The sequence below is a fragment of the Lissotriton vulgaris genome, chromosome 5 (assembly GCF_964263255.1).
Source record: "Lissotriton vulgaris chromosome 5, aLisVul1.2, whole genome shotgun sequence".
In the NCBI taxonomy this organism is placed as follows: Eukaryota; Metazoa; Chordata; class Amphibia; order Caudata; family Salamandridae; genus Lissotriton; species Lissotriton vulgaris.
In genome coordinates, this window is record NC_141693.1 from 495,115,471 (window position 1) to 495,187,559 (window position 72,089).

Here is a 72,089-nt window from a genome sequence, read left to right on the forward strand (position 1 = left end):
TATAGTTTTATAATACATAGTTCCTATATAGGGAGGATGTTTAAACTAGGCGCTTTTATCTCCTGTTTGCACTATCATTGTCATATGATTCATCCTTTTGAATTTTATGGAGTTGTAACCATGCTGACCATATTATTCTTAATCATATGTCTGCTTATGTTGGCTAAGATACTGCACATGAGATCACGATGTCTCTTATTTACTCCTGTTGTGGACAGGTATGAGAGTATAACAAAAGAGTGTTCTCACTTCCCACCATTCCTGAGATGGTCCTAAGTCACATGTTCTACGTTGTCTAATCATTGGTTAGTTTGCTATAGTACAAAGAGCTAATGAGACACTGATTGCTAGCTGGTTTGGGTTTCTAGGTACTGAGGTGAGTTTCTGGTACACCACAATTCACTAATGTCCTAGGTCTCTGTGCACAGTTCTGTGTATGAGCAGAAATCCTTGCAACATGGTGCTACCAACGAGTGATGTCTTATTGTGAGATACTTGAGTAGTGCTTATATCAGTCTACGACCCCTCACTATTGTTTCCGGTTGACGGTAGTGACGGATAAAACCTACCTATAGTTACATAGCTTTTTTCAAGCTTGATCATTTTAAGCGGTTTTCTGTTTGAATTACTGCCCAGTTGTGCCTTTTAGTATAGCATTGTACTTCTCTATTACTGTTTCGATATGGCTGCGGTTGATATCCCAGCACACAGTTGCGTGGCTGTACGGAATAACTTGTAGGAATACCTTGTTTCTTTAGAGGGACAGGCAGTAGTTTTTGTTGTCTCAGCTGAATTGTATTACTCATGCGTTTGAATTGTATTACTCATGCGTTTCGTTCCCCCAATAGAGGCTGGTACCAGTGTTTTTCACACTTACACCCCTGCTGATGCTCCTGCTGCGTACGCTCCATATCGGACAGTGAAAATTCCAATTTCAGCTTTGCAGCATATCTTTGGTTTAATGGCACCCTCCCACACGTTGTAACAGCGGTCAGACAAGGGCTATTGTCAATTCCAGGTGCTACTTGGCCTGTTTTAGCTGCTTACACCCTACATCCTCAGGCGGGTACGTTAACAGCTCAGCAACTGAGACCCCTGTATGCCTCTGCAGTAGCAGTTATTAGGGTTCTGGTTCATTACATTACCCGCAACCTCCTGGGTGGGGCCCTGGGTGGTACGGCGCATCCAGTTGGTGGTGGCGGACTGAAACTTAGTCCCGTCATAGTTAATGCGGTGTTGGGCAAGCTTCCCCAGGATAAGGAAGAGATGCCTTTTTGGCCTGCCGAGAAATTCGACCAACAGGAAGAAGTATTCCTGAATACAAGTCCTGTCGAGAAACACAGGATCCTCACAGTTAGTTTGCAGAAAGACTTAGTGCCTGACGAAAATGAATGTACAACTGGGGGGGGGGGTGATTTTTGTGGCAGTCTATACTAGGTGCTTTTTCACCCCGTAAATGACTGTTCTGCCCTCTGTGATCAAGCGTGTTCAGGATGAACACGGACCAGAGGTGGCTGTGGAGTTGGGAATGCGACTCGTGGGAGCGTTTGACCTGGTAACTGATCTCGTACTTGCTAATGTCAAGGGGGATGCAGTAAATTTCCAGGTCTCTAATACTCTGCGCGAAGTCCCCAAGGCCGACAAACCCCGTCAGTTGCCGAAACTTATTACGGAGGCTTATAAGACCGTTGGCCGTAATAGTTTGGGTGTTAAGCCTTTCGCTAAGAAAGAAAAACAGCAGCTGACTCAACAAGCGTCATCTGATAAAGATGACTGCCCGAAAGTTCAGAAAGAAATTGGAGTAAGAACAAAAAGCAGGGGAAATAGCAACAGAAACAGGGGTCCCGTCCATCTTCATCTACACCTGCCTCTGTTGAGCGTACATATGATTTGCGCGACCGCAGTACTATTAAGTCGCCTGATAGGTTTCAGGTTCCTGAACAACGTTCTCCTCGCTCTTTGCAGGAAACATTGGTAACAGCCAGCGGCGGAGGAGGTGGCGGCAGAGGTCGAGGTGCCCAACAGAGCCATGAGCAGCCTTGTAAGGTTGACGGAAAAGGCAAGCAGGACGTCACTCCGTCGAGGCCCCAGTTTCAGAAGAAGAAAGATGCTGCGGCAACAGCGACATATGCCTCAGATGGTGAGAACGCAGCTTCGCAATATGACATGGGCGCTGACGCTGCTGGACAGCGTGGCGGAGATTACCATTGTTCGAGAGGCGCTGGGTCCACTACTGAGGGTGACAGCGACTGACACCTTTGTTGTAGTGGAAACAGCTGACACTAGAGTGGCTCCCCCTGAAAGACTTTATGAAATTGTCCTTGTAATTGAAGTGGACATAGAACGTACCATAAAAGGTTTTTTGGGAGAAAATCTCACAACAACTTATGATATTTTCTTGGCGGAGGTCGATTGGCCCCCAACTTTTGTCTTAGCTGCTCTGCAAGGGGATGAGGTGAGCCTCCCTGCTTTTAGCACACACACTGCCGAAGGAGCAGACTCTGCAGTTTGCAGAAGATTGGGCTAAGGCGCTTGCGCCGGCGTTATACCGTACTCATTGTGGATGGACACATTATCCCCTCAACATGAAATTCCATTGCGGTCGATGCCCCAGCCTCAACCCCAACACCCCAAACGACGAGAAGCGAAAGCCTCAGTTGCAGAAATCCTTGAACAATTGGAATATCAAGGTGTGATTGAAACGTCATGATTGATACTCGCCACATGTTGCGAAGTGCATAGCCACCTTTTTAAAAACTAGTATTAAAATACGTCAAACTTATAACTGATATGAAACTTCCACTTTAATTTCGATGTACTTGTATTTTACAATTACTATATGTATGTTTATTGTTTTTAATGTGTACTTGTTATGATTACAAACAGTGGTAATCGAATAAAAGTTTATGAAATGAAATGAAATGATTGAAACGTCTGTGTCTCCAATGAATAAACCACTTTATACTGTGACCAAGCCGGATGGCTCATACCATTTGGTATTGGATTACCACCACTTAAACTTAAATTGTCGTACATGCGCGGTGGTAAAGGTAATGGGGTCCCCCAAAGCAAGATCAAGAGACCTTCTATAGTTTTATATTACATAGTTCCTATATAGGGAGGGTGTTTAAACTAGGCACTTGTATCAACTGTTTGCACTATCATTGTAATATGATTCCTCCTTTTGTATTGTATTGAGTTGTAACCATGCTGACCATATTATTTCTAATCATATGTCGGCTTATGTTGGCTAGGATACTGCGCATGAGATCACGTCATTAAAATAAATATTTCAACCTTACCGTGTCTCTTATTTACTCCTGTTTCGGACTGATATGAGAGTATAACAATAGAGTGTTCTCACTTCCCACCATTCCTGAGATGGTCCTAAGTCACATGTTCTAGGTTGTCTAATCATTGGTTCGTTTACTATGGGACGAAGAGCTAATGAGACTCTGATTGCTAGCTGGTTGGGGTTTCTAGGTACTGAGGTGAGTTTCTGGTACACCACAATTCACTAATGTCCTAGGTCTCTGTGCACAGTTCTGTGTATGAGCAGAAATCCTTGCAACAGTTGGCTTTTTGAGTATCCGTATGAGTGTCTGAGTGTCTGTGTTGTTTGTTGGGGGTATTTCTTTGTGCATAGATGCATGAGTGAGTGAGTCACTGTTTGTATGTGTTGAATACAGCATGTGTGCAGGACTGTATGGGTGGATGACTGTGTGTATGGGTGTGTTGGTGAGTGAATGACTGTCTCAGTAGTGTCTTTATGAGTAACTACATATGTTTTAAGCTACTATATGTGAGTATTGGTGTATGTAAGTGAGTGTATGTGAGAGTAAGAGATTGGAAGAGTACCTGTATAAATAAGTATGTGTTTCTATTTCTGATTGTTTAAGAGAGTAAGTATGTGTTAGTTTCTGTAGAAGTAAGTGCGGTGGTGTGTGGATAACTGTATACGAAAGTAAATGGATGTTTGATACTTTCTTTGCATGTGTGACTATGTGTATGAGTAACTCTATGGATGAATGGCGGTGTGTAAGTGTATGTATAGGTATATGAGTACATATGATGAGTGAGTGCATGTATAAGTGACTGTATATAACTTTTGGTAAATGAGTGGATGTCTGTGTAGATCTTGGAATTAGTGGATGGGTATTTGTGTGTTCATTGTTTTGAAAATGGTAGTTTGTATTTTAGAGTGTGTGTATCAAAGGTTATATTAGGGTGAGAGGAGGTCTGCCACTATATCACAAGGATGATGTCGTCAGTGATGTCATTTGTTTCATGAGTGATGTCATTGACCATGTCATGAGTGATGTAATATGTGACATCATCAGCTGTGCATTGTGGGGGCACGGATTATAGTTAGCTGAACTAACTATAATGGGGGAATTTCTATGGTTTTGTATAAGTGAAATGTCCAACTAACTATAATGTCCCTGAAACCTATGTTTTTTTCAATGAATTTTTAAGGTTTTTTTCAATGCTAATTTCTAACTATAACGTGCCTGAAACCTATATTTTTTCTGTGAATTTCAAAGGTTTTTTAAACGCTAGTGTCTAACTATGCCTACAGAGGTCCACATAGATGAAGAAAAGTGCAGGAAGAAGCAACAGAGGAACAGAAAGAGTTCTTGTTGCAAATCATCGTGTGCCCACAACTTTTTCTCACGGGTACTGGTGGGAACTGACTCTGACTAACCAGGCCTAGAGCCAGTGTTATGCTAAAAGACACTTAGAATACAGTGAAAACACCTACACTAGGGAACACTATGCATTGGGGTACCCTGTGATTAGCACAACCTCCTCTGTAAGCCCGTAATTCATAATAGGGCCAGGAGATTTAAATTACCCCTAAGTCAGAGGAGCAGAAGTATGCTAGTTTAACTAGTAGTCTTGTTTGCAGAGTGGTCGAGAAATGGTGGTGGGCATCCAACCAACGCTAAAAAATTCAGCTGCGTAGGACTTACAGGAGGTTCCAGGAGGTATTCTTGGTCCCCAAACTCCCTCAGGACTAAATTAGACTTCATCTCCCATCCTGTAGTCTGCCACAAGGCATGTTTGCAGAGTGGTAGAGAAAGGGGTCCATGGCCTCTGTAGACGTCTTAGCAAACCCACTGTGTGGGACTTACTGTAGATGACAATAGGGGTAGTTGGCCCCCAAGGACATCCTTTGGGGCCAACTTCCCAAACTATTACCTCCAGTAAGGCCCACACAGCAGTATTGGTAAGTACCCGTACCAGGCCATGCCCACTTTTCCCACCACTCTACAAACGCACTCCCTGGCACGCTCTTGGATGGGGATTGACAGCCCCTTTCCTGCTGGGGGTCCTTTAGGAGCCAACTAGCCTACCTTTTACCTCCAGCAAGCCCTACGCAGTGGGATTTGTGAGAGGTAGACAAAGGCCATGCCCCCTTTCTCCACCACTCTGCAAACACGCCCCCTGTTGCATTGTAAGTTGGGGGATTAAGTCCTGGTGAATCCTGATTGTCCCTGGAGTCCAACTAGCCCTCTGGGTACCTCCAGTAAGTGCCAAAGAGCTGTATTGAAGAGAGGTGTAAAAAGGGGCATGGCCTGGTCCACCTCTCTGCAACACAGCCCTGTGGCGCTTACTGGAGGTACTTGGTGGGCTGGTTGGCCCCCAGGGCCCCCAGGTTTGAATGGTAATTAATTCCCAAATTAAAACGCCCCACAGGGCGTGTTGGCACACATGTCATCTCAGGTCCCAACCCCTTCATTTACCATTGTGCAAAAGCACCCTGTGGCACGTTTCAAGTTGGGGGATTAAGTCCCCTTGAATCTTGAGGGTCCCTGGGGTCCAACTAGCCCACCAGGTACCTCCAGTAAGCGCCAAAGAGCTGCATTGCAGAGAGGTCTAAAAAGGGGCGTGGCTTCGGTCACCTCTCTGCAACACAGTGCAGTGGCTCTTACTGGAGGCACCTGGTGGGCTAGTTGGCACCCAGGGACCCTCAGGATAGGAGAAGAATTAATTCCCCAACTTAAAACGCGCCACAGGGTGTGTTTGCACACGTCAGCTCAGGCCCCACCTCCTACCTTTACCACTATGCAAACGCACCCTGTGGTGCGTTTTAAGTTGGGGGATTAAGTCCCCTTGAATCCTGAGGGTCCCTGGGGTCCAACCTGCCCACAAGGTACCTGGCACTTACAGGAGGTACCTGGTGGGCTTGTTGGACCCCAGGGACCCTCAGGATTCAAGGGGACTTAATCCTGCAACTTAAAACGCGCCACAGGGTGTGTTTGCAACCGTCACCTCAGGCCCGCCCCCTCCCTTCACCACTGTGCAAACGAGCCTGAGGCGCGTTTGCCTGATGCATTGTCAGGGCACCTTCAGCTAAACTTCACCAGGTCAAACCTGCCAAAATTGAACAGGGAAAAACCATACAGTATTTACTGTATCATGCGGATTTTCACCCTATAAACACCAACATCTGCATGTTACTGCCCAGAAACTTGTAATAGATGCTATTTATTGCATCCATTAAATAACGAACCCTGTGGAATCATTATTTACGAGTACTTATACTTGTAATCAGACCCTCAGAAAGGAAACTATATCAGAATAATGCTTGCCAAACATGGTGACGTGTTCAGGGTATTATGTTAGAGCCCTACTGTTGCACACTTCAGGTGATTTTTTTTTTTTTTTTAGAGAAATGCTGACACAGTGAGTTTAGGCAATGTAAATATAATCGTTCAGGTCTATTATATTCCTATAACAGCTCAAAAAGCAACACTTCTCCTGCTCTTACTTGCGATGACAACTAGTGCATAGGAGATGATAAATGCACATAAGCACTGAGCAGTACAGGGTAGTAAAACATTATATGCTTGTTCAGTCAGTAAAACCACTCTAGTGTTTCAAGCACTAAGCGCATAATAAAAATGTCAAATTATTATAGCTCGCATATTGCTGATAGATGGTAGAATTTTTAAAGATGTCAGCTTGGGAAGAAATGTATTATAGCCATCTCAGAGATTTGCTTAGTAAGAATTGTGGTTAAGTCTGATTTCGACTTCTGGGAAAAGATTAACAACTATGATTTCATTATCAGATAGTGCACATTTCACCACGATAGCCTGCTTATTTCACAGTGTTTTGCTTCATTCAGATGATTAATGACTTAACCGAAAATAAAATAAAACCAAGCTCACCCATGGCCAAACTCGTGTCTATTTGAAATATCCCCCTATTTTGCTTTCTTTTACCATACCAATAAATGATCCAAATCCCTCCTTATTTACCTGTAAGGCATGTGATTAAAGTATCAAAATCCATTCAATAGTTTGTTACAGCTTGATCCACGTCCCCACACTTTGTTTTTCTATTACAGAATTTCAACAAAACTAGGAAGTAAAATGTAAATTATTTGAGAAGATATCACCAACTCTGATCCCCCTAGAAAGCATATACATGGGAGTCGCACGTTCATTGCAATTCTCATGTAAAATGTATCAAAGACAAACTTCCACGTGTTTCAATGTAAATGCGAAATAAGGGCCACATTAACGAGTTTAGTGGTGCAGAGCAGCGCAGCAAGTCACTTTCCTGCACTGCCCTGCATCACAGGGAAAGGGCAGGAATGCACCATTGTTATCCAATATGGCGCATTCCTGCTCTTTCCCTTTGTGCTAGCACAGTTTTGGCATCCTAGCGCAAACGAAGGCACCGCTGTGTTGTAGGCTGGATTGAAACAATCCTGAGGGGCTTTTTCCTCTTTCCATGTGAGCTGCAGCAGCACACATAGAGGAAAAAACGAGTTTAAGTACACATGTTTCTCCTCAGCATGCTTCCACAAGGGAGGATTATTTTTTAAGTGCATTCCCAAGTGTACAAGGTCTTGTAAATCTGATAATGTGGCAAAAAAACAAGCTGCATCCCTTCGTGCACTTTGGAAATAAGGGGCTTTATTTATGAGGCCAAGCGTCACTTTAATGCCGTTGGTACGTCACTTTTTGTGACGCACCAGCAATATAAAAAATGTGCCTTGTTGCACCATATTTACAAAGTGATGCATCTAGGTAGATGCGTCACTCTGTAAAGCTAAAGCTGCACTTGACAAATTAGAACGGACAATACTTGACTTCCAAACCATTGAACTTCATAAAAAATCAACCAAAGTAACTAAAGACATTAAGAACTATATAGAACTATAACTATATCCATACCTCCAGGAAGGCTTCTTTAGTGTAGGTCCCCAAGAACAACAGAGATTTCCGCCAGGCACTTGGGGCCGCTTCAGGAACAGAGTACCTGTCACATTCTCTGACTCCTCAGTAGAGTCCGACAGTTCGGACACAGCGGAAGGCCTTAGTACCTCCTCCCACGCCAACCCCCATTTTTTAGACAGAGGCCAACCTAGAAACACAAAACCACCGAGAGGGAGGGGAAGGGGGAGAGGGAGATCCAGACCCAGGTACAACTTCCCGCCTGGAGAGCGCCAAACCAGGAACAGGTACTGCCAATGGGGCTATCAGTACAAGACACCGATACACAACCACATAGGGAGATTCAGAACCAGATTCAACCTTCCGCTAGGTTAATATGGAATCAGGAACAACCAGCACCCATGGGGCTCCAGATACCTGCTATTAACATACCACCAGAGAACAACACTGAGTCCATACCCATATTTAACCTTTCCCACCATCAACTGAACTCCAAAGATATTGCCCTACTGAGTAGAGGCCTTTCTTTTGTTATCTCTGAGAAACCCAATTAGTTCAACATACAGATAGAGACCCTTAACTTCTTTAGAAAAGTTAGACTAAAAGCTTTTTTTAAAGATCGTAAAACCCCCCAAAAGTGTGATACAACGGGGCTTTGCCCGGTGTCCACTTTTAAACCATCGGGTGGTACTATGCCCCCTGAGGTTATAACCTTCGAACACTTGCTCCTGCGAGACTTGGATAAGCTAAAAGAAAGTTACAGGTTCACCCCCTACAATATTAGCCTAGATGAAAAAAAGAGCCTGGCTAGGCTTAAGCAAAATGATAACATCGTGATAAAGCCTTGTGACAAAGGTGGGGGTATTGCCATTCAAGACCGCTCCGCCCACAAGGCTGAAATTATGCACCAAGTGAATAATACGGTGCATTATGAGAAATTGATCATTATCCCTGTAAAGAACATCAGTGAAACTATTCTCCGAATTACCCAAGAAGCTCTAGAGAGTGGTTTCATTAGTAAAAAATAATTCTTATTTCTTAATTATAAGGAACCACACACCCCGGTTCTATACACACTCCCTAAAGTGCATACAAATTCAGAGGAGCCACCAGGTAGACCCATCCTTTCTGGATGTAGGTCTATCGTAAAACCCTTAGGCAAATACATTGACTTTTTTATAAAATACCTAGTCAAAGACACCACGACTTACATAAAGGACATGACACATCTCATCAACCTCACTAAATGACATCCTTACGATCCCAATAGTGAGCTCCTTGTCACCCTTGACATAGAAACACTATATACGGACATTCCGCAACAAAAGGGGATGGATGTGATCAAGAAGCACCTAAATAATCTACCAGCTCCACACCAAGTCCCGACTGATTTTATAATCAGTCTACTGGAAATTGCCCTCACTAAAAATTACTTCCAATTCAAAGACACATAATAAAGGCAGTGCAAAGGTACATCCATGGGGGCAATTTTTGCTCCCAACTTTGCTATTCTGTTGGTGGATGAATTAGAATCCAATATCATTCTTAACAACACAAATCCTTTCCGTGGCAACATCGGCCTATGGCTCAGGTACATCGATGATGTCCTACTAATTTGGAGTGGCAATGAGAACACACTAAAAGAATTTTGTGAATGGCTTGACACCAGCCAATCTAATCTTAAATTCACCTTCAATTATGACAAACACCAAATAGACTACCTAGATGTCACAATCAAATGTAGGGACAATCAACTGCACACCACTCTCTTCAGAAAACCAACCGAGCGGAACACCTTGCTTGAATATCACAGCGCTCACCCCAGGGCACTCAGGGACGGGCTCTCCTTTGGCTAATTCCTTAGAATCAGGCGCAACTGTAAATTCAAGGAAGATTTTTTTCTAGAAGCTGAGGTGTTGTGTAAAAAACTGACAAGGAGAGGCTATCCCAGAAAACTAGTGAGAAGGGCTATGAAAAGAGCCTGGTACGCCCATTGTGAACACCTACTCCAACCCCAACCATAAAAGACTTTATCTAGAATCACGTGTGACCACATTTAGCACAGTTAGCAATAAACTATCAAAAATGATTAAGAAACACTGGTCAGTTTTAGACCCATTGGAACTTAACATAGGTACCCCTTTGTTTTCCTTCAAAAGAGGTCGTAACCTTAAGGCCCATCTAGTAAGGGCCAGCACTGTGACTAGCAAGAACAACACGATTGATACATGTTTTAATTTACCACCCATCGTAGGACATTACAAATGTAATCACTGCATGGCATTCAAATTCACTACCAACACAAAAGTATTTGAATATGAGAATTATAAACATCTGTTAAACTCATTTACGAATTGCAATTCAAAAAACGTAATCTACTGCATTGAATGCCCTTGTAAATTACTCTACATCGGCCAGACGACACAGAAGCTAAAGTCCCGGATCTCCCAACATAGAAGTAGAATCCGATGTAAGGCTGTCACAGCCCCACTTATGGAACACTATCTCTTGCAAGGACACTCAGTAAATGACATAAAGTGGCAGGTGATAGACAAGCTGTTGCCCAATTCCAAGGGTGGCAACCAACAGAACATTTTGGATTGCCTGGAGTGCAAATGAATATATAATTGCAAAACCATTGAGAAGGGACTCAATCGATGAATGGAATACATGCACCTAAATCTAACAAATGTGGCGTTACCTTGGACACTAATGTATGATCTGTGCACGAATATTGTTACTTTATCATCAATGTCACAAGTAATGTAACATGTGATAATATTTGTATCCCCCTGTAGCCAACTGTATCCAGTAATTTTTGCTCCTTCAAGTATGTAACCATTTACGTTTGCATGCTCAGAATCTGGCACTAAATACATATTTCACTCCCTGTATGGGAGAAATCGTTTTCGCTTATGGATTCGTTTGAACACATCCACTCTGACATGTCACCCTCCTTTCCATGATTGAACCACCCTAAAGTACACTTCCCAGCCCAACAAACGAAATAATTAGCGCCCGATCTTCACGCATGCCCAGTTTCACTCCTTGTCCCATGCGCAAGCGCGATTCCCCACGCATGCGCGTTGAAACACCCGGAACAAATATGTACTGCCTTGAACCGCTTTTCGCGTGTCAGACGCGAACACACCGGTGACTCAAGCAGCCCTGTAAAAAACTGCAGAGATTAAGTAAGTTATAGTCCGCTCCCCGAAAAATATAAAAAGGAATAAGAAAAGGTTTAATCTCCCCTTTTCTAATTAAGCTTCTCCATTCCTCCATAGCTCCCGTTCGGGACCGTCAGCACCTTAGTAACTATTGTGTGCCCCCTTACTTGAGTGCCAGTGATAAATTGATATCTACATACGCACTTTCACTCTAATATTTTCATTCACCGGTTGTGTCGCCAATTTATTCTTACATTGAATGCTCATTGTGATTCAGCGGCACTAAATTAATTAACAAGTAAGCAACAGCCCTGGTCAAAGTCACGCTTCATTGTAAATAGACTAACTATGCCATCTTTTACCTCGTTTGATATGACTCTCTTGGCTCCATTTTACACCAAAACACGCTGACTTGCCATTGCACGTAAGGAAGCCTTTTGTATTTACTACACCCCGCCCCATGTACCCAGATAGTCCATTAACTACTAATCTCTTTCAATAGAGATGCAGCCGCTGACTATCTCAATCAGAGAATTGTTTTCTCCACGACGCCATTTTCCATTACGTTAATCTACGCCTGCCGGCATACTCATGCAAGCCTACGCTTCATGCCTTAACCATAGCCCACTCGTGAATGAAGGACTTTACTAAAAATTCCTCTCCCACAATATAGATCGATTCGTCAAACAGCTAAAAAGGTTTCCCCAACGCCAGCATCACACTCTTTCATTAACAGGGTCTTACAGAAGCATAGTAAGTTCTCCGTTACCATTCACCGCGATCCCCATAGTGTTTAAAGTAAGCACTTTTGCGCGCTACACACGATTTTATATTGACTCTACCATTAGTGCTTCATCAAAAACTGCATTCATACTACTGTATATCATGCCACTGGGAGCACAAACCACTAATGTGAAAAATGCATTATGTAGGGCAGAGTTCTAATTTGACTTACCTTCCTTAGTTTCAGGAAGCTCATTCCAGTCCTGATGATGATCTTAAATAAATAAAGATCGAAACATCGTCGACCCTCTCAAGGAAAATCCCCCTCCTCACTGTATATATTTTTGTGAATAACTCCTTGTTTTAATGTGACTGTTTACCGTATTCACTCATGTCACTATATGCACCTTTGTCACTCATATGAGCACCTGGAAAGCATCTTTACATGTTGGAAATATAGAATAAATATTTTTCCACATGTTACCCTACATATTTTGCTCCTACAATTCATTTGTTACCAATTTATTGTTTGCTAATCTTTTGGACCTCTTTAGGCCACATTTAAACCTCTGTTCTCTTTAACATACTCTGTAAACATTACGGTATAATGTATGCAGGGGGGGCGTTCTGACGGAAGAAATGGTCATAGAAGTGACGCAGTGAAATCTATAAGATTTTCACTGTGCCACTTCTAGGACGCAAATGCGTCAATATCTTACGCCTGCCTCACAGCAGGCGTAAGACTGACGCAGGCCCTTTCACCTGGGGCTTGCCCCAGGTGAAAGGACACATTGCTGGAGTTGCGTCACTTTTGTTACACACTCCAGCATTGCGTCACTTTTGCGCCATACTGATACGTCAGAAATACCGACATATCTGTAACTCCTTGCAACAGGATGCGTCATACAGTAAATATGACGCATCAATCGTGTCGCAGGAGGGCGCACTGAGAAGTGATGCATCGCTGATTTCACGTAGCTATGCGTCACTTCTCATAAATGAAGCCCATTGGGTTTAGTGTTATACCCCTGACTGTGAATGTGCTATATGGAGCATCTGCATGTCTGCCTCTTTAAGGTAGAGATTACATCTTTTATATAATTAGCCTATTTAATTTGGAATGTACACTGCCCTGTTAACCTCATACCATTTGATTCATTATTTTAAAGCTGTATATGAAGAATGGGGTTAAAGGGGCAACTAAGGTCTGAGAGGCCACCACAAAAAAGTCATCTTAATTGAAAACAACATGTTCGCTTCTCTCTTTCAAACCCACAAGGTCTTTCTGGACAGCTGAGTCAACTTGAACGTGCTTGAAATCATGCAGTGAATATCACTTCCAAGCCTTGTGTCGTGTTTTACACTCATTCGTAGACATCTGAGCACTTACTGCAAACCACAAGATAATGTAATATGAAGAGATGGAGTTTCAGCGTTTATGTGATATGCAGTGGATTACACCGTGCTCTCAACTCACAAGACCGATCATGAAAAGCCCTGGCTGCGTAGGATGGAAATTGTGTGCCACTTGTTCTAGCACTTTTAAATTTGAACATAGCATAGTAAAGGCTACTGCTAGAATGGAAAGCCCATGATTTATGATAATAAATTAGGTCAGATTTCAAATATTTTATTGTAAAGGGACTTGTTGGTCATAGCTGATTGTGTAACTATGTGTGTACTAAGACATTGTAAACGTGTAAGCACTGATTGTATTTCCTATGTTTATTTTGTTTGAGATTTTTGCGTTTAAATATTGAATTAACCTGAAGGTAGAAGGACCAGACAATCCATCAGCAAACGAGTTATCTTGAGAATAATTAAAGATCTGCAAACATGTTGGAGTCTTATGCCATTTGCTGTGGCTGGCAACATTTTACACTTCGAAATTTAAAACGAATATCCTTATGAAGAGACAGCATCTCTACTATGAAATGCATAGATATTTGACTTGATTAAATTGATGGAATACGTCCAGATTTTTTTTAAATTAGATTTAATTGAACTATACAATGAAAATGATTTATGGATGTTGACGATAAAGAAATTCATTGTATTAATGGTATCTGTAAGGGAGAGAATGCGTAACATTTCCCAGTTGTAATTTTCCATTACTATGTGTGTGATGTGTCTCACACTAAAGGAGAACATTTTGTTGTCCAATGTGGTGCAACACTGTCTTACATTAATCAATCAACGGGTGAAGTGCTGGTCACCAAATTGAATATTACCAGATTTATGTACAATAAAAGAATTGAAATAATTGCTCCATGTACATTCCATAGCTAGCCTCCATAGCATTGGTCTGTTTGCCATCAAACCTTTAATGTGTGTGGGTTGTATTTTTGTGATATCCTTTATAAAGTCTACACATCATCAGCAAAACTTGGGAGTCAAACATGTTAGATTAAATTTTCTATCTTGTTATTTGCAGAAAGGATTTAGCTCCCAAATTAAACGCCACCTGAAAGGAGATATTAAGAGGAGAAATGTTTTAATTTCTTCTTTCTTTTCCTACTTTGCATGTGTGCGGTACTGTTAAGCACACATACAAAGTGGGAAAAGTGTTTGAACTAGTCTAGGCATAGTATTTTGTACAGGAAGGATAACCTTTCTGTACACAACCTATGCTAGACTCAGGCACATACCTTAGCGGTATGGCACTAAGGTGTGTACCTGGTGCACGAATGCTGAAATCATATCTCTGTAGATATGGTGCTCTCCTACTCCCTCCATGTCATGCAATACAGTGCAGCATTTTTGGCTGCTGCGCTGAGTTGGGTGACTTCCTTGAAAATCTGCCCCTATGGCTCCTCCAAGAGAATATTTGGGTGAACACGATTTTTTGAAAAAATATGAGTTTTTTCATCAATGTCAAGGCTGTCCCTTTTCTAATCAACAGTTGTCAACAATGTGTGGGGCATATTCTCAAGGAGCTATCGCAGAGTTAACTGCACTTTACCGCAGCCAAAGTGGCGATACATTTATTGCCCCAGTCACAAGCTGGTGTTAACAGCCCATATAACCAGTTTACCCACGACAGCAGCCGCCAAAAACATTGCCAAAGATGACCCCCGCAACTATCGCTAATGAGATGCAGAGTAGCCGTTCCCGTGCAAAAAGCAGCAACAACACCACTCAACAACATTCTTAATGACCGGCCAGAATGGCAAAAGACCACGAAACATGCGATAAGGCGCGTTAGCAGCAGAAAACTAACACCTGCTCTGACATGGTGCAAAATCAGACGACAGCCTGCACCACAAAAGGTAGCCCAGCCCAGACCCACACCTGAAGAACAAAAACTATGCCATGGAGCCACTGAACATGCGGGCTGGACACCCAAGAGGGCCACAACACCCACCACCACTACCCCCAGGACCGCTCCAAACCTCTGGATGCTCACCACCCCCCCCGGACCAACACTGAGGCAGCGCAGACAAAGATAGTGACCCTCAGAAAATGCACCAACCTGTGGTAAATTTTAATTACCTATACGGAATTTATGCGGTAAAGTTCAATAAGAATAACTCAGTCAAAATAAGAAGGTAGAATCCGTGGTATCTGAGGTTTAAAAGGGGTTTTATTCCTTAAAAAGGAATTGGTTCGAACCAGGTAGCATGACCCGTCGCCACGAGGGTTCAGGGTGGGAATTGCAACGGACATGTACAATGATTTATTAACAGGAAATCATATATATAGTCATTTCATACAGTAATATTGAATGCAGAAGGCGTAACAGCTGAGAGAAACGAGATAAGAACAGAAATACGTAACAGAAGGCGTGCACTAGGGCGTACACGGAGGTGTGTGCTAGAAACGTCACATAAAGATGTCATAAGTGGGTGGATCCCTAAGAGGGTCCTGCAGAGTCAGCAAAAACATGTGGCAGAGATGCGCGCGCAGCAGCATGACGTATGATTGACGTGCAATTGGAGGGTGAAGGGGACTTGACATTTAGCCGTACATGTGGAGACAGAAGTCTGGAGTGTCAGAACAACCTAATCCCAAATCATATCTAATATCTTGTGTTTGAGGAACTGTATTATCTAGAAGGAAAGGTCTCTCGGGCAGAGGCTATTCTATACTGACTGCTAATGCGTGCATATGCGACTGCGTGTCTACGTGTAAAGCAAGGGGGCCATGGGCCTACCATGGTAACGGAGGCTATGAATTACTGGCATGGAGACAGAAAGGCCGGGCCCTTTGCTCTGCAGCTGGGAAGGATGTTTACCTAAACTACTAGACAGGAATGTATTTTTCGAGGAGCGGAGCAGATAACTTGAAGGCTGAATACAGTCTTGGCAGGCTGAGCCAGGCACCGCTAGCCGCGCAGGAAGTGAGTGAAGTGAGTGAAAGGTCATGGATACAGATGCAGGTTCAGGCTGCAGCTTCCAGAGGCAGAAGGCAGGAGAAAGCTTGAATGGCAGAAAACAAGGCCCAACTCGCCAGGGCTAGGAAAACATGAAAGTGCACCATGTAAAGACGTTGGCAAGGCACACTTAGGAACTGAATATCGGACCCATTCATGGTGGATCTGAAAGAGGACATGTTAACGTTGGACGCAAATGTATTTGCGTCTTCATAGCTGGTTGTGGAGGGAACTTACATGTACTAGAAACACGTACATGGAGCCGTTGGGGTTTACGATAGGGGACACAATTGACCATAAAAATTCATATTACCTCATTCCCTCCTTGTCCCCTACGGACCCTTCATGATATATCAATCCTCATTAATCTATCAATCTGTTCATGTAACATCATTTGCTCTTCTTTCTTTTTACGACGTTTTGAAGGTGTACTTGAATGAGGGATACATGATGTGGCACACAAGCCGCAAATCGCTGGCCCACATTGCAGACATAGGCAACAACTGAATACTATGACAAGGGCTATTCCAAGGAAGGATAGGATTTTCCATCCCCAGGCTGACAACGTGGTCCAGAACCAACCGGACCAAGTCCAGGTGCCTGGATTCTGGTGTATCAGTTTTGCAATCTTATGAAGACGGGTAATGGCTTTATATACTGATGGCGCGTTTTCTGGAATGAAAACACAGCAGCTCGATCCGATGACTCTACAGGCTCTGCCCCTATCGGCCAGGATGACGTCAAGGACGAGACGATTTTGAAGAACAACAATCCGCATAGCAGACTGCTCCTCTGTTAAGTTGCCCAGGGCGGAAGTAGTTTCATTCACTACAGCTTCAAGGGTTCTAGTTAATTTTCGTATCAGTTTACTATTAAAGACAGCACCTAAGTAGGGAAAGAAACCTTTATTGAAATCTGTGTATTGCTCCCATGCCGTTTCAGTATAGTCGACAATCGGGAGATCTCTCTGTGGCCTATTGTGTACTAGATGAGTGTCTCTATGATAGTCAGGAGGGGCTAGAAAAACAGGTGGCAGAAGGAATGCAATGTAACAGGTGCCATCCCAGTCTAAAGGTAAGCGTATATATGCAGTATGACCACAAATGAAGTAGGAATGACGTGAAGCTTTGAAGGTAGACTTTCCCTTATCACTGAATTCGATCACAGTAGTACATCTACTATGACCCAGGTGTACTGAACCATTCTTTCTGACACATAATTCACCTTTAACTGGAAGTACGGACATGGCGGGCAAGACTGGTTCTGTTTCGGATTCAACACTGAGAATCATGAGGTTAAGTGTAAAGTTACCTAATCCATATACTTCATTTTCTAGATCAGTTCCTGTCCTTTTGGGGAGACCCTCCTTGTCAGGGAAACATACTTTATGTAACACAGTGTTCAGGTTTCCCCATACCCAGTTACCCTGGTAAACTACGGAATCTGAATTCAAGGAATTAATCAAACTAAACCATGCACCACAGGACCCATTATGTGTGAACGGGTACGGAAAAAGAGGCAGAACTCCTTTGTATTTCTAATAGGGAGGGAGTCGGCCACATATCCAACAATTAGTAGCATTGCTGGTCTGATGGGAATGATGTAACATACTAATGAATGTATTGTTGCGCAGCGCAAGTCTGTAAGATAGTTCATGCGGGGGCAGTTCACTAAAAGAATGCTCGGCAGTAACATTGAAGGAAGAATTTGCACGTTTGAATATAGGATAGTATATGTGTAGAAGCACACTTGCAGCAATAATCATAAGGCTCAGAAAAAACATAATCAATAAAGTCACAATGCAGTGGCTGGGAAGAGATTTGCAATATTCACGTTTCTTGAGCTGTTTCTGTCTATCTCTCTCTCTATTGGGGTCTAGGGGATACATGTCAGAAAACACGTCTAACCGATTCACCTAGGGGAGGACTTAAACAATTAAACTGTCTGACTTGCTAGACCTCAGTTTTTCTTTATACTCCTGCTGTGGAGTTTTCTCTATCAGGGGAAGTTTAGAGTCACTAGAATCTGGACAGTCCTTAGAGGGGGAGGGTGAGTCAGTCTCTGGCAGCGATGCATTAAATTTCCTCACATGACTCGAGTGGAGCCACCCTTTGCGGCCCTCGATCTTGATTGCAGTCCTCGTTGTAAGAAGTACCAACTTCGGCGCTTGCCAGCGGGGCTCCAGCGGACTTTTTCTGTCGAAATTTCTCACAAGAACGATGTCTCCTGGAACAACGTCATGCGGTTTCACCTCGGTGTTGTCGGGAAAGGCTGCAGCTACCTGTGAACGACATGATTGTAGTGCAGACATCAAGGAAGCAAGGTAATCTGTCAACATATTACAATCGACATCAGTAATTTTTCTAGGCAAAGGCGTCCCCCACATATTCGCTGGCCTACCGAAGACCACCTCGTACGGGGATAGCCCTGTTCTGGAGTGGGCGACCATTCTCATGTAAAAAAGGGCGACCAGCAAAGCTACGATCCAGTCGACACCCTTCTCCCTACAGATTTTAGCAAGACGAATTTTCAGGGTCTGATTGTGTCTCTCTACGAGACCTGCTGCTTCAGGATGTCGGACACAGTGGAACTTCCATTGGTAGCCTAGCAGGAGTGATACCTGCTTCATAAGCTCGGACGAGAATGGCTGACCGTTGTCTGAGTATACGATACGGGGCAAACCATATCGGGGGAAGAATTCACGAACCAGCTGCTTGGCAGTGGTCGGAGCAGTGTAATCTGGGACTGGATATGCTTCTGTCCAACGGGATAGTGCACATACAACTACGAGGACATATTTGAAACCTCGACAACGTTCCATCTGAATATAATCCATCTGGAGGACGTCAAAAGGGTGATCGGGAGGATGAAAACCACCTTGCTCTACGGGAACGCCTTTACCTGGGTTGAACTGACAACAAATCATACAAGTACGCACTTTCTGTTTGGCTGCTGCTCGTAAGTGTTTATTGAACCAGAGGTGTTGAATACTGTCTAACATGGCTTTTTCTCCTAAATGTGCTGGACTGTGTACGGTGTTAATGATAACTTGAACCATAGAGTCGGGGAGAAACCATGTGGATTTTCCCTTCGTCATCCATCCCTGCTCTGTCTGGATCCCTCCTAGTTTAGTCCATTTCTTGATCTCGTCTGGTGTAGCATGTGTCTGTATGTCAATTACATCTAGGGCGGGATCCTTAACTGTCATGCAATGTGTCGGTGTCGCGACTATTGTCTTTGTCAGGTCAGTGTTGCGAATCTGATTCTGAGCTGTATGTTTTGCGGTTCGGTCTGCCAGGTCATTACCCTGGGAAATAGTATCTGTAACTTTTGTATGTGCCTTGCACTTCATGATGGATATTGCTGTAGGCAGATGTATTGCATCTAACAGAGTTTGAATGAGGGGACCGTGTTGAATTTTGGCACTGTGAGAAGTCAAAAAACCTCTCTCTCGCCAGAGGACGCCGAAGTCGTGGACCACTCCGAATGCATAACGGGAATCTGTGTATATGTTAACTCTCTTGTTCTTGGCTTGAATACAGGCTTGTGTCAGAGCGATGAGCTCTGCTGCTTGTGCTGACAGGATATCAATGCAATTTGTTTCTACGACTTCAGTTTCTGTTGTGACTGCGTAGGCGGCCACTAATTCTCCTGTACTTGTTCTCATGCATGAACCATCCACATAAAGTGTCAGGTCTGGATCTGGTAATGAAGTGTCTGTCAAGTCTTGTCTGGGTTTCGTCGTGATGGTAATAACTTCAATGCAATCATGTGCCAATGGGTCCGTTTCAGTTAATGGCAAAAGTGTAGCAGGATTCAATGTATTACAACGTCTAATTTCTATGTGTGGCTGAAATAATGTCAATTCATAACCTGTCAATCTTGCTATAGTCAAGTGTTGAGTCTGTGTTCGATTTAAAAGAACTTCCACAGAGTGTGGAACTTGTACTGTCAATGGATGTCCTAACACTATTGAATCACTTTGTCTGATTGCTAGAGCTGTTGCTGCAACTGATTTCAAGCACGCAGGCAGAGCCTGGGCTACTGGATCCAATGTACTAGAAAAGTAAGCACACGGTTTGTGTGAACCTGCTTGATCCTGCGTGAGTACCGACAATGCAGTACCTTCACGTTCCGTGACAAAAAGTGTAAAAGGCTTACTGTAGCATGGTGTCGCTAAAACTGGTGCTTGACATAAGGCTTTCTTTAAGTCATCAAAAGCTTGTGTATGTTCCTGAGTCCAAGGGAGGACAGTCGAAGACGCTGCCTCCTGAGTTGTTAACTGAATGAGTGGCTTTGCTAGAAATGCATACTGAGGGATCCATTGTCTGCAGTAAGAAGTGAGGCCTATAAAAGCCCGCACCTCCTTTTGTGTCCTGGGTGGTAACATGCCTGTAATTAACTGGATGCGATCAGGCGTTAGCTGTCTCCCCCATTTGGACAGCAAGTGCTCAAGGTACACCACTTGCTGAACACAGAATTGCAGCTTCGAAGGGGACACCTTGTGCCCCTTGTCAGCCAGGAAATGTAAAACCGTCAGTGAAGCCAGTTCACATTCAGGTTCACTTCGGGCGGTGATCAGTAGATCATCGACATACTGGAGTAGGGCAGTGTTTTCAGGCATGTGAATACTGTCGAGTTGTCTTTTCAATGCTTGGCTATAGATGCTGGGGTTTTCTGTGAATCCTTGAGGTGCGCGTGCAAATTTGAAGCTTCGTCCATTTAAACAGAATCCGAAAAGGTATTGGCTTTCCGGATCAATAGGGACACTAAAGAAGGCGTTCTTCAGATCAATAACAGTAAAGAACGTTGCCTCAGAATCAATAGCTGTCAATAGAGATGAGATATCTGGGACCACAGGGTACTGCGGTACAATGCATTTATTCAATTCGCGCAGATCAATAACTAATCGATAAACTGGTGGTGCATTGGGATCTGTACGTTTAAGAATTGGAATGATAGGGGAATTACATACATTCGAGTTGGTTTCTACAACCACTCCTTGTGCAATGAGCTCTTCAATGATTTTCAGTAAAGCCACTACATCATCTGGGGGTAACTTGTATTGTCGAAATCGTGGTAATACAACACCTGGCTTGAGTGTGACTCGATACGGTGTAATGTGCATACAACCTACATCAGTGGTGCCTTGCGCCCATAAATGTGCAGGTACATTCTGTAATCGGGGGTCAATATCTCTCAACACATAGTGACCTTTAAAGTCACGTAGAAACAACCGTACTCCTTCCGGAGAACAGCAAATAACAGCTCCTAGAGCTTTCAGAGTCTTGATACCTAACAAGTTTTCTGGACATGACTTTGTGAGCAATAAATCTGTAGTACGTGTTAATGGACCAACTGCAATGGGAAGTGGTTGCGATACTTCATTAATAATAGGCTTGCCTGAAAAACCAAGGGAAACATTCTGTGAGCCTGAGAGGGGTGCCCCTGGGACCTCGTCATGACTTATTGTTGTTCGGCTTGCCCCTGTATCAATTAAAAAGTTTCTGTCTTTCCCTAATACTTGACTGTGTACATAAGGACCCTCTTGATCTACAGGAACCTCAATAAGAGGCAAGCCAACTTCCCTCTCTAGGCTGTTTCATGTGTATCGCTGATAATCGGGATAATCAGTCTGGGCATACTGGTACATCTGCTGTGATGCGTGTTGAGTTGCAGCAATCGGTTGGGGTTGTGGCACCGCTACTGTCTGTACTGTCTGTTGTGAGGCTTGCATAGGCTGGGTATTCTGTGGTACTTGTTGTTGGACCTGGTCCTGTCTAGGAGGACGCGGTCTCTCTTTAGTTTTTCCAGTAAGTATATTATGTTTCAAAACTGCACAATCGTTTATATAGTGACCTGGCTGTTTACAATAGTTGCATGTCCCTTTAACAGGGGCTGCTGAATTATTAGACTGTGTCGTGCCCTTTTTCTGACCGTCAGCTGGAACTGACTGAGCAACTAACATTTTCATTTTCGTGTCTTTCATGCGTCTCTGTTCGTGTTCATGTTCCTCTCTAATTCTATTCTGGTGGTACTGTAACATTTGTAACATTTGTGAAGGCGTATTTGCTTGCCATGTGCTCTCGACTTTCTGTACACGATTCTTGACTTGGGGCAGGGAATTCTCGACTAGCTTTGTTACGAAAAGATGTGGATATGACTCGCTACTTGCTTTCAGGCCACTATTAATGCCAAAACATTTCTCAAATCGGGAATAAAAATCGCTAGTGTCTTCATCGGGTTTCTGTTTACAGGCTGAGATTGCATCCCAGTCCTCCTTTTTAGTTGCTAATAAACGTGGCAATACTTGCACTAACAATCCTGGTAATGCTTTAGATTTGTCCCCAAGCCCTGTTCCTGGGGTACGAGTCTTTTCTTCGTCTTCTAATGCAGCCCAATCTATCTTGTGTTCTCCCACCTCCCAATCTTTTTCTTTGAGTTTCTCGTAAATACCGGCAGGCATTAACATTTTTAATATTTTCATAATGTCGGGATAGGTATAATCCCCCATGAGTAACATGTCTTTGATTTCGCGGTGTAAACCTGCTGGGTCTTTATCGTGACTGGGCACTAATTTCTTCATTTCTAACAGTTCCATTTTTGTGATGGGCGTGTACACAAACACGCGTCTAAAGGAATTATCAGCGTTCTGGACTGGATGCACTTCTCGCAAGGGGTTCTGTCTGTCTATGTAATACATTTTTCTTTCTACGGGTGGAGCTGGAACAAACCGTGTATTCAGAAAAGTATTATACCTGTGTCGATGTTCTAGAATTACTTTAATCAAGTCGGTACCTAGACCTCTCCATTGTGGCGAGAGTAGTTCTATTAAAATATCCGGTAAGGAACCTGGATCAGAATGTTGGCCTTTGAATAATGTAATGAGATGCTGAACCATATATATACCAGCTAATTTCTGTTCGTCAGGGGAAAGGTTTAAAAAGGTCTGCGCTAAACCATCATCACTATATTTATCAGGATCGTCAGTCCATTGTACGGCTGACCTGGCCAATTCTTGTTCATCCATGGAATTGAGTACATGGTACCCCATGCGTTCTTGAAGTATCCTATCAGCAGCCTGGAATAGATGTTCGGGGGTCCTTGGATTTGACATGGCAGCTTGAAAAATTCTTTTACTTTCCGGACGTACCGGACGCATTGAATTATTATAGGGTCTTCCCTTACCTACATATGCTATCATTTCTCTAGCTGGTAATTGTAATTGTCCTGTTGCCGTTTCTGGCTGTTCCTCCTCCACCGAAAATTCATTCTTATCTGAATCTATTTCTGGTGCAGGCTGTCTTCTTTTGTGTATCTGTTCTACTACCTTCCGGATCCTTCGATACATATTTTCTATGCAATTCTGTTTATCATGTTTTCCATCGGCTATATTCTGACCCCATCTATTAAGTGCTTTCATTTCTTCCTGGTCTACACCAGGCCTATCTTGTTCTCTTATTAGGCAGTTTATGAAAAACCGTAATATCTTGCCTTGAGTGTCAACTTTCTGGTAAGCCATGGCCTCGCCAATACTTTCAGGGCCTTCCCCCGTTTGAACAAAATGATATATTCTGTCTAGATGATCAACCATTCCTGGTAGTAACAATAAAAAGTTTGTAACTCGTCGTAATCGTACTGATGCGAGCATCATTCTGTCGTCTTTACCGGGTACTGGATCATATCTACAGTCTGTGAGACGTTCTTTAAGTATGTCATAATAGGCTGATTGAGGTGTACATTGTTGCGCTAAATCCCTATAAGTCAGTCTATGTGTTTGTGGTGGTGTTTGAAAACCTCCTGTCGCACCTCCCGAGGTGCCAGGACCAAAAGGATTTAATGGGTGAATGATTGGAAGAAGAGGTGCAGGAAGGGTTGGGGGAACAGGTGCAGGATGTGGAACGGGAGAAGGAGTTCGTTGCGGAGGTGGGAGTAGATTATTTCGGGGTGGAGTACCATCAGCGGGTGGTGCTTGAACATGTCTATTTACATATGTGGGAGCTACGTCGTCTAGATAGGAAGAAAGGAATATGTCCTTTGTGGTCTTGTGATGTACTTTAGTCGGGAGCAGTTGAGGGGGCAGATCCTTCGGCATTTCTGGAGTGGCCTTAGGTAAACCCTCGGTCAGTAGAGGATACATACCATTCATTAGAGTGTTTCGTTGTCGGTCTACTTGTTCTGTTTTTACTCGTATCCCCTCCTCAACTAATACATTTTCTTGGGCTTTGTCTGAATCCTCTTTATGTTTTTCTGCTTTTCTGAGTGCTTTCTCTGTGCGTCTGTGCGATTCTTTACGCCATAGTTCAATGGCGTCTTTCTGTGACTGTCTGGCTTTCTTTTTCCATAATGCTTCTTCTACTCTCATGATGCACTCGGCATCCCATGTCCCTGTAGCGGGCCATCTTTGATTCTCTGCTAAATCTTTAGTATAGTCAACCCACAAATCGAGATATAATACGGCATCTAGGCCGTGCTTGTGGTACATAAAGTGCCCTGGAGTGTCCCTAGGTGGAACAGGCACTTCTTCTTCTAGAATCCCTTTTCTAGTTCCTATCTGTCTTAGTTTGGAAAACAGCGGCATGTTTCAGCCGTGCTACTCTGGACTTGATACTTACTCTAACTTGGACACAACTAATACAGTAAACACAATAATGTAGATCGAACAATCACTCTTACCACGACATTAAAACATACTAAAACATTTCAGAACGAACAATAATGATTAGAATAATACTTAGCTAATTTCATACTGGATATACTGCTAAACAGTACAGATACACCGCTAAACAGTGCAGACCGGGTCTGCGTACCCAAACCCGTCTTGACCGGCACAAATTAATGCGCTCGTCTAGATGCGTCCCCAGCAACGGTACTCACCGGGAAGCACGGAACAGAAGGCCTCGGAAACTCGACACTGGACTGGACTGGACTGGACTCGTGACGTAAGCGCTTCGGAACTTCGGAATTGGTGGGCCTCCGGATACCTCGGACTTTGCTCTCTCAGCTAGGCTCTGGTCGGGATCCTCCGCACTCCTCACCGCCTCGTCTGGGTGTCGATCGCAGCCTCAGTCACCTCCGTTGGCCTGAGGGAGATACAGGAAATCCTGCGGGTACGCGTAGTTGTCCGTCAGCGCTGTGGCAGGGGACCGGGCCTGCAACGCACCGCCGGCGCGTGGGGTGGGGGAGGGGTCCCTGTTCGGGCGCCAATTTTGTGGTAAATTTTAATTACCTATACGGAATTTATGCGGTAAAGTTCAATAAGAATAACTCAGTCAAAATAAGAAGGCAGAATCCGTGGTATCTGAGGTTTAAAAGGGGTTTTATTCCTTAAAAAGGAATTGGTTCGAACCAGGTAGCATGACCCGTCGCCACGAGGGTTCAGGGTGGGAATTGCAACGGACATGTACAATGATTTATTAACAGGAAATCATATATATAGTCATTTCATAGTGTAATATTGAATGCAGAAGGCCTAACAGCTGAGAGAAACGAGATAAGAACAGAAATACGTAACAGAAGGCGTGCACTAGGGCGTACACGGAGGTGTGTGCTAGAAACGTCACATAAAGGTGTCATAAGTGGGTGGATCCCTAGAAGGATCCTGCAGAGTCAGCAAAAACATGTGGCAGAGATGCGCGCGCAGCAGCATGACGTATGATTGACGTGCAATTGGAGGGTGAAGGGGACTTGACATTTAGCCGTACATGTGGAGACAGAAGTCTGGAGTGTCAGAACAACCTAATCCCAAATCATATCTAATATCTTGTGTTTGAGGAACTGTATTATCTAGAAGGAAAGGTCTCTCGGGCAGAGGCTATTCTATACTGACTGCTAATGCGTGCATATGCGACTGCGTGTCTACGTGTAAAGCAAGGGGGCCATGGGCCTACCATGGTAACGGAGGCTATGAATTACTGGCATGGAGACAGAAAGGCCGGGCCCTTTGCTCTGCAGCTGGGAAGGATGTTTACCTAAACTACTAGACAGGAATGTATTTTTCGAGGAGTGGAGCAGATAACTTGAAGGCTGAATACAGTCTTGGCAGGCCGGCAGGCTGAGCCAGGCACCGCTAGCCGCGCAGGAAGTGAGTGAAGTGAGTGAAAGGTCATGGATACAGATGCAGGTTCAGGCTGCAGCTTCCAGAGGCAGAAGGCAGGAGAAAGCTTGAATGGCAGAAAACAAGGCCCAACTCGCCAGGGCCAGGAAAACATGAAAGTGCACCATGTAAAGACGTTGGCAAGGCACACTTAGGAACTGAATATCGGACCCATTCATGGTGGATCTGAAAGAGGACATGTTAACGTTGGACGCAAATGTATTTGCGTCTTCATAGCTGGTTGTGGAGGGAACTTGCATGTACTAGAAACACGTACATGGAGCCGTTGGGGTTTACGATAGGGGACACAATTGACCATAAAAATTCATATTACCTCAAACCTCACAGACCCAACACCAGAGAATGTCATTGCCCACTACATGCTCAAAGGGACAACCATCCTCAGCATCATGACCACCATTGTCCACAGGCTGACAGTACCAACACAGCGGACAACCAACATCCCACCTCAGACAAAGCTACTGGCCGTACTGAATGTATCGGCCTCTGGTACTCTCCAACCAACAACCGCCTGAGATGGAGGAGTCACACAGCCAGGACAATCCAAGTCCCTCACAACGGTCATGGATGACACCATCAGTTTGGTACCACACTATCTATACTTCCCACACACTGCGCCGCAACATCTGGAGACCAAGCAAGGCATCTATGCCACAGCTGGCTTCCCGCATGTGTCAGGGGGTAATTGACTGCACACATGTCCTACTTGTGCACCCTGGCAACACTGCACACAATAACGGGCAACAGAAAGTGCACATATCCCAGCAATGTCCAGGCAATGTTGCACCACAGGGGAATCTCCACCAATGTCTTCCCCAACCACCCAGGCGGTGTGCATGATTCCTACATCTACCAACAGCCATCATCAACCTGCGCTACCAGGATGGAACCCACGGAAATGCACTGCTCATTGGCAAATTCCAAATGACCATACCAAACACCTCAACTCCACAATAATGCAACTCACAACACTGGAGATGCACACATCACAAGCTCACATACAACATGTCGAACAACATGCATACCCACCAGACACAACAGCACATCTCACAGTGGGAACCTGGGACAGCCACGTACATTAGCCATCAACAGCATGGAACCTCAGCCACACAATAGCAGGATGTGGAAAGAGGTGGGGACCAGGCATGTGCGAAGGAGGCAAGTGACCGATGAATAAGAATGTACACAACACTAAGTGTGGCATGGATGTGCTGGCCAGACTGCAGTATGCAGACCACACACATATCCATGTCGACATACCCCGCTGTTGTATGGAGTGTAGTGGACAGTGGACTCAACCATGTCACCCCAGCCAGTGGGGAGGATCGCGGAAATGTGGCTTGTTATGTCCCCCCCAGAAGTGTGAGCGGAGTGGGCTGGCCCGGCGTACACCAGGCCAGCGTAGGGGTGTGAATAAAAGGCAGTTAACTCTGGGTGTAGTCCACTTCCGGAATGCCCAACGTCTCTGCTAGGGTAGCTCCTCTCACCCCGCCACGAGGCCGACGCCGTTGCCGTGTGCGGAGTTGCCTGTGATCCTTTGCGCCTGCTGCCACCCGGGACACTGGTCCCCAAACCAGTACTGTCCGCCCCTGTGCACCCAGGCCTCAATGTCCACCTGCCGACTCCGGCATGTGTTGAGGAGGGCCCACCACACGCCGGTGTAATCTCCAAGCCTGAGGCCTGCAACCTTGGCAGCCTCCTCAGACCATTACGGCCTCCGCAACACAGGCCCACAGTACTGCTTTCTCATTGACCTACTCCACCGGCATGCACAGTGGACAAAGTGGTCACACATTTGGAACTGAGTCTTGATAACACCATGGCGGAGCACATTAATTATGGCTGAGTTTATGTCACTATACTCCCTTTGATGTGGTGCCACCAGATCCTAGTAGTGCATCACAACCACAAGATTTTGTGGGCCTACGCAGACTACTGCTCTCGGCCTACGCGGCCAACGCTCCGCTCAAGTAGGTCAGAGAATTGGAACATTGATTATTCTAAGGCAGAGTACATATAATCGCAAGCAAGGAGAGGTGTAAGAAGATGACACGTTGCATTTGAGAGGAAATTAGGATCCTTTTTCCGGAGGTGATCAAACACTACCGACAACTGCCCTGGTGTCACTAACTCTGTGCATTGTGAGCCAACGACACCTGGCTGTGAGCCACTGCTGACAGCTACCTCCGGCCTACACTGGGGTACAGAAGGCCACAGAGTCTTGATTTAGCAATAGCTGAGTTCATTTCAGTGTACCGGCATCATCGCAGACTGCATCCCCTCTCAGCCCCGTTGCCACTTACTCTGTTCCCTGACATTCATGGATATTCTCTGGTCGAACAATGGTGGCGTATGAGTCTATGGGCTAGGGGAGAGTTTTTATCCTCATGCAGCTGATACCAAATTGGTGGTGGCAACGAGGCTGTCGCTTTCCACTCCTCCATTTGCTGCTTCCAGATAGCTTTTGCCCTCTTCATTATGTCCTGGAAGACACATTCCACTGTCCCCCGCAACCCTCCATCACATTCACCTTCGACATCGACAGGGACCCGCTCAGTCTGTGTGGCCCTACCTCAGTGGACCGCAAGTCACCATCCTGTGGTAGTGTGCCTGTGTTGGCCGCTGTGCATCCGTTGCCACCAACTCTGTTAGGCTCAAGTAAGGGAGCCAGTCCGGATGAATATTGGATGACCTCTGTAAAGATGGTCATGGGGTCATCGATGCCATGTGTATGGGAACTTGGCAGAGAAGGCGTGCAGCAGAGTTCTGCACTACCTGTAACTTTCTCAGTACCGTTTTACAACTACCAAGATAAAGAACATTGATGTAATCGAGGCGAGAGGTGATAAGTGCCTGGATTACCGTGCGTTGGGCAGAGACAGGGAGCATTCAGATGATCTTATGGAGCCATCTCAAGATCGTTCAGCAGATGGCAGCCACATTATCCACCTGTTGTCTCATGGAAAGATTTTCATCAATAATGACCCCAGATTGAGGACATGAGTGACAGGAATGGGAAAGGGACCCATTTCGTGAGGCCAGTGGTGAGGGCCCCATAGGTCCTTATGCTTACCTAGGATAACAACCTCCGTCTTGTCCCCATTCAACTTCGTTGAATTTAACGCAGTCATTTGACATGTTATCTTGTGTCTATCGCATGGTATCGCCATGTTGTGAATACTTGGTTAACACAGCGTAATTTTCGCCTGATGGACTGCAATGTTGGGAGTTGCATTAAGTTACTTTTGCGAGGGTTATCACACATTCTTGAGAATATGCCCCTATGAGTTGTACGACAGTTTGCCTGCTTCTTTAGCATACACCATTAAGAACGGAATATGTAAACCTGCTGCACCTGGTTAGTTAGAAGGGAAGGGACGTGCCAATTTGAAAGACTTTAAGGGCTGAGGCTCAGATAAATTGATCATTCATATTCTGTTAGTTTGCCCACTGTACATGAGCGTGCACTATTCTTACATAAAAAGATAACATTTTTAAAGAATCTAACAATTCATGATCAGCAACAATGGAACATTAATGGCTCATCATTACCTGTTAAATAAAGTTTAGGTCTGGCTAGAGACATCTTTTGCCAGGAGTCATGTGGTAAACATAAAGGGAGCAATGGGAAGAAAATGTAGAACAGAGAATACACACGGGTGCTGTTGATCTTACTGTTTACAGCTTACCATTCTCTCACAGGCCAGCAATAGTGTTAGTCTGCAGCTCTAAGATTTCAGCACACTAAAGATTTCCACATGCTAATACTTGCTAGCAGTGCACGGAGCTGAAACTCTGCTAACGCCAAACAACATCGCATTGGTGAGAATTCTTTATCAATGTTTGAAGAAGCATCCACGTTTAACGTGAATGCCCCTTGTTGGCGAGTGGATTTGGTTCACAAATTGTTCAATGGCTCTTAGGATGACAACATTGTGGCTTCAATGCGGGAAGACAGCGCCTGCAGCTGTGGCATAGCAAAGACTCCTATACAAGCATTTGCTGCCCCCAATAGTACCTGTGCTGAGTAGCTCTCCTCCTCTGGTAAACGGCCACTTCCTTTAATACATGCAATCCCCAGCTTTTAAAAGTAACAGTTTGTGCAACTAGTTTCGTGGAGCAAGTTTCACTTTTTTTTGGAGAACAAGTAAACACTAATGTGACTTGCAGCCTGATTCATGTACATGCCGTTTTGCGTGTCCCTAATAGCGAATAATAGCGACTCGCTATTGAGAAAACGCAAAACGGCATTCATGTACTTTTCGTGGAAAAAATAGCGACTCGCACGCGGGCGCTAAAGCCGTTAGCGACCTACAAAAAACGCAGAATAATCGCTATTTCCGGACACCAGCGAGTCGCAATCCCGATCGCACGGGATAGCGACTCGCAATCCCGATCACACGGGATTGCGACACGCAATCCCGTGCGATCGGGATTGCGAGTCGCATTCTCGCGGGATCCGGAAATACGGGAAGACGCATTCCGAGCACCGTGATGACATCACAACCAGGAAGCAGCCAAATCCCACCCCCAAACACCACAGTGACGCAATCATCCGACCGTACACGACGGAAAGCTGCCGCCAAACCGCCGTTAGCGACTCCCGACCCGGCCGAAATAGCGACCGCCATGTCTGCAGAACCTCTGCCTGGCCCCAGCAACAGCGCTAGCCGCAAGCGCAAGCTGAAGTTCTCCGAACAGGAGCTGGAGAACCTCATTGAAGGGGTGGTGTCCAAACATGACCAGCTCTTCGGTGCCAACTCCCGGAGGGTCCCAGAGCAGGAGAAGCGGAGGATCTGGGTGGGGATTGCCTCCAGCGTGAACTCAGTTGGCGTTGCGGACAGGTCGGTGGAAGAGCTTAAGAAGCGCTGGTACGACCTCCGAGGGCGTGCCAAGGAGAGGGTGGCGGCGCGTCTCGGTGAGTCATCAGGCACCGGAGGTGGTGGACCGACTGTCCCACCCAACACCCCCCTGGAGGACCAGGTAGAGGACACCTTGGAGAGGGAGGCGTGTGTTGGCGTGACCACTCTGGACTCCTCCCGCCCAACCCACAACACCCAAGGTAAGTGGCATGCGACTGCGACCCTGTCCCCTATGACCGTCCCTGCCCGAATAGGCTCACTCATTGGCCCTTAATCATGCCTATGTTGTGCATCAGGATATGCCCTGAGGCATTGTGGGAGACGTAGTATGTCCACAATGTAGTAGTACCACAATGCGGCCTGAAAGGTTCCTAAGCGCACAAATCCACAGCCATCCAGGGAATGTCATCCAGCATGCATGTAACATCTGCACGTCTGACAGTCACATGCACCTAATGAGTATCCACTTACCCTCACAGGTGCAGATGATAGCAGTGACAGTGAGAGGCTGGTGATCGTCGAGGAGGCCCAGGAGGAGGAATCCCTACCCGCTACCCAGCCACCATCCCCTGCCGCTGCGCCTACACCAGCAGCCAGGCCCCCCACCTTACCTCCTGCACCATCTGCAGGCCCACCGGTCACCAAGGCCAGGCCCCCACCGTACCTGCTGCACCATCTGCAGGCCCACCAGCTGCCAAGGCCAGGCCCGCCACCAATGTGCCTCCAGTGCCTGCCGCACCTGCGACACCAGCTGCTACAACACCTGCAGCTCGTCCTCCACGATCTGGGCCAGCCACATCCGCTACACAGCGGCAGAACAGCAGGAGGGGCAAAGGGCATCTCCATGCCTGCATGAGCGTGGAGCGGCGAATGCTCCGTCTACACCAGAGGCAGTCGCAGCAGCAAGGAGCCATCCAGCTCCAGCTGCAGAAGATCGGCCGCAATGTGGCGGGAGTCGGCCAGCGGGTGGACCGCATGACGGCGGCCATTGAGCACATGACGGCGGCAATGGAGGCCAATACTGCTGCGCTGGGGAAGCAGCGCAGTGTTGCACGCAGGCGCCACCACCAGCTGCTGAGCCAGATGGCGACCTATAGTCGCTCCAATTATGTGGCAGCAAATGCCACCACCCAGCTCTCGCGGCGCTCTATGACCCAGCAGCACCAGCTGGTCCAGTGCTGCGAGGAGATTACCCGGGTGCTGGAGCACTTGACCACCGCCGTGGTCCCACTGCTCGCACCTGTGCTACCGGCCATCGTAGGGGGAGATGATGGGAGTGAGGCTGCCTCCAGCTTGAGCAGCAACTCTGCCACGCAGGCCCCCCCACCTAGGCGCAGCACCAGGGCTACGCCTGGTCCATCTGCCCAGGATGAGGATGAGGAGCCTCAAAGGCGCCTGGGAAATGTGCGCAGGAAGCACCAATGACATTGTGTCAGGGACACAGGCGCAGGCTGAAGATAAGCCTGCCATGCACATTTACATGCAGTATGCTGGAATACTGTATTTTTTTGTAAATAGTTCTTACCATGACCCTTTTCTGTTGTGAATCAAACAAATACATTTATTTTGAAGCATACATTCGCCTTGTGTTATCATTACATTTTGCATGCAATTGTGATATGTGGGGTGGGGGAAGGGGGTGGGCTAGAAATTGTTAGCTGTGATGTGGTTGCGACGTCTGTGGCCTTCAGCTGGGTTCTCCCCGCGTGCATGGTGCGCATTTGCTGGTGGCCGGTCGTCCCCCTCAGATTCACTGCCTGAGATGTCAACTGGTATCCGGCGCTTGGTTGCAATGTTATGAAGCATTGCACAGACAGCCACAATGCGGCAGCACGCTGCAGGACTGTAATACATGGCCCCACCTGTCTTGTGCAGTATACGGAACCTGCTCTTGAGCAGGCCAAATGTCCTTTCAATACAGTTCCTTGTCCGGATGTGCGCAACATTGTAGCGCCGTTGCTGAGGTGTGGCAGGGTTGAGGTAAAGGGTCAGGAGGTATTCCCGTAGGGCGTAGCCACTGTCACCTGAATGAGAGGAGCAGATGTTGATTGCCTGTGCAGCGCAGTTACTTCATAGCAATGTGACATTGTCGACAAAGTGTACTTACCAAGTAGGTGTCCTTCCCCAAACTCTCCCCTCATCAGTCGTGTGTGGAGTCCGCTGTGCCTAAAGATGAAGGAGTCATGGGTACTCCCTGGGTACTGGGCCACAATGTCAGTGATGATGCTCTTGGCATTGCAGACCATCTGTATGTTGAGGGAGTGGTAGGACTTTCTGTTGCGGTACATATACTCCGTGCCAGCTGGTGGGCAGATGGCGACGTGGGTACAGTCTATGCAGCCGAGGACATGGGGAAAATGGGCAACATTATAAAATTGTAGTTTAGTGAGGTCCAATTCCTGTTGGCTCGTGGGAAATGTGATGTGCCGGTGGAGCTGGCTGAGCATGGCGTCAACAAAAGTGTGGAGGCAGCGTGACATGGTGGGCTGGGATATCCCCCCAGCAGCGGCTACTATGCCCTGGAAACTGCCGGAGGCCAGGAGGTGCAGGCTGCACAATACCTGCACATGTGTGGGCACAGAATTGTTTCGCCTTGTTGGGTGCTGCATGATGGGGTCGAGTTCTTGTATCAGCCAGGTGATCATTTCCCCATTCAGCCTGTATTTAGCATAAATCTGTTCTCTGGTTTGGCCCAGCAAGGTGACCCGCAGCCGGTAAATCCTTGCCTGCCTCATGCGTCTCCTCCGTGCTGCTCGCTGTAGCCTTCGCCGCCTCACCACCATGTACATCCCAGGCATTGTGGAACGCCTAATGCTGCTGCTGAATGTCCTTATGTGTGATTGGTCAGGCCTGGCCCTGTTGGTGATTGGCTAACAGTTTTTCAAATTTGGCTTCATCATGGCTTGTATGGTTACCACCTGCTTTGAGCTGTCCTTAAATTGCGCCGCGCAAACGTGCGATTTTGGGCTTTTTCGCTAATGTATTTCTTGCATGAATGCCGATTGCGACAATATTGCGTTTCGCTAATCATTTCGCAGATTCCGTGGTTGGTCGCAATTTCCGTATCGCTAATGCTCGACTTCCCGGAGTCTGCGACTATTACTGCGTAATCGCTATTCCAATCGCAATTATTTTTTTGCGAATTCGCTATTTCGTACTTGAATGCCGTATCCGTCTTTTGCGCCCGCAATTGCGTTATCGCAGCCATTGCGGGCGCTATTTCGCTTCATGAATCAGGCTGATAGTGATAATCAAGTGCAACAGTACTGTGCTACATACAATGGCGCCCTAAATGAGTATTTGGATGTTATTCTTCTGAGATGCAAAAGGGGACAATGTCTACTGTCCAGAGTTTTGTAATACCTGGATCCATAGACAACATTTCACTGCTAAAGTAGTGTTGCTTTTCTTTTCATTGAAATACATTTGATCTTTGCATTCAAAAGATATAAAGAGACAAACTGTGTCACGATAAAACCAATATGTCATGGTTGAAGAGCATTGTAACTGAAATGATGTACACAATGTACAGGGACGGGATAGGGGCGGGAATTAACAGGCATTGCCAAAGCCAATAGGTCTTGCTTTATTAAGCATGTGCAAGCAAATTCAGGCATGTACACATTTCTACAGATGTTCTGCAAGTCCATTTGTTATAAACCTCTTTATGTGCTTCAAATGCCTGTGCCCTTAATTTATTCTATGTGTGCAGTAAGCTCCAGATTAGGCAAATGAAACACTGCATGTTTGAGAATGGAAAAAAGTGTACAAAGACAGTAGGCCCTACAAGAGGCAGATTGCACAGAGGCACAGTACAAATACTCTGTGCACATTTGTACATGCTTGTCTAAGCGGGGCCTGCTGTCTTTGCCAATGTTTGGCGTACTTGTTTTAAATAAAAAAATAATCTTTATAGATTTAAAAGTATACATTTCATTTAAAATGTGTGTCAGTGTTATGCCAATGACTTAGTTTAGATTTTTACCTCTTCATAGTCTTTAAGGAAATTTTCTTGCACCTTTTAAATATACATTAGGATTACTAATGCTAGCAAAATGTTTGTAAACCACATTCTGAACAGTATTAACAACTTGGTATAACAGCAACATCTGCCTTGTTTAGGGCCTCATTACAATGTCAGTTGGAAAAGGCTTTGAACGGCATTCGGTTTGTCCGAATCCGTTTTGGAACTCGCGTTTTCGACCGACTCTGAATCATTGCTGACCGATCGATTGTGATGTTAGGTAACCGTTCGGTCCTTCGGACACGATTCGGACCAGTATTCGAAGGAACCGATTCGATCAGAAACGGCTCATACGAGTCTATGGACCGCGTTTCCGACCGACAGATTACAATGTCAGATTTGGACAGCCTTTCCGAATTGGTTTGACCTACATGGATTGGCTGTCAGAAACCAACTTTGGGGACTAGCAAGCTCCCCTTTACCCAGAGGCCTCTGGCTATGGCCCATTGGGGTACCCATGGGTCCCCTCTTTCAATCAATCAATCAAGAAATTTGTATAGCGCTCTACTCACCCGGAGGGTCTCAAGGCGCTTTGGGGGGGGGGGTCCGCTACTGCTCGAACAGCCAGGTCTTGAGTTGCTTCCTGAAGGAGAGGTGGTCATGGGTAAGACGGAGGTGGATGGGGAGGGAATTCCAGGTCTTGGCTGCCAGGTAGGAGAAGGATATTCCTCCCATGGTGGCTCTTCGAATGCGTGGAACGGCGGCGAGGGCTTGGCTGGTCGATCATAGTTGGCGGGTGGGAGTGTAGAAGGTGAGGCGGCTGTTGAGGTACCTAGCGCCTAGGTCGTGGAGGGCTTTGTGTGCGTGGGTGAGGAGGCGGAACGTGATTCTTTAGCCGACGGGGAGCCAGTGCAGGTCTTTCAGGTGTCCAGAGATGTGGTTGTGACGGGGGATGTCCAGGATGAGTTGTGCAGAGGCGTTCTGGATGCGTTGGAGTCTTTTCTGCAGTTTGGCTGTGGTTCCGGTGTAGAGGGTGTTTCCGTAATCCAGTCTGCTGGTGACAAGTGCCTGGGTGACCGTCTTCCTGGTTTCGGTGGGGATCCATCGGAAGATCTTACGGAGCATGCGTAGGATGTTGAAACACGATGAGGAGACGGCGTTGACTTGTCTGGTCATCGATAGGGAGGAGTCCAGGATAAAGCCCAGGTTGCGAGCGTGGTCCGTTGGTTTGGGTGCGCTGCCTAGGGCTGAGGGCCACCAGGAGTCATCCCAGGCGGACGGTGATGATCAAAGGATGAGGACTTCCGTCTTGTCTGAGTTAAGTTTCAAGCGGCTGTTCTTCATCCACTCGGCTACTTCTTTCATCCCTTTGTGTAGGTTGGTTCTGGCGGTGTCGGGGTCGTTGGTGAGGGAGAGGATCAGCTGGGTGTCATCGGCGTAGGAGATGATGTGGAGGCTGTGATGGCGTGCGATGGCTGCGAGGGGTCTCATGTACACGTTGAAGAGGGTGGGGCTGAGTAATGATCCTTGTGGTACGCCGCAGATGACTTCGGTGGCCTCGGATCTGAACGGGGGGAGGCGGACTCTCTGGGTTCTTCCGGCGAGGAACGAGATGATCCACTCCAGTGCCTTCTCTTGGATTCTGACGTTGCTGAGGCATTGTACTAGGATGCGGTGGCAGACAGTATCGAACGCTGCGGAGAGGTCCAGGAAGATGAGGGCCGCTGTTTTCCCGTTATTGAGCAGGGTTCGGATGTCGTCAGTGGCTGCGATGAGGGCGGTCTCGGTGCTGTGGTTGGCTCGGAAGCCGGACTGCGAGTGGTCGAGGGATCCGTTCATCTCAAGGAAGGCGGCAAGCTGTCTGTTGATGGTCTTCCGATGACTTTGACTGGAAAGGGGAGGAGCGAGATGGGGCGATAATTCTTGAGGTCGGTGGGGTCTGCCAATGGTTTCTACAGGAGGGCGCTGAGCTCGGCATGCTTCCAGCTCTCCGGGAAGGTGGCGGTGTTGAAGGAGCAGTTGATGATGTCCCGGAGTTGGGGGGCGATGATGGAGTCGGCCTTGTTGAAGATGTGGTGGGGGCATGGGTCGGTTGGCGATCCGGAGTGGATGGTGTTCATCGTGTGGATGGTGTCTTCTGTGCTGACTGGGGTCCAGGCACGGAGGGTGGTGGTGGGGGGCGTTAGTTGTATGGTTGGGTGCGTGGACTGTTCGCCAAAGCTGTTGTGTATGTCTGCGATCTTGCTGTGGAAGAACGAGGTGAGTGAGTCGCAGAGGTCTTGTGAGGGAGTGATGTTGTTGTTTCCGGCGCTGGGGTTAGAGAGCTCTTTGACGATGCTGAAGAGCTCCTTGCTGTTGTGTGCGTTGTTGTGTAGTCGTTCCTTGAATGCTGACTTCTTGATGGTGTGGATCAGCTGGTGGTGTTTGTGGGTGGTGTGCTTGAGGGCGGTCATGTTGTCTGCGGTTGGGTTCTTTCGCCAGGCTTTCTCGAGGGTGCGGCAGTTCTTCTTGGAGTTCTTGAGTTCGTTGTTGAACCATTGAGCTTTCTTGCTTCCGGTCCTGCTGGGATGGGTTTTCAGGGGTGCGAGGTCGTCGGCGCAGTTGGTGATCCACTGTGCGAGGTTGAGGGCTGCTTGGTTGGGGTCCGTTGATCTGGTGAGAGGGTTCTGGTTTAGTGATGTGGTAAGCTGGTCAGTGGTGATCTTGTTCCAGTTCCTGCGGGGAACCTGTTGTGGGAGGTGGTGAGTCGTGGTCTTTCTGAAGCTGAAGTATACGCAGCTGTGGTCTGTCCAGTGGAGTCCGGTGGAGTGGCTGAAGGAGATGTGCTTGCTGGAGGAGAAGATTGGGTCAAGCATGTGTCCAGCGTAGTGGGTGGGGGTGTTCACCAGTTGCTTGATTCCGAGGTTGGCGAGGTTGTCCAGCAGGTTGGTGGTGTTGTTGTCGTTGTTGTTCTCCAGGTGGAAGTTGAGGTCCCCTAGGAGGATGTAGTCAGCGGAGGGGAGGGCGTGTGGGCTGATGAAGTCTGCGATGTCTTTGCTGAATTGTGTGCAGGGTCCTGGGGGTCTGTAGATGAGGGTGCCTCTGAGTGTGCTTTTGGGGTCGGTGTGTATCTGGAAGTAAAGGTGTTTGGCCGTTGTGAGGGTGTCGTCGGAGTTGGTTTTGATGCGGATGGTGTTCTTGTGGACGATGGCGATGCCTCCTCTTGCAATCATACGCAGTGTTGTAGGCACCATTAGGGGCTCACCATAGGGTGACAGGTTTTACGCAATCACCCTGTTTTGCAACGGGAGCCTGTGTTGTCGGTCGGCACACAGGCTCCCATTGAAGTCAAAGGGGGTCTGACCGAACTGTTTTCGGAACCATCGTAATCGGTTGGTCGGACTCCCTGAATCCGAACCGGTTTCCGACACTGAGTTGCTTCGACTGCTTTCCGGCCGACATCGTAATGAGGCCCTTAATGTGTCTTACAGTTCCATGGAATATTTTACTGTTTCTCCACATTCTACAGACTCACCCTAAAGGAAACAACTGTGCTGATGGAAGTGAGTTAACGCTCACTCTTAAGGGTGATACTTGAGATTCAATTTCTTCCACTGGTTGTATATTTCATTCATACATTTGTATTGAGCTGTTCCTGCTGGCCAGGGTCATCAAGGGCGGGATAAGACAAAGACATTATGACCCAGACCCTGTGCTTTCCAGGGTCACTCTCCTTTAGCAACATTTATTTATGGGATATTTAATTGAAGGTTTTCTTTCTGTCTTCAGTCATAATGAGGCAGCTAACGAGGTCAGCTCACTAGATGGCACCAAGTGCCATGTTTTTTTCTTTTTGGTTCATGGAAACAGGTGTCTAAGGTACTTGTAAAAAATAAAGAAGCAACCAGAGATCTCTGCATTAGGTTTGCCCCTGCTTCACAAAAATGCTGACAAGCCAGAAATTGTCGGCCACGTGCCATTTGGGAATTACATCAATCAGTGCTATGCAATCTGACTACAGAGATTGGAATGCTGTAGATGCGGAACATCAGGGTTGTCACTGCAGTCCAATCTTTTCCCGATCACTGATTTATCACTCTATTCCTCTGCTAGGTGCGTGTGTAACAGAGGTGGCTCCACTGTTAAGACGGAGGAGCATCGCCTCACTAAATAATTACCACAAGAGTACTATTTTTTGTTTGCTTATTTTTGTAACTTTTATTTTTGTCCCCCCACCCTATCACCCTCCTTACAAGCCAGCCGCAACTGTATTACAATGGTCATGCACTATACAAATACACATTACATTGTGAAATGCCCCTTTCGTTCTTGCCTTATCTTTGGCCTTCGCTCTTGAAATTTGGTATAATTGTATTCATAAGAACATGACCTTTCTATTTGTTTTTAAATGACCTTGCTTCCATTGGCGGGCCCTTGAAACCCCTGCTTTGCAAAGGGCCCCAGCCGTTCAGGGGGATCCCATTTAACCCACAATCAATGAATATCTGTGATATATTTGAGACTAAGGGGTACCAACTTCATCATATTCTGCGGGGTTTTAGTGTCAATTCGTCTTCCAATGAGAGATGCAATTGGACATCCTCGTTACATACTGTTTTCCTAGAAGCTTTCCAGTATAATCTGTTCACTAATCATGCTTTCTGCACTCCTATTATGGGCAATCAGGATGCATTATTACCCTTTTTGTTGCCTTAATAGGGTAAATCAGTACCAGAGAGCAGCGTGAAAGATGCTAATCTACCATCAAGAAGATAATTTGTACTGATTTTCTGAAAGCAATAATCGCAAAACCAGAGCAATAAATGCCAAGCGCACAGCCCATATTCTGGTGCATGGCCATTTAGAACAACAAATACTCACATTACCCTTCAATGTTGTGGGACATAATGAATAATTCGTAATTAAATATATATCCACATAGCATTTCTTTTCTTCTGGTTGATATATAATGTACATGAGATGTTGCGCTTTTTGGGTTTAAATAAGAGCTGGATATCATGTGTTACAACATATATGTATTATTTAGCGAATTCAACTGATGTATTATAAGGTACAGCATAAAAAGAAATGTTTTCTTAGAATTTGTTAGAGAAGTATTCGTTCAGTTAAAGGTAATTATTGAAGAATAAGAATGAAAAGTGCAGCAGGTTTAGACATGATGGGGCAGATTTATGAAGGACTTGCGCCGCTGGTGCGTCATTTTTAACATGGGAAAAAGTGCCGCGCTGGCGGCGCAAGTCCTTCATAAATCTGCCCCGATATTTTCTACTTCTTGAAAAAGGCAAATATTGAGAAAAATATATTCTGGAGGAGGCTCGAAGCCCTCCTAGAAATTGTTCTTTAAAAAACATCTTATTACGGAAAAATGAAAATGATAGATTTGACTGTATGTTGTAGGGAGTTAAGGGAGTTATCTCTACAGACTTGCTGAACAAAGACCACCATCAAGGTGAGTAGGGTGTATATAGTGAGGCATCCACACACAACAGTACTTACAGTTGTACCATTATTTGCATACAATAAATGGTGGCATCTGTAATGTCCTGCGGGACACATTCTAGTGTTCCACAGGAAGCTGTAACGCCAGCCACTCCCTCGAGGCCTGGACACACTACACCCCCTCACCCATCCATCACGGGTGCCACGAGTGACGTGGCTCGCCAATAAAAGGGGCCGGGTGCACGTGCTCCTGGCCAGTTATCACACTATTCTGCCAGGTGTCTGTGTCCTTATTTTACGCCATGTGGGCTTTAGGTTCAACACTATACTGGCGATTAGGCGGGTAACTAACCCCGCAGGCCTGCTTCTCTGACCTTCATCGTTCACGTGGGGGAAGAGAGAGATGTCCGGCAGGCAACACCTTGGCGCGCTCTTTTGCGCCACCAGTGATGGAGGGGAAGGATGCGCCTCTTTTGCCACCCAGGAAAGCCTCCTTGCCCTGAGGAGATCACAGGGGTTTACACAGAGCCCCATCGTCAACACGACATCCGCGCTGCTGAAGACAAAAGACACCTGGTACCGGAACCGGGATCACGGGGAAGTCCTCAGGAGGCAACCGCAGTCACCCACACGCGGCCACCGACACAACCCCAATGACAACCAGTCCAACAGCGAGAGGTCAGTGACCACCCCTGTAAGCCCCGAAGCGCCCACAGGCGGTCCTACACTCTGTGCCTGTGTTGTGAGCAAAGGGGGGGAGGCAATACTCCCATCATCTGCCCAGGTTGCTAGGGAGCGCGACAAACCCCCTACACTGCCTGAACTGTGCCCGCAGCTGCACTCGGAAGGCCGCCCCCACAGGAGCACAGTACTGTGAACCCACAGTCAACGGGAGAAAGACATGCAAGGTCCTGCTCTTTTCCCGCTTACCATGCAGCCTGAAGCACCAGACAGTAACTACTCATCGACGGCTGCCCGGAGTGAAGACACCACAGGGAGGCGAGGCACTGTGGGAGGCCCCGCACCAGTTGATCGCGGTGCGTTTCTCTACCTTCAAAGAAAGAGAAAGCTGCCTCAGCCAGACGCACCAGTCAGTCCCTGCTCATTGACGAGAAGGCACCACAGGGAGGCAAGGCGTCAACGTCGCGGGAGGCTCCCCACCGGTTGCTCACGCTGCGTCTCTCTGCCCGACGGAAAAGAGAAAGCCGCCTCAGTCTGCGACGTGGTATATCCGTAAGCCACGTCACCTAGCGGATCCCTACCGGAGTTACACCGTATGCCTCCCTCACTAGTGAAAACACATGCCCTGATGAACGGTATAAGCGCCAAAGCCACACTGCTGCTGCCCCTAGTCAAAAAGGAAGATCATCCTGGAGTGATTCTGAAGTCATTGGATGGCTTCAGCCAGCCATTCCTGGGGACGTCATCCCAGGCCATCCTGAAGTCTGCCCACAGGGCTGATTATTTAAATGGGATGACTCTTACTGTAATCACAAAAACTACGCTAGGATGGTGTTCTGATGACTATTACTGTAATCACGAAAACTAAGCTAGGATGGTGTTCTGATGACTCTTACTGTAATCACAAAAACTACGCTAGGATGGTGTTCTGATGACTTCCACTGACAGGGAGTGATTACCTTTTACAACTCCACGAATACTAACTGACAACATCAGGATGAGTGAGAATGACTCCTGGATGGGCTCTAGACAATTTAAGGATAACTGATGATTATCCCTGGATGATTCTATAACCGCTTCAGGATGGAAGTCAATTACTCTGGTACTTAGGTTTTGTAATGGAAGGGTACCCTTCCATAACCCAAAAAATACTATGTGTACACAAAAGTGAAACTTTTCCCATTTCGGATGTGTTGAAAAAAACTGAAAACGCTCCTATTTCCTAAATAAACTCCATGTCTATCATGTCCCCTCCCTCTTCCCTGCCCTCTCCTCTGGATAAATCAAACATTATTGCGCGGGGATGCCTTCGGGTCACCAGGCGCTCTACAAATCGTTAAATAAATAAATAAATAAATATTGTACCAAATACCAATTTGCTCTTGTTTGCAAATCCCGAAAATTTTGAATCAGGTCTGCATTATAAACTCAAGCAAACCAGAGACAAAACGTCTCTAAATCTGGTCCTAATACTCAGATTATTTGTCCTGCATTGGAAAGATTACTTTTTAAACTCTAAAGTGAGAGGTAGACACTTGTATAAAATACAAGTTGCTATTTTTGGCTATGTTTGTGCTGCAGAAATACCACAAGCACCTTTATATAAAAGAAGTGGCCTGCAGCAATGTTATACCTTTGCATTCAGATCAGCTTAACATGTGCCACTACTCCCATACTCCTGACTCACTGGGATTTGCCTTCTTTACAGGTACAGAGCATTATCGGACGCTGTTTGACATGGTGACCATTTGCAAAACACTAACCAAAATAGTGGTAAAGGAACAACATTATCAAAAGGGAGGTTTCAATGTAATTTTATTTATCTAAAGCACATATTTGGCCCCACAGGGGCCAGGATACCAAACAAGAGAAAACATCCAGAAAAAAAATAAGATCCGGGGAAGAAAGGCCAGACTAATGCAACAATAACAAATAGCTCAACGAAAACCAGCAACTTCATGGCTTGATTCTAGATGCAGAGATTTTCTTAATCCTCTTCTGGCATTGCAAATTTTTATAGCCAGCTTCCTTCTCATACTTCTGTTGTCCAGTGATGACCAGCCGTTGGCACTGCACACAGACTTCATAAACTCTGGGAAAACAAAATAACATACATCAGTATCATGTTCCCACCATTATTTATGGTTTTTAATACGGCTGGGCTGCCTATCAAAAGTTCCAATTCCATTATTTCATACAGTCTGCCAGATGAGATATGGTTAGGGTTACATGGTTCCTAAGTGAAACATTAAGGCCACTTGGTCAAAGTTTGGCACAGCTTAGAGCAAAGCATTGATGAAGAGGGGGCCAGAAGCTGAAGAAAAAAAAAAGTTCCCTTATGAACTATGAGCCCCTGGTCCACAATGACAGTTCTAGCCCCAAGTAGCAGTGTGTCTTCTCTGGCTCTTTCACCCTTTTGAAATGCTGGGGTACTTGATAAAGACTGTACAAATGTAGATGCATTAAAACAAGCATGGGCCATAGTCCTGTTCACTAGACGCGGGCAAGCTTCCTCTGCAAACAGAAAGTAATCAGTGCCAAATTTCTTTACAAAACCATCATTGAGGCAGCCAGGGTGAGTCTGAACTGTACTTGCAATTATCATATTTGGAAAACAGTTGTCTAAGAAACTAGCATAGTGACCAGAAATCAAAAAAGGAGCTTACTACCAAGTGTTAGGACCAGGACCAACTGATCTAATTATTAGGGAGTTGATCCAGTCTAAATAAAAGCTGCGAGCACAGTATATTTTGTAAGTGCAGTTTGCTATCACTCATTCATCCAGTTTGAGAACCTCACACCTGGACCTACAGATTTACAAATGAAATCCCAACTCAAGGCTTTGCGCCAGATTTGCATGCCATTTGTAGCACAAGATCAGCACAAACTTAAGAAATTACAAGGCACCCCCATTGCTCTTATTGTTCTTTTGCAGACAGCTGTTAAGCAATGATGGAGTCATCGTTCAGTTATGATACAACCTCACATATGCAAACATACAACACAATGTATAATGAATTGTCACAATCCCAGCTCGACTGAATGTTAATTGCCTTACTGCAACTATTAAATCATTTCAAATTTGTTGAAAAAGGATCCACGCTACGTCCTCCTTTCAGCATCTAAAAGAAGTAATTCTGAAGTTTGCCATAATCAATTACAGAAAACCTGGTTCACAAAAAACAAGGCCCTAAACACACACCATTAGTGGCATTAGATAGAACAAGGCTCAGGCACAGAGCTCCATACTCAGACTCAAGGACAGCAGGGTAGGGGCATTGTCAGTCGCACCCTCTCCATTTGCAGACAGGGAGCGGGGTGGAGTGAAGTGTGAATAAATTGGGAAGTCCGGGACAAGAATGTGCTTTGCATAAGTCACAGCTCTGCCTAGCATTTCCTGCACTCCCTGTGTGTTGTTGACTTACTTGTTCGGGTCATGTTGTCCTGCAGTCAGGAATTTGTGGATCCTTGATTGGACACCTCTGACATGTTCCAGCCCTGACACGCGGGTCTTCCTCTCCCAGGTCGTTGATATCTTCTTCCGGGTTCCTTCGCCTCTGTGTTCCCTCGCCAGAGGTACATGCTTGTGTAGCTGTTTCTTCGCACCAGAGTTTCTTCGGCCTCTCGTCCTGTACAGAATACAATGAGAGAAGAAAGATATATTTAACCAAAGAATCCTCGTCTATCTGGTATATGGTAGGATGATGGTATACATATTTAGAAGGACATTGGTACTTATCTGATTTATCTGATCCAAGTAGAGTGGAGAAATGGTTATTCTTTTGTTTCTCCTTTTTAACACAGGCTGGCTCTAAAGAGAAAATAGATATGTTTGTTTCCTGATTTCTTAAGGAGAGCGAAGGAGGGAGAGAGAGCGCAGGAGAGAGAGAACGAGAGAGAGCGCGGGCGAAAGAGAGAACGAGAGAGAGAGAGAGAGAGAGGGCGAAGGAGAGAGAGGGCGAAGGAGAGAGGGGGCGAAGGAGAGAGGGGGCGAAGGAGAGAGGCAAGTGACAGAGGATGCATTAAAGACGTTGATATGATGGGTAAATTATGTGTGGTAGTGGGCAGACGGGGTCATCTTTGGGGGAATTTTGCACTTGTTATCAAATGGAAAGTCATCCAGCAAGCATAAATGAGTGACTGTGGCAAGTAAGGGTGAAAAATCAACTCGTGAGAAAAAGCCTACATCGGAAAAAGGGATAAGCAGACTTATTTGTGCCTTGGCACCGTGCTCTTCAGTGAGCAGCGCTGTAATGACACAAGGGGTCCTTTTCTCCTTCTGATGCACACGGCTTTGTTATTGGAATGTGGATTCATGGTATGGCAATGCCTTGGATCAAGGAGGGCGTGAAATTAACAGTTGAAATGACACACTAAGGTGAAGTTACATAACGAAGAAGTTTAAATGAAGGAATAATGTTTGTATATAGTGTGGAGCAATAACGTAATGAAACTTGAGGTGAGACCCCTGCAGATCACATTGAGAGGCTGCCCTCCAGACTTTCTCAGGAGCTCTGAGGCCACGTTACTGTGCTGAGTGGCTCCCTGGAGTTCGGGACCCCCTGTACTCCAGAGGCCTTTGTTATGCCACTGGTGTAGAGTCTTTCGAAATCTGGAAACGGCACCAAATCATGTAGCTAGTTACAACCTACGACAGAGATGGCGGCAAAGGCTTTTCTTCTCTTACAGGTTACATTGTATCTCATGAATGCATAAGGCCTCATCAATATTAATGAGGGAAGAGCCAATTGTATGCTGCTCCAGTACTCTTCTGTTGCTGGAAGGCACATGAAAACTTTTTATAATGCTCGTGAAATCTCCAAATTTCTGGTTATATGACATTTGCTACATTCTATCCATTTTTGTGGCTACAAAATCTCGCAGTTTATACTGACTGAAGCAGAAAACGTCTCGTAGGAGAAATTTTCTTGTGTGCAGCTCGAGTGTATCTCATGACTTTTGAACGTGAGCTATGCCCACCCACACATTCAATTTTCATGCAAGATACCAACATAAGTGGATTTCATTAAATTTCATATAATTTTAACTAATTTTCAGAAGGCATACATTTTCACGTTTGCATAGGCCTTATTCTAGAGACCTGGCGAAAGCCAGATAACGGAAGTACGTGCCAGCAGTTCCTGAATTTAGTGCCGAGAACTGACTAGCATCTTTGGCAGGAGGAAAGTCATTTGTCAACTGCAGTGGCTGTACCCTAGCAAATATTCACTTTTGAACCGCGACTTCGCCTGCTAAAAGGTGCTCATTTGTTTTAACTTGTGTTATCAATTTTATCACACACTCTAATACCACAAGCCGCGTTTCTACTACATCTCTACTTATACCGATTTGGCCAGAGTCTGTCGTTTCCGCTCTATCGGTATTAGGGGCCATTTTGTTGGCCTTAGTATAGTAGGAGCCTGCAGCCATTAGGGTGGCTCTATAAGGGTGGCTCTATAAGGGCGGCTCTATAAGGGCGTTCACTGTGCCTGACTGAGTACTCAGAGTCCGATCAGGAGTTGGGGGCCGGCACAGACCTGGCCATTAACAAGGTTTTGTCACTCACACTTGGTGTTACCTCATGGAGCTGGGTCCACCAGACGCACAGGGGATTGTAAGACCACCTGCAGGCATGGTTGAGATCCAGAGGGCACACCCACACCCCCCAGCAGCCATAGAACTTGGCCGCCGTTCCAACACCCTCCTCACATCATGACCCTCACACAGTGACCTGCATGTGAACCCCAGACCTTTCCTCACTGCTCAAATGTATCACTTTTCTCAAAGCAGATGCTAAATGTGAGCATAATTTCCCTGGAATTGTGAAAATCATGCACTTTTTTACCCACTTTTCTCAGGTTTTAAGATTATTTACTGAAAAAAATTGTATTTGCGTGGTGCAACAGTGCTATTACTAGTCTGAATCAGTGAGTCGGGCCCATTAATTTAGGGGATCCTTGTACTGTGCAGCTTGAAATTGGCCTCTAAGTGGAAGAGAAAAGATGGAGAGGAAGTTTAAAAAAAAAGCATAGGATAGAAGATCTGTTGCCTATGTAGACTAAGGGTGAGGTCAAACATATATAAAGTCCTATGTTTTATAAATCCCTGATTACAACGCACTGGGGGGCATATTTACAAGTCCCTTTTGCCACCGTAGCGTCACTTTTTTGATACTCCAGTGACGTTCCCATGCTCCATTTCCCATATTTACAAGATGGTGCTAAGCCACTTAATGTGGCTTAACTCCACCTTGTAAATATACCGCTTTCTGCCACAGTCCTTTGCAGCCAAGGGGCGGTCAATGGGTGTTGCTGTGGGCCTTCCACTGCAACACCCATTGCTTTTTGACGCTGCCCAGATTTACAAAGCCGGTGCAGAGCAAAAACTAAGACCAGGTAATTCCTGGTCTTAAAATGGTGACACAACAAGAAATTATCTATTTCTCCTCATTGTTTGCTCTTTCTATGTGTGCTGCAGCCCACATAGAAACAGCAAATTGCCATTATTGATTGTTTATGTGCAGGAAAGTGTCCCTTCCTGCACATAAACAATAGCCCCTGCAGCGCAGGCACCCTTGCAACTTGGCTGCAAGGGGCCTGTACTGGCGCTAGGCAGCTTTTTTTGCGCCAGCCCTAGGAGAAACACAGGGGTGCTCCGTATTTTTGTAAATACTGCGCATCCCTGCAGTTAGAAAATGTCGGAGCGCAGCGCTGCCAAATTTGACATAGCACCACGCGCTGGCATTTTCTCCTACATAGGCCCCTGGATGTCAAATAAATGTCCAGAGCTACTGACTTTGGAGCTAGGGAACCAGGATCAAGTCTTGGCTTCAGCACAACATCATGTGACTCTTGGCAATCACTTAATCTCCCTGCGCCTACAAAATATGAATGTGCCCTTATATAATGTAACTGATGCTCATGTAAAGCACTCCAATACCATCGGGTCGAGTTGGCGCTATATAAAACTGCAAAAAATAGAATAACTTCCCATCTAGTATTTTTTATTTATTTATTTATTTGGCACATTTGTAGAGCGCTCTGTTACCCGGAGGTGTCCTGGCGCTGGTATTAAAATCAATGCTAACGCTGAATTAAATGCTACTTTAGTGTACAAAGGATTACTGTACTTTCAAGTAACAATGCAATACTTTGGGAATCACACCAAAAACCACCAAGACAAAAATACTTTCAGGCAGCAATGAAGAGAGTAAACCGTCGGACATAACATGAATCTTTTCTCCATAAAAGAACACAGAAGGAATTGGGCCAACTATTTGCATGAAGCATATCATTGCGCACTTTGCACTTATTATCAGGAGACAGCCATTCCCTGTGTATGATGTTGCACTGGAGCAAAAGAAGGGAACAGAAACTATGAAAACGATTTAAAAAGAGGAACCTGCACGAGTAAGAACGCAGTGAATTATTGTTTAAACACAGAATGCATCTCGGATGGTGATTAATTATAAGAGACTTTTAAGCGCACAGCTGACAGAGAAAGGAGTCTCCCCTCCGCCGCGCCCCCCCCCCCCCCCACCCCACCCCCATGGTTGGGTCCTCTAGATTTATCAAATTTATCTTAGTGGGCCACCCGGTCACCGGTCAGGCGTACACCCTCAGCTTGGAAAAGTGTGCAGCCAACGCATCGGGTGCCACATCAACCAAAGAAATTGTCCTTTTTTCTTTATCTGCAGGGAGCTGCGTCTGGCCCACTTATTGAAAACTCGTGCTTTCCGAAAAATGAGGAAGCTCGTCTGGGACAGAAACTGAGCAGCTGGGACCGAGAGCGGAGGACTGCGGCTCTTTTTTAAGGAAGGCAGCTGCGCTAGAATCGGGGGGCTGACCCAGGATATGGGCGCGTGCAGATCCGTGGAGCTTGCCGCGATGGACTAACATCTACCTAGCAGCTGCAGCACTTACCGGAGTATACACGCTGGAATCGATGAACTTGTGATGCTTTGGAAGTGTAGTTGGAAAAATAAAGACTGATCCCGATCCAACGTCCATTATGGCCATTGCCCTCACGGTATTCGTTCTTGCCGCAGACCAATAACGTCACTTCCGGCGCTCCCGGATGTGCGTAGGCTTTTGCACGAGGAATCCACCGGCTTCAGGATCAGGATATGCAAGAGTGAGAGAGAGCTGCTCTCCATTGGCATTGTGTTCGAGGCAGCTGTGCTTTTTACAAATGTATTTTAGTATTGTGATGGAGTGAATTCGGCAGTCCCAAGGACTTCTACAAATTAGCTTGTTTTCCTTTGCAAGACCATTCCTCTTTAGGGCCATGCAGGTCTGTCCGCAGTTGTCTAATAAGTCTAACAATCGGATTCCATGGAAATACTCTATGAAGGAAGTGCAGCCTGGGTGTACAGAAAGTATCATTTGCAATCACAGCAGCGCCTCCCGGCATTCTGCATTCATAAACAGTTTTGGGGTTTGTAGGGCTTTTGGATTTTAGGGCGTACAGGGTCATTTTAGGGTTGAGGGTGGGTTTGTGTTTTGGGGGGCCAGGTGTAATTTAAGGGTTTAGAGCATGTTTGGGTTTTGGGGTGCCAGGGTTAATTTTAGGGTTTAGAGTGTGTTTGGGTTTTAGGGTACAAGGGTTAATATTAGGGTTTAGGGTGTGGTTGGGTTTGGCGTGCAAGGGTTAATTTGGGGGTTCAGGGTGTGTTTGGGTTTTGGGGTGCCAGGGTTAAGTTTAGGGTTTAGGGTGTGTTTGGGTTTTAGGGTACAAGGGTTAATATTAGGGTTTTGGGTGTGTTTGGGTTTGGTGTGCAAAGGTTAATTTGGGGGTTCAGGGTGTGTTTGGGTTTTGGGGTGCAAGGGTTAATGTGGGGGTTCAGGGTGTGGTTGGGTTTTGGGGTGCCATGGTTAATTTTAGGGTTTAGGGTGTTTTGGGGTTTCATGGTTAATTTTAGGATGTTTGAGTTTTAGGGTACAAGGGTTAATATTAGGGTTTAGGGTGTGTTTGGGGTTGGTGTGCAAGGGTTAATTTGGCGGTTCAGGGTGTATTTGGGTTTTGGGGTGCAAGGGTTAATTTGGGGGTTCAGGGTGTGTTTGGGTTTTGGGGTGCCATGGTTAATTTTAGGGTTTAGGGTGTGTTTGGGTTTTGGGGTGCAAGGGTTAATTTGGGAGTTCAGGGTGTGTTTGGGTAGGGTTTAGGGTGTGTTTGGGTTTTGGGGTGCCATGGTTAATTTTAGGGTTTAGGGTGTTTGGGTTTTGGGGTGCCAGGGTTAATTTTAGGGTTTAGGGTGTGTTTGGGTTTTAGGGTACAAGGGTTAATATTAGGGTTTAGGGTGTGTTTGGGTTTGGTGTGCAAGGGTTAATTTGGGGGTTCAGGGTGTGTTTGGGTTTTGGGGTGCAAGGGTTAATTTGGGGGTTCAGGGTGTGTTTGGGTTTTGGGGTGCCATGGTTAATTTTAGGGTTTAGGGTGTGTTTGGGTTTTGGGGTGCAAGGGTTAATTTGGGGGTTCAGGGTGTGTTTGGGTTTTGGGGTGCCATGGTTAATTTTAGGGTTTAGGGTGTGTTTGGGTTTGGTGAGGGGGTAGTATTACAAAGCGTATGACACCTTACACAACATGTTTTGATAAAGCCAAACCAAAGTTAGCAATGACCGCGAGGATCATAATGCACTTAAAAGTATATGGTATGGCTATATCATAGAACAGCTATAAGGACATGGTTCCGAAAGCTGCAGACAGGCTCAGCTCATGCTAGAGCACCATCTCACATAATACCAAGCACTCTCTGCCTTCGGGATTGTTAAGGCCTGCCTTAGGAGTGACTTATAGGTATATATGTGTCTATATAGGTTTAGATATAGGTATACTATATCTAAGCAAAGGGTGATTACACCACTCTGCCCCAGCTGAGTGATCAGCCAGTTGTGTCAATTTAGTAGGGCCAGCCAGGGGTGGCATACTACAAGCTGCAGCCCCTGGTAGGCCTTCGGTGCACATATGCCCCGGGTACCTATAGTACACAGTACAGGGGCTTATAAGTGTGACCCAGTATCCAATTGGAGATGTACCTAAGGTACATGGAGTCCATTACAGTTACAGTGGATGCTTATCTTACCTGGTTTGTACAAAAAGAAAGTGACAAAAAATCAATAAATGTGTTAAAAAAATAACCACTGATTTATACACAGTTTGCTAAAGCACATTGTATGCTCTGTTGTGTATAATAGAAAACGTATATGACATTTTGCGTTTATCTGCAATTTATTGTGCAATCATCCAACAGTTTGCATTTTTCTGGAAAACTGAAACCAAAGTGGTGGACGTGCTCTTTAAATAGACAAGCAATTCCTGTTAAAATCACCAGACGCAAAAACATCTTATTGAAAACACAATAGTACCTTTGAAGTATTCAGATGCTCATTTTCAAATCACCCCAAAGTCATCAGGAACAATGTCATCTTGTAAAGTTATCGGAGAGTCATTTAGAAGTCATCCTTAAATCATCATGAATAATGACACCTACTAAAGTCATCAGGTACTCCTTTTGAAGTCATCCTTAAATCATCACGAATAATGACACCCACTAAAGTCATCAGATAATCATTTTCAAGTCATCCTCAAATCATCAGGCTGAGCTTCTCCAGCTTTGCTGATGACTTCAAGAGCTTGATGATGTCTGATGACGTGTAAATGACTCCTAAGGTAGTTGGATGATCATCCAATGAATCTGGGATGGCTTCTAAAGTAATCCTGTTTGACCTGGGGCTACACATCCACAGCTCTACAAAAGGCCCCAACAGACTGCCCTGTCTACCGGCATAAGTGCCAAAGACATACTGCTGCTGCTGCACATCCACAGCTCTACAAAAGGCCCCAACAGACTGCCCTGTCAACCGGCATAAACGCCGAAGCCACACTGCTGCTGTACATTCTCAGCTTCACCAAAGAACCCAACTCCTGGTCAAGGAAGCAAGCAAGTCCACGTGCCAAGCGGTGCCAGGTCTGATTCACCCCATAAAGGGCAAGAAGGTGCTAACCCCAGCAGGAGACACACAGGACACACTGCAAAAATAGTGTGGGGCGAGCTCTGTCCCAACACCAATGCTCCCTGGTTGCCCACCACCAGTGGCCCCCCACATGTGCTCACGTCTCAGGATGCCTGCTGTAAGGAGGTAAAGCTGCCGCTACCACCACTTTCGATGTCAGCGTCACCCGGTGGCCAGCACTGCACGATACACCCACATCTGTGCACACAGTAGCAGCGCCACGTGGAGGCACTACAAAGCGCCTTGCACCAGATCCTTCAGCATCCTAGACCTGCAGCAACAAGGGTAAGCCACCAGAAGTACTACCTGGCCAGGTCAAACAACCTGCCGTGCCCCCACGACCTGCGGCCATGCAGTAACGCAGGCTGGGAGGGAGGCCCTAATGCCCCACAGCCCTGCCGGAAGTGCAAGATCAGCAAGAAGAGAGCACCACGCGATCCTAGCAGGAGGATCTACACTGGCACATCCAAGGGGGGTCTAGCACATTGACTACCCACCGTGACTGACATCAGCAGGCAAGTGGCAAAGGTAGCTACACCCACCAAGGGCCGGGAAGTAACCTGCACAACCAAAGAAGCCACAACAACACAGGAGAGGCAGCCATCGGGTGGGGCTCATGCTCTCAAGCACGCACAGTGACCTTAGGAAGTCAAAGATGCCCCAGGACACAGACTAGCCATCCAAGCCAGGTGGCAACATGCACCACTGCAGCAGCACCGCCGTGGACCCAACATTGCTGCAACACGATCTAGTAGCAAAACTGACACACCCCAGAGTGTTGACACATGCACCCCATGCCCTGGAAGGCTGTCTGAACTGCCAAAAGAGAAAGACAAGGACGTGTCTCCAAGAGTCCCAAAGAGCCGGAACCTTCTCCAACCCAAGCAAACACTGACTGAATACAAGCAGCAACACCGAAGACAACCCCCACTAGCAAGAGTGGAAGACCATCCAGACTGCAACGTCTCAAGGCAACCACCCAGCTACAAGCACAAGAAAGACTGGTGCAGAGCACGCGCCACACGTGGCTGACCAACGCCACCACCAGTAAAGAAGTTGCATCACCCGCCCCCACTCTTGAAAGGTCACAACTGCCAGCCACACTACAAGCACACCAAGTGCCATAAGACAGCGCCCAGGAAGAGGACAAAGCACACAAATTCAGAGATGCCCAGAAAACTGTGCCAGGGAACCTGCCAGCACGGGTAGGCGCCCAGGTGACAGAGACATCTCCACAAGGAAGCACAGCTGAACCCAGCACAGACAGCAACTACATCTCTATTGCACAAGCGGAGCCCCACAGTGGGCCGAAGACCACACACTGTCCTTCCTCACACTGCCTCAAGAGAGTCGGGCGTGACCCAAGACAGGCAAGAGAGGAGTCGCACACCCCACGTGGCAAGCCGCAACAGCTACATGTGCTCCAACAACCGGCGACACGCCACCGGACATCACATTGCCCAGCAAGCAAGGAGCACGCCGGAGCGAAGGCAAAAGCTGGCGCCATGACAGTGCTGCCTCATTGTCCAAGCGCAACACCCTCGAAGAAAAGAAGAGAGTGACAGCCCTGTGAGCATAGGTGCACTGAACAAACCTACAAAAGGAGAAGACCGAGGACCCGCAGCAAGCCAAAAGCACACCCTGACATACCAGAGAGCCACCAAGGCAGACTGACGTCCCAAGGTACAGCCTCAAGGATGAACCAAACATAAGCAGAAGCAAGAGCAGACCGTGTCTCATCCCATTGCTTCCCCCGGTGACCGTCCATCCTTGAACATCGGCATTCTAAGTCAATAGGTATCCCTGCTCCTGTCCGCAGATGCCACGGGTGAAGATCAGCTCTGAGTGCCCGCCCTCACACCGCCTCAAGATGGAGTCGGTAGTGGCCCCAAAACAGGCAAGAGAGGACCCGTACACTCTACGTGTCAAGCCGCCACCAAAGATCAACTTCAGCAAAGTGGAGACACCTAGCTGCTAAGTCCCTCCTGAAATCCAAACTCTCCCAGCAAGTCACCACCACCTGTCATTCTGACTCACCACATGGCTGGCAACCGCCATCACGCCAGCCATCAGCACATGCATCAAACACCACTTCCCAAGTACCAATGGACTGGAGCCCGACACCGTTGCCACACCAGCTGACTAAAAGAAATCAGAAGCCACCTGTGAACCTGGCTTGTACCAGGACCGCAGCAGCGAGTGCAAGTCTTGACCAAGAATCATCCACCAGTGGCGGTTGTGCGTGCGACTAAGTAACGGCTTCTCAACGGTCCTGCAGCTGCCCCCAGATGGCACACAAGCAGCCCCCAGCACAGCCCTCCTTCAGCTCCGCATCAACCCCGATGATGGGCCTCCCCAAGCTGGAGAGCGAGAAGAGACATTGCCCCACCAACAGGTTACCAGTCACAGCCAAGCAGTTCATCAGGGACAGTCGGTCCAGCAACACCTCTGTGAATTATCACTTGGGGTCCATCCATGTTCACGACGCAACTCACTAAAAGGAACTGTAAGAACTCACCGCAGATCATCACCGACGTCAGCAAAGTGGAAGCCATGCAAGACAGCAAGACATGTCATCGTAAGCAGCGGACGTCTCCAAGCCAGCGGGGCTCAGGACAATACCGCTGGCTTGGAGACGTCCGCTGCTTACGATGACATGTCTTGCTGTCCCCTCAGGTTAAAGTACAGGGGCCCGCCGAGAAGGTTCTGCCGCAAGCAAAGTCACCAAGCCCATGTCTGATGTTGTCCTGCCACCTGACTCGAGAGACTGATGGACCCTGTGGTATTTAGGTAACCGTTTGTTTTGTCCCCACAGGTTGGACTAACACTTTGTTTGTTCCTCAATAAAGTTGGGGAGGAATGTAATGTCCTGTGGGACACATTCTAGTGTTCCTCAGGAAGCTGTAACACCAGCCACTCCCTGGAGGGCTGGACACACTACACTCCCACACCCATCTATCACGGGTCCACGAGTGACGTGGACCCGCCAATAAAAGGGCCCGGGTGCACGTGCTCGTGGCCAGTTATCGCCCTATCCTGCCAGGTGTCTGTGTCCTTATTTTGTGCTATGTGGGCCTTAGTCCCAACATAACAGCATCATCCACAGGTATTTACTTTGTTTACCTATTTATATATAGCGGCAGGGACACCATTGTCAAAATGAAAATAAGTCACTGGATCAACCTTGAGTGAGCAGATGGGTTTATAGCGTATTTGAATACCTTTAAGGAATGAGTGGCCCTTTTATTGTTCAGGGGCATTTCATTTTCATTTTCAGCACCCAATGTACATGGAAGGAACACAACCTTTTGGAGCTCAAAGGAATGTACATACTGTGGATTTTAGATATGGATCATCTCCTATTGCACCCTAAACTCAGTCAAAAAGCACTCTGCTTTGACTCTGTATATTTTGAAATGAGAGTTTCCGGGCAGTTATGAGTAAGAGCAAGAGAGAAAGAGTGTGTGTGTATGTTTTTTGAAATGATGAAAGTGATAAGTAGCAAGACTACTGTGTAGTCAAGCTCAGGGTGTTTTAGCTGGACACCTTTCATCCAGCTATCTGTTAAGCCCAGCAGAAAATGCAAAAGTTTGATAGTGCTCAATGGCGTGCAGTGGCGGCTCGCATAGGGCGTGCTGCGGGCGGGGTAGGGGAGGGGCAGGGTGGGGGTAGTAAATTTGGACATAGGACAGAAAGGAGGAATGTAATAATTACTTCCTCCGTTCCATCGTGTGTCAAAGTTTACTACCCCCCACCCTGCCCCTCCCCCGCAGCACGCTCTATGTGAGCCGCCACTGATGGCGTGCTATAGTGTCAGACTACCTACTACAGCATGCTTCAGCTCTCTTGCATCAAAATACTTTTTCTGCACTTTTATAAATAGCCAAATAATAGCAACAACAATGACAACAATATTATTGGCACAGTTATTATTATTAATATTTTTATTACTATGCAACACAGTGCAAAATCTTGCTTCATTGCATTGTGTTGCACTGCGTTGTACTGCATAAACATTTAGTAAATCTGCCTCCCCCGGTATCTTAGGATGCAAGACATAGAAAGCCATTGAAACACATACAAGGAGCTTGCGCTGCCAATGTGTCATCATTTTTGACTAATTTGCAGCGCTTTCAGTACTGTACAATACCAAGGTGACATGTCTAGGCCAATGCATTACTTTTTGGGCTCCTGCATCAAAAGTACCTGCATCTGGACAGTATTAGTATATGTGAGGTAAACATTCCATTGTAACTTCCACCCTAAAACCCACATGCTGATGTCTAGGAGATTTTTGAAAAGTGATGCATCACCGGCGAGTCTGGCATAGAGCACCAAAAATCATGCCCCTTGGAAACCCATGAGTAGGAAATGATGCATTGGCACATGAAGAGAAGCCAGACAGAACAGTGTGGCAAGCACAACTACATCGTGGAGGTGGTGATTTTGCAGCTGGGAGTCAGAAGGAGATGACGACTACCACCACCACCCCTCCCTCACCCCCACAATGGCAGGGCAGGAGAGGGGAAGGGAGAGCATTTATCAGCGGTGGACTTCCTTAATTGATCTCAGTGAGGATGAGGTCATCACCTACTACCTGCTAAAGAGGGAGTTGATTGTCCAACTGTTATACCAGATAGCACCAAGGCTCCAAGCACCAACCCCCAGGGCCACCAACATCTCTCTGCACATCAAGCTCATGGCTGTCCTCCATGCTTTGGCATCAGGGTCAGTCCTGATTGCAACAGCCAGAGTGGCAGGAATCTCCGCAGAATCTTACTCGGCTTTCCTACCCTCTGTCCTGAACGCCATTATCCAACTAATACCACAGTACTTTAACTTCCCCAGTACACAACAACTGCAGCTGGAACTCAAGGAAGGATTCGGAGCCATTGTCGATTTTCCACTTGTGCTGGGTACCATGAACTGCACAACTGGTCTCCCCTGCAGCTACATACCATCCCTCCAGGAATGAGAAGCAAACATACTTGATGAATGTACAGGCCATCATGGACGTTCAAGGCATATTCACCAACGTGTCGGCCAAATACCCCGGGAGTGTGCATGATGCATACATCTTCTGGCACTCCATCATCAATGAGAGCTTCCAGAATGGCCCATTTGAGAATGACATACTGGTTGGTACGTACATCTGAAGTACATGTCAGACCTAATAACATTAAATAATCAATGACCCATTGGACAGTTCTGTGTGTGCTACCCGAGACAGTGCTTATGTAGGACGGGTTGTTCCCATACTTGCACCATTCAGGACCGTGGCAGGTCATTTGCATGTTTCAATCTGGCACAGAGAACAGGAATAGAAATGTGGAATTAATCATGCCAATCTTCATGTAACCAATTGTGTACAATGGTTATTTAAATGTGTGAGAGTCATTCAGTACACATAACCAACATGTATTTGATTGTGGCTTGATTAATCACCATGAGCACTGAGTGAACTTTTCTCCCTTTGTCTTTTCAGCTGACCAAGAATATAGGCCGCAGACATAGGTCAAGACCTCATTTGCACATCCCCAGACTGAGGCAAAGCACATACAATAGTGCAAAGGAACAGACCAGGAGTATAGTAGGGCAGACTTTCGTGGTACTGAAATCTTGCTTCCACTGTTTGGACATGACCAGGGGCCGATTGCTATATTCCACCCTACTGTTTGCAAAATTATCCTTTTTTTTCTATATTGCACAACATCTGTGTGCGGACAGAAGTCCCATTATACTAGTGCCATGAGGAGCAGGAAGCAGGGGATGAGGATGAAGATTGAGAGGAGGACAGATGGGAAAATATAGGCACAATTGCTGGGGCTCGGCAAAGGAACACCATTGTGTCGAACTATTTCACTGAAGCATAATACATTATGATGGCCATACATCCAATTTCATTTTGAACAAGGGTTAAAACATGTAAATAAATTAATGAACACTTACCTTGTGTAAACACTTTCATTTCAGTAGTGCAGATAAATGGTACAATACTCAAGTATGGTAAAATGTAAAATGTCAACTACGCAGACACCGACATTATGTTATGTTATGTTATGTTATGATATGTTAAAAATACTTATACAGCACACGTACACTACAGGGTTTCTTGGTGTTAAGGTTTAGAAGGTCCTGCCACTCAGTGATTCATTCATAGGCCTGGCGTAATAATCAGTTTTTAGAAGTTTCTTAAATTGAGGATAGAATATCGTTGATCTGAAAATTGAGGGGCCAGGACAATTGGTCTTAGTCCCGTAGTACCTCCAGCAAGGCAAGCATAATACAAGCTGTAATAAATATTGAATATGCCAAGATATGCATAGTTGACAATATGTCTGTGGATTTTACAGCAATATATTGCTTGTCCTAGTGTCTGCACCATGAACAGACAGACTCACACATCTGTGCACTGTAATCATTCATATGTGACACATCTCTAGTCAACAAGCATGTCAGCAAAGTTAATGTGGGCAAGAAAAGTGATACCTGTGAGGTTTTACCTGCATGGCAAAAATCAATGTTCTGTACCACAAACAAAGGGATAGTTGCATCAATGAAAACAAATGCATTGCCCATTTCTCTAGAAGGGCATCAGGCAAAAACGCCGCTATTTTAAGAATAGTGATGCTTTAGTAAGAAAGGCGATGCTTTAGGAAAAGGGACTCTTTAGTAAGAACAATGATGCTTTAGTAGAAAAAGTGTGATGCTTTAGGTAATGCATGCTCTTTAGTAGTAAAGGTGATGCCTTAGTAGTAAAGGTGATGCCTTAGTAGGAAACATGATGCTCTAGGGAACGACAAACTTTAGTAGGAAACGTGACGCTTTAGTAGGAAATGTGACGCTTTAGTAAGAAACATGCGGGCATATTATCAAGCCTGTGCGCTAAAATTATCGCCGCTTTATCGGCCGAAAACGGTCGATAAAGCGGCGATAATGGGCTTGATAATATGCTCTATGGAATTCCAATCGAAGCACATGTTAGATGTGAAGACATCTAACATGGGCTTCGATTGGAATTCCACAGAGCATATTATCAAGCCCATTATCGCCGCTTTATCGGCCGTTTTCGGCCGATAAAGCGGCGATAATTTTAGCGCACAGGCTTGATAATATGCCCCATGATGCTTTGGTGCATTAAACGCTTTAGTAGTAGAGGTGATGCTTTAGTAGGAAAAGTGATGCTGTAGTAGGAAACATGATGCTTTAGTAGGACAAGATGCTTCAGCAGTAAAGGTGATGCTTTAGTAGGAAACGTGACCCTTCAGTTGTAAAGGTGAGGCTTTAGTAGGAAGCGTGGCGCTTTAGTTAGAAACGTGATGCATCCAGCCAGGAAATTATACAATGGCTCAGCCAGGCTGCAAATTAGGAAGCATACATTTTTTTCACTGGCACTTACAGTCTTTTGTCGGTTCTGGTTCTTGAAGCTGTTTGGTGTGAGCTTTTGAAATATAGTGTGTCATTTGGTCGTGTTGGTGTCTCTGCTGTCCCTGTTGTGTAAGTAAACTGCCAGTTGTGTTTTGTAAAGTTTTGCCTACTTTGTTGTGAGGTGTTTGTCCATTTAGCTGTTATTAGTTGTTTTAGGGGAGGCAGTAGAGGATAGTATTTGTGGTTTTTGGGTTTACGGTGGTGTTAGAATTGGGGGTCTCTAGTTGGCACAGGTAGGTACTTGTGAAAAATAGGGACCCTCTCCTCTAGTCAGAGTAAGGGGGATTACACTCCTAAAATAACCCCTGCTCACCCCCTTGATAGTTTGGCACGAGCAGCAAGGCTTTATTTCAGAAGCGTTGTAAGTTAAGCATTTGTGACCACATACAGTAACCCAGTGACAACACTACAAATGGACACGACACCAGGTTTTATATAAAAATATTTTATATAGAGTTACCACAAGACAAATAAACGACAAAAAGAATCCACAGTACTATTAGATTTCAAGAGTTCTTGTAAAAAGTTTTAAATCAAGGTCCTGTATAAGTCGGTAGCCTGGTCCGGCTACAGCGTTGTTGAAAATAACAAAATAACAAAGGGCCCCAGCCGTTCAGGGGGATCCCATTTAACCCACAATCAATGAATATCTGTGATATATTTGAGGCTAAGGGGTACCAACTTCATCATATTCTGCGGGGTTTTAGTGTCAATTCGTCTTCCAATGAGAGATACAATTGGACATCCTCGTTACATACTGTTTTCCTAGAAGCTTTCCAGTATAATCTGTTCACTAATCATGCTTTCTGCACTCCTATTATGGGCAATCAGGATGCATTATTACCCTTTTTGTTGCCTTAATAGGGTAAATCAGTACCAGAGAGCAGCGTGAAAGATGCTAATCTACCATCAAGAAGATAATTTGTACTGATTTTCTGAAAGCAATAATCGCAAAACCAGAGCAATAAATGCCAAGCGCACAGCCCATATTCTGGTGCATGGCCATTTAGAACAACAAATACTCACATTACCCTTCAATGTTGTGGGACATAATGAATAATTTGTAATTAAATATATATCCACATAGCATTTCTTTTCTTCTGGTTGATATATAATGTACATGAGATGTTGCGCTTTTTGGGTTTAAATAAGAGCTGGATATCATGTGTTACAACATATATGTATTATTTAGCGAATTCAACTGATGTATTATAAGGTACAGCATAAAAAGAAATGTTTTCTTAGAATTTGTTAGAGAAGTATTTGTTCAGTTAAAGGTAATTATTGAAGAATAAGAATGAAAAGTGCAGCAGGTTTAGACATGATGGGGCAGATTTATGAAGGACTTGCGCCGCTGGTGCGTCATTTTTAACATGGGAAAAAGTGCCGCGCTGGCGGCGCAAGTCCTTCATAAATCTGCCCCGATATTTTTTAATTCTTGAAAAAGGCAAATATTGAGAAAAATATATTCTGGAGGAGGCTCGAAGCCCTCCTAGAAATTGTTCTTTAAAAACATCTTATTACGGAAAAATGAAAATGATAGATTTGACTGTATGTTGTAGGGAGTTAAGGGAGTTAAGGGAGTTATCTTTACAGACTTGCTGAACATAGACCACCATCAAGGTGAGTAGGGTGTATATAGTGAGGCATCCACACACAACAGTACTTACAGTTGTACCATTATTTGCATACAATGAATTGTGGCATCTGTAATGTCCTGCGGGACACATTCTAGTGTTCCGCAGGAAGCTGTAACGCCAGCCACTCCCTCGAGGCCTGGACACACTACACCCCCTCACCCATCCATCACGGGTGCCATGCGTGACGTGGCTCGCCAATAAAAGGGGCCGGGTGCACGTGCTCCTGGCCAGTTATCGCACTATTCTGCCAGGTGTCTGTGTCCTTATTTTACGCCATGTGGGCCTTAGGTTCAACACTATACTGGCGATTAGGCGGGTAACTAACCCCGCAGGCCTGCTTCTCTGACCTTCATCGTTCACGTGGGGGAAGAGAGAAGTCCGGAAGGCAACACCTTTTGCGCCACCAGTGATGGAGGGGAAGGGTGCGCCTCTTTTGCCACCCAGGCAAGCCTCCTTGCCCTGAGGAGATCACAGGGGTTTACACAGAGCCCCATCGTCAACACGACATCCGCGCTGCTGAAGACAAAAGACACTGGGTACCGGAACCGGGATCACGGGGAAGTCCTCAGGAGGCAACCACAGTCACCCACACGCGGCCACCGACACAACCCCAATGACAACCAGTCCAACAGCGAGAGGTCAGTGACCACCCCTGTAAGCCCCCAAGCGCCCACAGGCGGTCCTACACTCTGTGCCTGCGTTGTGAGCAAAGGGGGGAGGCAATACTCCCATCATCTGCCCAGGTTGCTAGGGACGATTCAGAAAAGGGGGTGGTGATGAACAGAGTGTCTGAATTAAACAGACAACTCTTACCCAGTCCAAAGATCAGGGCTTGTTCCATCACTGTTATTTATCTCACTGCCCCATCCCAGCTCAGAACCTGGCTATATGCAAATCAGTCTGTCCCTGGCCCAGTGCATCATGGGAACAGGGCAGACTAAACTACCAAGCCAATTCTTCACCAGAAAGGAGACAAGCTACCGGGGACCGGTTTCTGGCATTTCAGCCGTCTTCGGCCCGGCTTGCTTGAATCCTGATGGAGCAGTGAGAAAGGGACTCATGTCTGAGTATACCCTGCCACACCTATAGTGGCCAAAAACGATTCAGAAAAGGGGGTGGTGATGAACAGAGTGTCTGAATTAAACAGACCACTCTTACCCAGTCCAAAGATCAGGGCTTGATCCATCACCGTTATTTATCTCACTGCCCCATCCCAGCTCAGAACCTGGCTATATGCAAATCAGTCTGTCCCTGGCCCAGTGCATCATGGGAACAGGGCAGACTAAACTACCAAGCCAATTCTTCACCAGAAAGGAGACAAGCTACCGGGGACCGGTTTCTGGCATTTCAGCCGTCTTCAGCCCGGCTTGCTTGAATCCTGATGGAGCAGTGAGAAAGGGACTCATGTCTGAGTATACCCTGCCACACCTATAGTGGCCAAAAACGATTCAGAAAAGGGGGTGGTGATGAACAGAGTGTCTGAATTAAACAGACCACTCTTACCCAGTCCAAAGATCAGGGCTTGATCCATCACCGTTATTTATCTCACTGCCCCATCCCACCTCAGAACCTGGCTATATGCAAATCAGTCTGTCCCTGGCCCAGTGCATCATGGGAACAGGGCAGACTAAACTATCAAGCCAATTCTTCACCAGAAAGGAGACAAGGAAAAATGAAAATGATAGATTTGACTGTATGTTGTAGGGAGTTAAGGGAGTTAAGGGAGTTATCTCTACAGACTTGCTGAACATAGACCACCATCAAGGTGAGTAGGGTGTATATAGTGAGGCATCCACACACAACAGTACTTACAGTTGTACCATTATTTGCATACAATGAATGGTGGCATCTGTAATGTCCTGCGGGACACATTCTAGTGTTCCGCAGGAAGCTGTAACGCCAGCCACTCCCTCGAGGCCTGGACACACTACACCCCCTCACCCATCCATCACGGGTGCCACGAGTGACGTGGCTCGCCAATAAAAGGGGCCGGGTGCACGTGCTCCTGGCCAGCTATCGCACTATTCTGCCAGGTGTCTGTGTCCTTATTTTATGCCATGTGGGCCTTAGGTTCAACACTATACTGGCGATTAGGCGGGTAACTAACCCCGCAGGCCTGCTTCTCTGACCTTCATCGTTCACGTGGGGGAAGAGAGAGATGTCCGGCAGGCAACACCTTGGCGCGCTCTTTTGCGCCACCAGTGATGGAGGGGAAGGATGCGCCTCTTTTGCCACCCAGGCAAGCCTCCTTGCCCTGAGGAGATCACAGGGGTTTACACAGAGCCCCATCGTCAACACGACATCCGCGCTGCTGAAGACAAAAGACACCGGGTACCGGAACCGGGATCACGGGGAAGTCCTCAGGAGGCAACCGCAGTCACCCACACGCGGCCACCGACACAACCCCAATGACAACCAGTCCAACAGCGAGAGGTCAGTGACCACCCCTGTAAGCCCCGAAGCGCCCACAGGCGGTCCTACACTCTGTGCCTGTGTTATGGCCAAAGGGGGGAGGCAATACTCCCATCATCTGCCCAGGTTGCTAGGGAGCGCGACAAACCCCCTACACTGCCTGAACTGTGCCCGCAGCTGCACTCGGAAGGCCGCCCCCACAGGAGCACAGTACTGTGAACCCACAGTCAACGGGAGAAAGACATGCAAGGTCCTGCTCTTTTCCCGCTTACCATGCAGCCTGAAGCACCAGACAGTAACTACTCATCGACGGCTGCCCGGAGTGAAGACACCACAGGGAGGCGAGGCACTGTGGGAGGCCCCGCACCAGTTGATCGCGGTGCGTTTCTCTACCTTCAAAGAAAGAGAAAGCTGCCTCAGCCAGATGCACCAGTCAGTCCCTGCTCATTGACGAGAAGGCACCGCAGGGAGGCAAGGCGTCAACGTCGCGGGAGGCTCCCCACCGGTTGCTCGCGCTGCGTCTCTCTGCCCGACGGAAAAGAGAAAGCCGCCTCAGTCTGCGACGTGGTATATCCGTAAGCCACGTCACCTAGCGGATCCCTACCGGAGTTACACCGTATGCCTCCCTCACTAGTGAAAACACATGCCCTGATGAACGGTATAAGCGCCAAAGCCACACTGCTGCTGCTACACATCCACAGCTCTACAAAAGGCCCCAACAGACTGCCCTGTCTACCGGCATAAGTGCCAAAGACATACTGCTGCTGCTGCACATCCACAGCTCTACAAAAGGCCCCAACAGACTGCCCTGTCAACCGGCATAAACGCCGAAGCCACACTGCTGCTGTACATTCTCAGCTTCACCAAAGAACCCAACTCCTGGTCAAGGAAGCAAGCAAGTCCACGTGCCAAGCGGTGCCAGGTCTGATTCACCCCATAAAGGGCAAGAAGGTGCTAACCCCAGCAGGAGACACACAGGACACACTGCAAAAATAGTGTGGGGCGAGCTCTGTCCCAACACCAATGCTCCCTGGTTGCCCACCACCAGTGGCCCCCCACATGTGCTCACGTCTCAGGATGCCTGCTGTAAGGAGGTAAAGCTGCCGCTACCACCACTTTCGATGTCAGCGTCACCCGGTGGCCAGCACTGCACGATACACCCACATCTGCGCACACAGTAGCAGCGCCACGTGGAGGCACTACAAAGCGCCTTGCACCAGATCCTTCAGCATCCTAGACCTGCAGCAACAAGGGTAAGCCACCAGAAGTACTACCTGGCCAGGTCAAACAACCTGCCGTGCCCCCACGACCTGCGGCCATGCAGTAACGCAGGCTGGGAGGGAGGCCCTAATGCCCCACAGCCCTGCCGGAAGTGCAAGATCAGCAAGAAGAGCGCACCACGTGATCCTAGCAGGAGGATCTACACTGGCACATCCAAGGGGGGTCTAGCACATTGACTACCCACCGTGACTGACATCAGCAGGCAAGTGGCAAAGGTAGCTACACCCACCAACGGCCGGGAAGTAAACTGCACAACCAAAGAAGCCACAACAACACAGGAGAGGCAGCCATCGGGTGGGGCTCATGCTCTCAAGCACGCACAGTGACCGTAGGAAGTCCAAGATGCCCCAGGACACAGACTAGCCATCCAAACCAGGTGGCAACACGCACCACTGCAGCAGCACCGCCGTGGACCCAACATTGCTGCAAGGCGATCTAGTAGCAAAACTGACACACCCCAGAGTGTTGACAAATGCACCCCATGCCCCGGAAGGCTGTCTGAACTGCCAAAAGAGAAAGACAAGGGCGTGTCTCCAAGAGTCCCAAAGAGCCGGAACCTTCTCCAATCCAAGCAAACACTGACTGAATACAAGCAGCAACACCGAAGACAACCCCCACTAGCAAGAGTGGAAGACCATCCAGACTGCAACGTCTCAAGGCAACCACCCAGCTACAAGCACAAGAAAGACTGGTGCAGAGCACGCGCCACACGTGGCTGACCAACGCCACCACCAGTGAAGAAGTTGCATCACCCTCCCCCACTGGTGAAAGGTCACAACTGCCAGCCACACTACAAGCACACCAAGTGCCATAAGACAGCGCCCAGGAAGAGGACAAAGCACAGGAATTCAGAGATGCCCAGAAAACTGTGCCAGGGAACCTGCCAGCACGGGTAGGCGCCCAGGTGACAGAGACATCTCCACAAGGAAGCACAGCTGAACCCAGCACAGACAGCAACTACATCTCTATTGCACAAGCGGAGCCCAACAGTGGGCCGAAGACCACACACTGTCCTTCCTCACACTGCCTCAAGAGAGTCGGACGTGACCCAAGACAGGCAAGAGAGGAGTCGCACACCCCACATGGCAAGCCGCAACAGCTACATGTGCTCCAACAACCGGCGACACGCCACCGGACGTCACATTGCCCAGCAAGCAAGGAGCACGCTGGAGCGAAGGCAAAAGCTGGCGCCATGACAGTGCTGCCTCATGGTCCAAGCGCAACACCCTCGAAGAAAAGAAGAGAGTGACAGCCCTGTGAGCATAGGAGGACTGAACAAACCTACAAAAGGAGAAGACCGAGGACCCGCAGCAAGCCAAAAGCACACCCTGACAAACCAGAGAGCCACCAAGGCGGACTGACGTCCCAAGGTACAGCCTCAATGATGAACCAAACATAAGCCGCAGCAAGAGCCGACCGTGTCTCATCCCATTGCTTCCCCCGGTGACCGTCCATCCTTGAACATCGGCATTCTAAGTCAATAGGTATCCCTGCTTCTGTCCGCAGATGCCACGGGTGAAGATCAGCTCTGAGTGCCCACCCTCACACCGCCTCAAGATGGAGTCGGTAGTGGCCCCAAAACAGGCAAGAGAGGACCCGTACACTCTACGTGTCAAGCCGCCACCAAAGATCAACTTCAGCAAAGTGGAGACACCTAGCTGCTAAGTCCCTCATAAAATCCAAACTCTCCCAGCAAGTCACCACCACCTGTCATTCTGACTCACCACATGGCTGGCAACCGCCATCACGCCAGCCATCAGCACATGCGTCAAACACCACTCCCCAAGTACCAATAGACTGGAGCCCGACACCGTTGCCACACCAGCCGACCAAAAGAAATCAGAAGCCACCTGTGAACCTGGCTTGTACCAGGACCGCAGCAGCGAGTGCAAGTCTTGACCAAGAATCATCCACCAGTGGCGGTTGTGCGTGCGACTAAGTAACGGCTTCTCAACAGTCCTGCAGCTGCCCCCAGATGGCACACAAGCAGCCCCCAGCACGGCCCTCCTTCAGCTCCGCATCAACCCCGATGATGGGCCTCCCCAAGCTGGAGAGCGAGAAGAGACATTGCCCCACCAACAGGTTACCAGTCACAGCCAAGCAGTTCATCAGGGACAGTCGGTCCAGCAACACCTCTGTGAATTATCACTTGGGGTCCATCCATGTTCACAACGCAACTCACTAAAAGGAACTGTAAGAACTCACCGCAGATCATCACCGACGTCAGCAAAGTGGAAGCCATGCAAGACAGCAAGACATGTCATCGTAAGCAGCAGACGTCTCCAAGCCAGCGGTCGTGTCCTGAGCCCTTCAGGTTAAACAACAGGGGCCCGCCGAGAAGGTTCTGCCGCAAGCAAAGTCACCAAGCCCATGTCTGATGTTGTCCTGCCACCTGACTCGAGAGACTGATGGACCCTGTGGTATTTAGGTAACCGTTTGTTTTGTCCCCACAGGTTGGACTAACACTTTGTTTGTTCCTCAATAAAGTTGGGGAGGAATGTAATGTCCTGTGGGACACATTCTAGTGTTCCTCAGGAAGCTGTAACACCAGCCACTCCCTCGAGGGCTGGACACACTACACTCCCACACCCATCTATCACGGGTCCACGAGTGACGTGGACCCGCCAATAAAAGGGCCCGGGTGCACGTGCTCGTGGCCAGTTATCGCCCTATCCTGCCAGGTGTCTGTGTCCTTATTTTGCGCTATGTGGGCCTTAGTCCCAACATAACAGCATCATCCACAGGTATTTACTTTGTATACCTATTTATATATAGCGGCAGGGACACCATTGTCAAAATGAAAATAAGTCACTGGATCAACCTTGAGTGAGCAGATGGGTTTATAGCGTATTTGAATACCTTTAAGGAATGGGTGGCCCTTTTATTGTTCAGGGGCATTTCATTTTCATTTTCAGCACCCAATGTACATGGAAGGAACACAACCTTTTGGAGCTCAAAGGAATGTACATACTGTGGATTTTAGATATGGATCATCTCCTATTGCACCCTAAACTCAGTCAAAAAGCACTCTGCTTTGACTCTGTATATTTTGACATGAGAGTTTCCGGGCAGTTATGAGTAAGAGCAAGAGAGAAAGAGTGTGTGTGTATGTTTTTTGAAATGATGAAAGTGATAAGTAGCAAGACTACTGTGTAGTCAAGCTCAGGGTGTTTTAGCTGGAACCCCTTTCATCCAGCTATCTGTTAAGCCCAGCAGAAAATGCAAAAGTTTGATAGTGCTCAATGGCGTGCAGTGGCGGCTCGCATAGGACGTGCTGCGGGCGGGGTAGGGGAGGGGCAGGGTGGGGGTAGTAAATTTGGACATAGGACAGAAAGGAGGAATGTAATAATTACTTCCTCCGTTCCATCGTGTGTCAAAGTTTACTACCCCCCTCCCTGCCCCTCCCCCGCAGCACGCTCTATGTGAGCCGCCACTGATGGCGTGCTGTAGTGTCAGACTACCTACTACAGCATGATTCAGCTCTCTTGCAACAAAATACTTTTTCTGCACTTTTATAAATAGCCAAATAATAGCAACAACAATGACAACAATATTATTGGCACAGTTAATATTATTAATATTTTTATTACTATGCAACACAGGGCAAAATCTTGCTTCATTGCATTGTGTTGCACTGCGTTGTACTGCATGAACATTTAGTAAATCTGCCTTCCCCGGTATCTTAGGATGCAAGACATAGAAAGCCATTGAAAAACATACAAGGAGCTTGCACTGCCAATGTGTCATCATTTTTGACTCATTTGCAGCGCTTTCAGTACTGTACAATACCAAGGTGACATGTCTATGCCAATGCATTACTTTTTTGGCTCCTGCATCAAAAGTACCTGCATCTGGACAGTATTAGTATATGTGAGGTAAGCATTCCATTGTAACTTCCACCCTAAAACCCACATGCTGATGTTTAGGAGATTTTTGAAAAGTGATGCATCACCGGCGAGTCTGGCATAGAGCACCAAAAATCATGCCCCTTGGAAACCCATGAGTAGGAAATGATGCATTGGCACATGAAGAGAAGCCAGACAGAACAGTGTGGCAAGCACAACTACATCGTGGAGGTGGTGATTTTGCAGCTGGGAGTCAGAAGGAGATGACCACTACCACCACCACCCCTCCCTCACCCCCACAATGGCAGGGCAGGAGAGGGGAAGGGAGAGCATTTATCAGCGGTGGACTTCCTTAATTGATCTCAGTGAGGATGAGGTCATCACCTACTACCTGCTAAAGAGGGAGTTGATTGTCCAACTGTTATACCAGATAGCACCAAGGCTCCAACCACCAACCCCCAGGGCCACCAACATCTCTCTGCACATCAAGCTCATGGCTGTCCTCCATGCTTTGGCATCAGGGTCAGTCCTGATTGCAACAGCCAGAGTGGCAGGAATCTCCGCGGAATCTTACTCGGCTTTCCTACCCTCTGTCCTGAACGCCATTATCCAACTAATACCACAGTACTTTAACTTCCCCAGTACACAACAACTGCAGCTGGAACTCAAGGAAGGATTCGGAGCCATTGTCGATTTTCTAATTGTGCTGGGTACCATGAACTGCACAACTGGTCTCCCCTGCAGCTACATACCATCCCTCCAGGAATGAGAAGCAAACATACTTGATGAATGTACAGGCCATCATGGACGTTCAAGGCATATTCACCAACGTGTCGGCCAAATACCCCGGGAGTGTGCATGATGCATACATCTTCTGGCACTCCATCATCAATGAGAGCTTCCAGAATGGCCCATTTGAGAATGACATACTGGTTGGTACGTATATCTGAAGTACATGTCAGACCTAATAACATTAAATAATCAATGACCCATTGGACAGTTCTGTGTGTGCTACCCGAGACAGTGCTTATGTAGGACGGGTTGTTCCCATACTTGCACCATTCAGGACACATGGGCAATGCAAACCTGCAAGTCACATGTGTCAAGACGTGCAAAGCCAATATGTCCAACTGTCAATTGTGTGAAGAACCAGAGTGATGCAACACTTGGACAAATGCCGTATTGCTACACTTTGCCCAGAGAAGGGCTGCCATGGCTGTTGTCTGTGTGCCCAAATGTAACATGCACCAGATATACTAACCACATTACACTTCCGAAAGGAATTAGCTATTTAAAGGCTCTATCTTTATAGTTAATGATATCAGTTGCTCCACAGCAACACATATATGTGTGCGTGTGAAACAGGTTCTTACTGGTACAGTCTAGTCATAGATGACAGCAAACCCCAATTTGTGATCAACATATTCTCACTTACTGTGTTAATAGACCTACAAAACACATATCACAGTAAACCACAGCCCAAATGTGTTTGGCCCATTGTGGCACTGTTAAACGTGGCAGGCCATTTGCATGTTTCAATCTGGCACAGAGAACAGGAATAGAAATGTGGAATTAATCATGCCAATCTTCATGTAACCAATTGTGTACAATGGTTATTTAAATGTGTGAGAGTCATTCAGTACACATAACCAACATGTACTTGATTGTGGCTTGATTAATCACCATGAGCACTGAGTGAACTTTTCTCCCTTTGTCTTTTCAGCTGACCAAGAATATAGGCCGCAGACATAGGTCATGACCTCATTTGCACATCCCCAGACAGACGCAAAGCACATACAACAGTGCAAAGGAACAGACCAGGAGTATAGTAGGGCAGACTTTCGTGGTACTGAAATCTTGCTTCCACTGTTTGGACATGATCAGGGGCCGATTGCTATATTCCACCCTACTGTTTGCAAAATTATCCTTTTTTTTCTATATTGCACAAAATCTGTGTGCGGACAGGAGTCCCATTATACTAGTGCCATGAGGAGCAGGAAGCAGGGGATGAGGATGAAGATTGAGAGGAGGACAGATGGGAAAATGTAGGCATAATTGCTGGGGCTCGGCAAAGGAACACCATTGTGTCGAACTATTTCACTGAAGCATAATACATTATGATGGCCATACATCCAATTTCATTTTGAACAAGGGTTAAAACATGTAAATAAATTAATGAACACTTACCTTGTGTAAACACTTTCATTTCAGTAGTGCAGATAAATGGTACGATCCTCAAGTATGGTAAAATGTAAAATGTCAACTACGCAGACACCGACATTATGTTATGTTATGTTATGTTATGTTAAAAATACTTATATAGCACACGTACACTACAGGGTTTCTTGGTGTTAAGGTTTAGGAGCAAGGCAAGCATAATACAAGCTGTAATAAATATTGAATATGCCAAGATATGCATAGTTGACAATATGTCTGTGGATTTTACAGCAATATATTGCTTGTCCTAGTGTCTGCACCATGAACAGACAGACTCACACATCTGTGCACTGTAATCATTCATATGTGATACATCTCTAGTCAACAAGCATGTCAGCAAAGTTAATGTGGGCAAGAAAAGTGATACCTGTGAGGTTTTACCTGCATGGCAAAAATCAATGTTCTGTACCACAAACAAAGGGATAGTTGCGTCAATGAAAACAAATGCATTGACCATTTCTCTAGAAGGGCATCAGGCAAAAACGCCGCTATTTTAAGAATAGTGATGCTTTAGTAAGAAAGGCGATGCTTTAGGAAAAGGGACGCTTTAGTAAGAACAATGATGCTTTAGTAGAAAAAGTGTGATGCTTTAGGTAATGCATGCTCTTTAGTAGTAAAGGTGATGCCTTAGTAGTAAAGGTGATGCCTTAGTAGGAAACATGATGCTCTAGGGAACGACAAACTTTAGTAGGAGACGTGACGCTTTAGTAGGAAATGTGACGCTTTAGTAAGAAACATGG